This window comes from Cydia fagiglandana, chromosome 8 (genome assembly GCF_963556715.1).
Source record: "Cydia fagiglandana chromosome 8, ilCydFagi1.1, whole genome shotgun sequence".
Classification (NCBI taxonomy): Eukaryota; Metazoa; Arthropoda; class Insecta; order Lepidoptera; family Tortricidae; genus Cydia; species Cydia fagiglandana.
This window is the reverse complement of record NC_085939.1, coordinates 20,418,345-20,479,292: the sequence shown is the minus strand read 5'-3', so window position 1 is coordinate 20,479,292 and position 60,948 is coordinate 20,418,345. Positions and strand designations below refer to the sequence as shown.

General features: G+C 38.5%; 2 protein-coding genes and 2 long non-coding RNA genes across 4 annotated transcripts; 2 read left to right on the top strand and 2 right to left on the bottom strand.

The window, feature by feature from the left end:
* Positions 1–1,860: 1,860 nt before the first annotated feature.
* On the top strand, positions 1,861–4,797 carry LOC134666970 (acetylcholinesterase-like). Its single transcript, XM_063524281.1, has 3 exons — positions 1,861–2,019; positions 2,565–3,847; positions 4,632–4,797. The coding sequence occupies exons 1-3, from the start codon at positions 1,861–1,863 to the stop codon at positions 4,795–4,797; spliced, it is 1,608 nt and encodes a 535-aa protein (XP_063380351.1).
* A 9,762-nt stretch (positions 4,798–14,559) lies between these two features.
* On the top strand, positions 14,560–16,756 carry LOC134667080 (uncharacterized). Its single transcript, XR_010098603.1, has 3 exons — positions 14,560–15,049; positions 15,547–15,675; positions 16,558–16,756. It is a non-coding gene; the product is annotated as an uncharacterized LOC134667080 (long non-coding RNA).
* On the bottom strand, positions 16,485–18,311 carry LOC134667081 (uncharacterized). Its single transcript, XR_010098604.1, has 3 exons — positions 17,960–18,311; positions 17,629–17,862; positions 16,485–16,709 (listed from the first exon to the last, which is right to left on the bottom strand). It is a non-coding gene; the product is annotated as an uncharacterized LOC134667081 (long non-coding RNA).
* A 16,626-nt stretch (positions 18,312–34,937) lies between these two features.
* Positions 34,938–39,435, bottom strand: LOC134666727 (uncharacterized). Its single transcript, XM_063523970.1, has 2 exons — positions 38,457–39,435; positions 34,938–35,037 (listed from the first exon to the last, which is right to left on the bottom strand). The coding sequence occupies exons 1-2, from the start codon at positions 39,317–39,319 to the stop codon at positions 35,025–35,027; spliced, it is 876 nt and encodes a 291-aa protein (XP_063380040.1). The 5' UTR covers positions 39,320–39,435; the 3' UTR covers positions 34,938–35,024.
* Between the last annotated feature and the right edge of the window lie 21,513 nt (positions 39,436–60,948).

Below are 60,948 nucleotides of genomic sequence, written 5' to 3'. Positions count from 1 at the left end.
GGCCTTCTAGCATAGTCGGTGCCGTCGGTGGTAAGCTTGCCTCCGAAGCAGGAGAGGAGGACCGGTTTTTTACTAAAATAGGTTTTCACCAAACGTGAAAAAATATTTTCTATCACGATAGTGTAAACCGAAAACAAGATGGAGGTAAACCGAAAACAAGATGGAGGTAAACCGAAAACAAGATGGAAGGACGTAGTGCTAAAAGATATGATTGAGTGTAAAGTGTCCGAAAACGACGTCGAAGATAGGGCGAAGTGGAGGCAAAAAACACGGAAAGCTGACCCCATCACCATGTGGGATATATAGCTCGGAAGAGAGAGAGAGATAGTAGGTATCCACAGAAGAAAACGAGGGATACGTTTTTCAAAAGTGGATTGTGAGTGGTCGTCCACTTTGCTCACCCATTAGGTATTTATTAAAAATTAGATAGGTATCATATATAACTTTTTTACTTTTTTTTCTACTCTATTTGAATATATGCCCTTCGAAACGGTTAATTCACTTTCACACAATGGTAAAATCCGGCAATGTTATGAAAATATTCCAATTATTCAAGAACCGAAAATAGAATAATAGAACAATATCAACAACTTGATAGCCAAAATGATTAAGGCAACGAGATTATCCAATGACTTTCAAAATAATACTTTTAATAATTTTTTAATGATATGATATAGGCAGGCAAACGAGCAGACGAACCGGTTCAAAGGTCATATCGGTCCGGAAATACCGCAGGCGACAGTTCATTCCACAAAAGCCACGTGATTTTTCGTAGTATCTATTTCCGCTTAGCGTTTGTTGATGTACAATTAATTGTCAATTAGCTAGGCCCCCAGGTCGTCCTAACATTTCATCTCAATGTAGTTTATTTTAGTAATAGACTAAAATAAACTACAAACATGACTTAAGAACAACTTTTTTTGGTTAGCCTACGCCACGTACAGCCTGCTCCACGACAGTTTTATACATTAAATTCCCGTGAGACCCAGACATATTAATATAAATGTACCACAGTATACACTTTAAAACTTTTGCCATCTGAACACACATTAAACAATATTTCCGCAACTCGTAATGTGGAATGTCGCCTCGTCGGTTAGTTGAACGAATTCACTTGTATCTCTGTTTTGTCCAGTAAAACCTCTGTCAAAACGTCGGATATAAAGTATGTTTTTCTTTATCTAGCTTTTCTTTTTTTAATTAAGTAGTTAGACAAAGTGAGCATAAGCAGATAATACAAGAAGTAAAAATAAATTTTCTCATTAATAAATGCAAAATGTAACCTAGAATTCTTTACGAAACTTTTGTTTTCCTTTGCCTTTATCCTATTATTGGGGGTCGGCTCTCCTCGTTTTTATACGCCAGGACCTGTCCTGGGTTGTCTGTGTTAATTAGACTTATTCCAAATCTTTTGTTACTAATGAACCACCGGGTAGCTGGCCAGAACCCCGGAGTCCCCTTTTCCCGGGAGGGCTACCGCTTTTTTTCACGTTCACGACCTAGTCATCGTCACGTCTCATAATAGGTTTTTATTACCTCATCTTCTATTTGGTGAGGTTTGCAGGGTTGCAAGATTGGCGCTAATTAAATTATTTTTATTTAATGATACTAAGGGGTCTACCGCAATTAAATTTTATTCATGACCACAGTTGGTGCTACCGATCTGAATCGTCGGATTTAAGGTAAAATAATTTAATTTCATCGCGGTAGACCCATTAATATCATTAAACATGTGTACAAAACGCGAGAGTTTAGTGTCTTGAATTATTTACAAAACTATTCGCCTTAACAGACGCTTTCTTTCTTTAAAATATAATAGATTATTGTTTCTACCCGCCATTTGACATCAGCGCGTTTGAAATGGAGTACGTTTACCTTCTATTGTCTTTATACGCAGTGAATTGTATAGATCTACTAGTTTGGACCAATACGGGCTTCGTCCAAGGTGTCAGTGAAAATGGTATTGCCTGTTTCATGGGAATACCTTACGCTATAGTTGACCCATTGAACCAGTTTGGGGTAAGTTTTAATACACCTTATTTTTCACGCATGTGGCAAATAAGTACATTGGTACATTTATATGTATGTTTCAACTCTAAGGACATTAAATGCCCGCAAACTTAAAACTTATTGTGTTTTTTCAATCTTCAGCCAAATATTTGTAGGTAAATAATGACCAACTCCTAAATCACGAACATAAAAATAGATGCATCATACAGTTACGTACTCATTTCATCATCAGATATGAAATCGCCAAATCTTTAACGTATTTAGGGTTGGGCCCATAGTAAAATTGAAAATGGGCTGTATTTTCACTTTACAAAATTTTACTTAGGATTTAAAAAAACGTTTTATAACTCCTGGTGGTCATCTATACCAACCACCTATTTACACACATCCCCTTCGAAATTGCCAAAAAAATAAATTCCCTTATTTTATTCCTCATAAGCCATACAAGCCATACACTACTGCACGCTTTAGTTACTAAAAATTGTATAGTTAATGAAAAATTGTGACACAAAGGGTTAAATATCAATTAAAAAACGAATTTGCTATATTTGCAGGACACGTTAGAGGTACCTGCATTTGAAGGAGTCTTCGTAGCTAAAGATGATACGGCGTTATGTCCACAACAAGATGACGTAACTTATGATATAATCGGTACCTTGGACTGTTTACGAATCAACGTGTACGTCCCTGAAGGAACTAACCCAGACAGTCTACTCCCAGTCATGGTCTTCATCCACGGCGGAGATTTCAGGAGATGGAACTCTAACAGAGGCACTTACGGTCCAGATTTCCTTGTGCCCAAAGGCGTCATCCTAGTAACCTTTAATTATAGACTAGGCCCGTATGGATTCATGTCTGTAAATAGATCAGATATACCAGGTAACGCTGGATTAAGAGATCAGTGGAAAGCATTGATATGGGTCAGAGATAATATAGCATCTTTTGGAGGAGATACTGATGATGTTACGTTGTTTGGTGAGGACGCAGGCGCTGCTTCTGTAGAAGTCCATATACTTTCAAGACATTCTAAAGCCTTGTTCCATAAAGCTATTTTACAAAGCGGATCGGTGCTTTGTGATTGGGCCATGGCAGAACCGGATATAAATTCACCGATGAAATTAGCTAAATATTTAGGACTAGATACAGATGATGTCGACGACGCTTTAAACTACTTAAACACAATTGATCCTAAAATGATAATAACTGCATCCATAGATACAGGTCTCATTGAAACTTTTAAACCGATAGTCGAACAAGAATTCTTTCTTATAAAATCTATGATAAGTGACAAGCCAAGTGAATTATTAAACGGAGCTTCGTTGTCAATCCCAATTATAATAGGATTTAATAGTAGAGAAGAGCATCCTAACGTGCGTTACTTCACAGATTCTCTTGATGGTCATTTTAAAAGAGCCAATGCGAGTTTTAGAGCCAAGATGAAAAATTACTTCAATCTAGATGAAGAAGATTTAGATGATGCTGAGAAGCGAGTTCGATACTTTTACCTACCCGAAAAAAACGCCGGTCTTGAAACTATTGAATCCATGTTCGACTTTGATGCTGACTTCTCTTTAATGTATCCAAGTTTAAGAGATAGCCGATACTATGTAGAAGCTGGTGCTACAGTATATTTGTATACATTTGATTACGCCGGTGGAAGGAACTATATGAAGAACAGATTTAGGGTGAAATTGAACGTTGGAGCTATACATGGGGATGAGATTGGGTATTTATTTCAACAATCGCATGAGATACACCCTAAATGCTCAGAAACAGATCAAGATGCGGTGATCATAAATGTCATGACATATATGTGGACGGATTTTGCCAAAACCGGGTATGATACAAGTCTATTTACGAGAGTTAATGTAATTGTATGAACTGGAAGCAATAATTAGCAAAAGTGCGAGTCGGACTCGCCCACCGAAGGTTACGTTTTTTTAAATATTTATTGTTATAGCGGCAACAGAAATACATCATCAGTTCTGTGAAAATTGCAACTGTCATGAGATACATGGTACTATCGCGGTCATGAGATACAGCCTGGTGACAGACAGACGGACAGACCGACAGGGGAGTCTCAGCAATAGGGTCCCGTTCGTACCCTTTGGATACGGACGGCCTACCTGTGGCGTGAGGCGTCCTGTCTCTTTTTAGGGTTCCGTATCCAAAGGGTAAAACGGGACCCTATTACTAAGACTTCGCTGTCCGTCCGTCCGTCCGTCCGTCCGCCCGTCCGTCCGTCCGTCCGTCCGTCCGTCCGTCTGTCTGTCACCAGGCTGTATCTCACGAACCGTGATAGCTAGACAGTTGAAATTTTCACAGATGATGTATTTCTGTTGCCGCTATAACAACAAATACTAAAAACAGAATAAAATAAAGATTTAAGTGGGGCTCCCATACAACAAACGTGATTTTTGACCAAAGTTAAGCAATGTCGGGCGTGGTGAGTACTTGGATGGGTGACCGTTTTCTTTTTGCATTTTTTTCCGTTTTTTTTTGCTTTATGGTACCCTTCGTGCGCGAGTCCGACTCGCACTTGCCCGGTTTTTTATTTGCTAGCAAGTGTTTACCACAACCATAGGTAGATTTTTTAAATATTTTCCCTTTTTTTATTTCAGTAACCCAACTCCAGCAAAAAATGTTTTCACCTGGAAACCAGTGATAGAAGAATTCTCATACGCGTTGCTAGGAGCTAAACTGCAAATGATACACCACCCCTATCACCGGAGGATGGCGTTCTGGGACGGAATCTTTGAGACCTACGGAGAATTTATGAAATGGTAGAATGGACCATGCAAAACGAAAAGTATACTACTCCAGGGAAAGATTCAAGGGTTTTTCCCTTCATCATCAGAACCCCTTGTGTAAATATGATTTTTAGGGTTCCGTAGCCAAATGGCAAAAAACGGAACCCTTATGGATTCGTCATGTCTGTCTGTCTGTCCGTCCGTATGTCACAGCCACTTTTTTCCGAAACTATAAGAACTTTACTGTTCAAACTTGGTAAGTAGATGTATTCTGTGAACCGCATTAAGATTTTCACACAAAAATAGAAAAAAAAAATGGGTTCCCCATACTTAGAACTGAAACTCAACATTTTTTTTTCATCAAACCCATACGTGTGGGGTATTTATGAATAGGTATTCAAATATGATATAGAGGTTTCTAATATAATTTTTTTCTAAACTGAATAGTTTGCGCGAGAGACACTTCCAAAGTGGTAAAATGTGTGTCCCCCCCTGTAACTTCTAAAATAAGAGAATGATAAAACTAAAAGAAATATATGATGTACATTACCATGAAAACTTCCACCAAAAATTGGTTTGAATGAGATCTAGTAAGTAGTTTTTTTTAATATATCATAAATCGTAAATCGCAATTTTATTATGCTACTTGCTGCTACGGAACCCTTCATGGGCGAGCCCAACTCGCACTTGGCCGCTTTTATAGCATGATTTGCGTTCACGTTTACGTTATGTCTCATTTTTTTGTATGGGAAGAGCGCGTCAAGCGGATCGTTTAGGGAACTCAAAATGCAATGCAAAATGAGACTTAACACAAACGCGTACGTCACGCTATCGAATGAAATATTTCATTCGATGTATATATACTAGGGGTACCAGAGATGTGAAAAATACTTTATAAAAAGTATTTAAATACAAAATACAAATACTTCCTTGATAATACTATTTCAAATGCAAAATACAAAATAATTGTTGAATTTGTATTTAATACAAAATACGAAATAGGTATTTTCAAAATACTTTTTTAAAATACAAATACTTTGCGATAAAAGGTACTCTGAGTAGTGAATACCTAGTCTGAATTAAAAAGCATTACTCGGAATTTCCGAGTTGAAAAGACTATCTTTATTCTTTGAAATCAATCCTCTATCTAAAGTGCAAATTTCTAGTTGTTTGCTCATATTAACCGGTAGGATGTAGGTATTGTAGGTATGGATGATGGTTTTTAACGGCCAACTTTTAAAGCATTAATTTGTAATGTTTTACAGCTAGTATAATGCCTCTCTTTAGTGTGATGAAAACGTATCGTTTGTGTTTCACCAGGGCACAAAAGTTTGTCTTCCTCTCGTGCCTTGAAACCCTCGCAACACTCAAGATTCCACTTTTTTAACCACTTGCTACACTTGAGGTCATGTGCGACGTTACTAAACAGATTCAACAGTTCCATGTTAAAAGAATGGGAGAGTTGCCAGGATTGTAACATCAGAAGAAATTGTAACTCCTACCTACATTATCTGCCTACTATAAAGTATTTTGTATTTTGAAAATAGAAAATAGGTCCCAAAAACTATTTCAAATAAAATACAAAATAGTTTTCTTCAAAAGGTATTTAAATACAAAATACAAAATAAGTATTTTGCATTTTGTATTTGCATTTTAAATACAAGTATTTCAAATAAGTCACATCTCTGAGGGGTACCATAGACTTCGACGTAACTCATGGCTCATGAATCTTCGAACAGGGTATAGACAGAGCACACGCTCATTATTCCATGTGGCTGTGTCTAAAGGGGCCCACAAATTACCAGTTCGCCGTACGATACGAGGGCTGCTACTTATGTATCCGCAAACACAAAAAATAACAAATATCTATAGTTGTAAATGGTTTTATTGCCTTTGTATTTGTCCACCAAGATGAATGATGCACTTTTGCATAAATGTTAAAACGACTTTTCATAGCACTTTTTTCATTCTGATCTTGGTATACAAGACATGCACTTTCGCAAGTTTTTCTTTTTTTTTTGAACCAAATGTTCATGTAATATGTTACAAATGCTCGTCATACTAGTTATTGCCATGAGATGCTTCTAATATACGACCATCTTGCATTATGAGTTCGTTCACAGCATCTAAATATATTTTGTGGGATAGCAGTCGATTTGAGCGTTTTTTTTTTAATTCGTAAATGTAATATACTACGACCACAATTTATTCACTAAAACATTGACCTTCGATGGAACTTACTCCCCAAAAGTCTAAAAAAGTCGATCCATGCACTATTTTTGAGTTTATCCACACCGAACATCGTAAAAAAACATCTGCACGAAAATTTTCACAAGTAAATCCGTTGAAGATGAAACAAAGAGTTTTTAAAAATAATGCTACAATGTAAATCCAATTGATAGACATGTGAAAAAAACTGTATTTTGCTTCCAAAGAGTTCCATTTTTATATGTTATATATATTATATATTTTTAATATAGTTCCAGTAAGAGGCCCATTCCAGATACATAAGTAGCAGCCCTCGTATCAGCCTGTCAGTTAATCGCAAAAGTTGACAGTTCCGAACAACTGACTGGCCGATATCGTCCGGCGAACTGGTATACGTAATCTGTGGTGGGCCCATTAAAGTAATAGCCCTCATGAGAGCCGACCACATACGACATGGCACTGGAAGAAGAATGAATCACCTCTACTAGTCTTTGTTTGCCGTCTCCAATTCTCCCTGAATTGCTGAAAGGTTAACTAGAAGAGATCCCTTAAAGGGATACGTTCGCTGTTGTACTAATGATGTGTGTTTTTTTGTACAATAAAGTGTTTTACTCCTACTACATCAAAAATATATAATTTTGATATCATTCGGTGCATTTTGCTTGCGCAAATATAATACAGTAAGTACCTACGAGCGAGACTACAAGAAATAAACTTTTGTAGGTATTCCAGCATTCTTGGCGAAAATGTAAATGATGGTTTGCATAAATATTTCATAGTTTTAATAATGAAGGTTCCTTGCGAAATTCTTAATGCTTTGAATTACCATTTCCTAGGTTAGCGGCAGAGACTAGTAAATATTAAGACCGACAGCCTGATAGGAAGGCTGAAAGCACTTTATTTATTTACATAAGGAGATCCAACAGCTAACTAAATGACAGTGGAATCTTAAATAGATATATAGAGCCAGTTACAGGAACTCACAAATAAATTAAATAGATATGTAGTAAAAACATATACTTAAGTAACACGCATCACATACACACACACACACAAACACACACACACACATTATGTAAATAGTAAAGTCCTGTTGTAGCAAAAAGCTATGGAAACTTAGCAAAAGACAACTTAAAATTATGACCAGGGGTGTTAACGGGCCATTACAGGGTCAAAGGAGTCTTGGCCAAGCTGGGACACTCTGACAACATCGATTATCGAATATGTGGAGAAAAGGAAGAGACGGATCTCTCGGCTTCGTTTCTGCCAACAATTCCATGTAATCTGGGACATTTCCTACTGTACTTCCCATTTGTCTGCTTCATTTCTTACACCACAGGATTAGCAAGCTGAAGTGGCAATGGGCAGGCCACATTGCGCGCAGAGAAGATGGCCGATGGGATCGAAAAGTGCTCGAGAGGAGACCACGGACTAGCAAGCGCAGCGTAGGACGTCCACCCATAAGATGGACGGACGACCTTGTTAAGGCCGCCGGAAGACGCTGGATGCGGGTCGCTTCCAACCGGTACGAATGGAGGTCCAAGGGGGAGGGAGGCCTATGTTCAGCAGTGGACGTCTTATGGCTGAGATGATGATGATGATGATTTCTTACAGCTGTTGGCACGCGTGTGGATGTCAGAGGATCTTGAGGGAATCGGAAACAAACAAGCGTGTGCTTTGCATATTTGAAAAGTGAATGTACATAACGTAAATTACTAACCTAAAGCTCTTTCATTGATAATAGTACCATAAATACTTTATTGGATACGTATTGATGAAATGAAATACATACGAAATCATACCTATAAGTAGATGGCAACTGTTAAATCGAATCACGACTTGACAATAACACTGCCGATTCTCGCGGCGCTGTACATCTTGTGAATATTACATAATTGTTCTCCATGGTATTTTCTAGGAAACGTTAGTATTTGTCATGCTTCTTCAGTCAATGTCAGTACCTACCTTTTGTGCCGAAACTGACTGAAACAGCAAAACACGTTCGTAAGTTTCCGTGAAAATACGATGGAAAATAATCATGCACTTTCTTTTGTATCGGGGTTGTTAGTCTTTTACATTTACTAGCCCCTTGTAGCGCTGAATTTATGCGGCTGATTTAACTTTTGGCGCAGTTTATACTGCAGGTGACTTGGAAACAAACATAATTAAATGTAGTTTATTATGCAACTCTGTTATTTATTTTAAAGTTATGTACGACTCTATTTATGCAGAAGATACTACTAGTATGAACGGCCTTAAGTATTATCCTAGTTTTGGATAAATGCCGTAATTAGTCTCTAAAATTAAAAAAAAATCTGTTATTTTCAAAGCCAGAAAAGATTCAGTTATATAAAAAAAAAACTCGCAAGTATAATATATACAAAAGATAACATATAATATTATATCACTTAAAAAAATATGTGTACTCTTTCCGAAAATGAACCCGATTTTGTCACCAAAATTATAAATAATTATAATAATAATATATTAATTTAGCCTATATACATCCCACTACTTAGCACAGGCCTCCTCTCAAGCACGAGAGGGTTTGGGCTATAGTCCCCACGCTAGCCCAATGCGGATTGGGGACTTCACATACACCTTTGAATTTCTTCGCAGATGATGTATGCAGGTTTCCCCACGATGTTTTCTTTCACCGAAAAGCTAGTGGTAAATATCAAATGATATTTATACATAAGTCCCGAAAAACTCATTGGTACGAGCGAGGATTTGGACCCGCGACCTCCGGATTGAAAGTCGGGCGTCATATCCACTCGGCCACCACTGCTCCAATTATATCTAAATAAATGTCATCATTCGCCCGTACCTACGTTTCGTTCGCTCCAATACACATGTAATGGCTCCTCTACACGATGGGCCAGCGCCGGCCACTCCAAGGGACGCAGCCATGCGGTAGAATGAGATAGCAATATCACTTGCTCCCTCTAACGCATAAATGCGTCCCTTGGAGTGGCCGGCGCTGGCCCATCGTGTAGAGGAGCCATAAGTAAGAACGAGCGAAATTCACGCATTAATGATAAGAACCTCGTTTAGATATCATTTTGTGTCAAGGCGTAAAAGTACGAATTTGGCTGGATTAACATTAAAAGGACGAGAGCGATGGATTAATATAACGACCCAGATTTTCATTTAGCTCTATTAATAGACCCACAATAGGGTGAATCAATCACTGAAACCCTTTTCCCCCTACCCCATTTTCCCCTCATCATCAATATTCATTAACCACATCCGTCTGACTTCATACAACTCAATGTTTTAATAATCATTATCTCTTGAATAACATTATTGAGTTAGAAGTTTTAACACCTCTTCATACACCCATTTCAATGCAAAATTAACCTTAATCCCAAGACCGTAGAACGCATTGATCAGCATGTATAAATTTGTAGAATTTCGGGGAAACACACACTCATACAGTTAGTTTAATGGAATTTGAACTATAAGTTATATTGAATAAGGGTGTGGTGAGTAGAAAATTTAGATTAAACAATATGAACACAATTGCGCCGTTCCTTGTTTGAATTTGTAACTATTACGAGGAATTGACTCCCGATTCGAAGTGGGAATTAAATTTGCATTTATCATTTTCCTGTTATCATACGATGTAACTTGCGTATAAGTATGATAACAGGAAAATCATGTTATAATTATAAGTCTACCGGACTAGTTATTTTCGATGGTTGGTGTCTTCGAGCAACACGGAAGGGAGGCGGCATTCGCACTATTTCCCCTCTGCCGAGGTACAAATTTACAAAAAGAAAGTGTTACATTTCACATGTAATGTTTTTGTTTTACATATCATACGTTTAATTACATTTAAATACAATTATTATATTTTAGTCTCAAGTAATTGTTGGATTTATCGATTTTGCTCGCTCAGTACAAATTGCGGATCGGTCGAGCGACAAATCCGACTTCTCATCTCTCAGAATACAATGACATACTTCAACGAAAATGTGTTAGTGTGCGTGTTGTGACACTAGTCACTCGTCCGTACACAAAAAGAGAACGAGGTTTGCAAGATTTGTCTTTGACGTGTGTCATTTTCTATGTATTTGTGTCGTCATTACAGAGGGCCTACCGCGAACCACGTTTGACGTGTTGCCTCCCTGTCACACTTACGTATGAATTTACAAGTGCCATAGAGAGGCAACATGTCGAACGTGGTTCGCGGTAGGGCCTCTGATTGGATTTTGTATGTAAGTGTGTGAGAAGTGCGACTGTGTGCACCTTCCCCCCGCGAAAAATGGCAGAAAGATTTGTACGGTGAGATATCGCTTGGGCCCCTCCCTTCCGACGTGTCGGAAGCTGGTGTTGCTCGAAGGTTGGTGTAGTTGTAGTGTATAGACGTCTCGATAGCGCTTACGTCATGGTGACGTCACTGACAGTTAGGGTCAGTCGATGACAGACTGCGAAGAGTGCCGGTCATACCGCGTGATGTTTGTGTAGGCGAACCGTTGGAAATACATTACATCGTATGATTTACTGAGGTAAATACAGTACTTTACAGTTGGTAAAAAAGGTGCAAAGTTTTTTTGACTGTGTTTTGCGATTATATAAAACCAGTTACAGTTAACTTGAATTACTTTTTAAATTAAAGTTAAAATATAATACTCATACTAAAAGCAAAGAACCAAATTACTCAATAATAATAATCAAGATGCTTCAGTGCGAACTAAACCTTCTGAACAATTACCTAACCCCTTAGTGAGTAGATTCAGTTGTTACTTTTTTGGAAATCCATATTAATTAAAACCAAAATATTACGTTGCTCATCCGCGAAAAAAAAACATCTTTCGCGGATACGCAAAGCAATATTTTTGTTTTCATTTTTACCTAACCCCTTGCCAAAACATTGGAGACGTAAAAACAGTTTCCCGAAGAATATACGAGTATATTATAACAAAAATTCGGGCAGTGACATCGATTTGGATATTCATGGGAGCAATCCAGTCGGCAGTAATGTCGCGCCGCATTGCTGCAGCAGTAATGCTAATTTAGACTCCGAACCGTACCGTAAATCAAGTGAACAATAACCCCGTGCCCACGCCACGATATTAGACACGTAAAAACAAAGTTTCCTCGAATATTCGAGATTTATGGCCACCCGAGACCGTCCGACGTGATTCATGACGGACCATCATGTCCCTGTTTTATAACTATATAATATGTGCTAAGTGGGGTATGATTTCCTAGTCTTTATTGGGTGGGTGGGTCATGGTAATAATCATCATTCCAGGCCAGTTTTTTGGTGAAACAATAGGTATAGTACTTTATAAAACGAAGTCCCCCGCCGCGTATGTCTGTGTATATATATGTTCGTGATAAACTCAAAAAGTAGTGATTGGATTTTCATGCGGTTTTCACCTTCTTCTTCCTCGATTCCTCATGACTGAGGGTCGCGACCACATGAGGTCATTATTTTGTGCACCAAGGGTCTCCATTCTGCACGATTTTCCGCCTTCCTAATAATAGGCGCCTGTGTAGATCGCTGGCAGGCCTCCTTTAGTGTCCATCCAGCGGGCTCAAATCTATACGTTTTATTAAAAGGTACTTGCACCTAATAAGGCCCAGTTTTAAAGCTTGCTCAATTTCAAAATTTCATACTTTTATAAGTGTAAATGAGTTTAAATTTCTCGCCCATGTTTGGTTAGTACCATAGACAAAATTGCAAGTTCATATCAAAAATGAAAAAAATAAAAAATTTAATTAAAAGTGGGCCTTATTAGGCGCAAGTACCTAATACAAAAACTATACACGTAATGTTGTAAATGCCTATAATAATCTTATAAGTCTTTGCCGTGACCAGGATAACGTTGATCTCTTAGAAAACATGCAAACTGTCACTTCGTCGAAAATTGACCACGATAGGGGCAAATCAAACTACGCAAATAGTCCTTTTCACATAAGATGCATGTCAACTATTTCAACTATAGTGCTTTATTCACAGGGAAATTCACTAAATAAATTTAAAGACCCCAAAATGTTTGAATTATTTATTAGCAAATACATGACATATGTATTACCACCACTGTGGAGTCATTTATTGAAAAGTAAACGAGAAAGTAACTCTCCTGTTACTAAAATGAAGAAGGACCCCCGATGGGCCCGAAATAATTATGTCGCCAACTGAAGTGCGAGATATTAAAAGGCCAACATAATTTGAAATGTATATGTTATTAGACATCAGATGCGCGACACTAAATCTATCTCGAAAGAAATACTCAACAAGATACCAAAGAAAAAACTTACCAAAACTAGTAAAGTTATTCAAGATGAAGAATTATGGCAGAGATAGAGAAAACCAGTCTATAGTCATTTTGACGCACGACATTTGAAGAAGGTAGCATCAATAGAAAGTGACATTGAAATAGAAGCGCTACAAAATACTTATTATATTTGTAAGTATTGTACGCATGGTACAAGGCATGACGACTCAATAACAAACTGGGTCGAGTGGGGAGATTGTCTGGAATGGGTGCACCAATCGTGTGCTAAAGTTTATTTAGAAGATGATTTCGACTTTTCAGGTGTATATGTTTGCTTATATGGATGTCCACTACCCCGTTCTCCATCCACCATGCCAACCATAATGCGTTTTTCAAAGTTGTCCGGCTCACCGGCGGTTTTCACCTGTCACTATCAATAGAGTGATTCTTGAGGAAAGTTTAGGTGTATGTATAATTTGTTAAGGTTTTGTACACAAAACCCGTGCGAAGCCGAGGCGGGTCGCTAGTAGGTAGTAGGTACAATATGAAGCTCGAACTGTACGAAAATTAATAGTTTCTTGTCTTATTTTCTTCGTCTTATTCGTATAATTGTGTCACAACGACATAACGCAAACGAGAAAGCTCGTCACGCGCTATTGAATGAAATTTATGCTAGGGGTTCTGAACGCGGTACGTACCCTTTATACGGGCAAGGCACTGCAAATATTTTAACAAACACACAAATTGTGATCCCTCAAACATTGAACAGACCTGGATTTGTGGCTAATGTCCGACCCCGCGTGAGCTGGCATATTAATGTCACATTATAATTACCAGCCCTTTTATCTACTGAGGGAGTTCCAATTGCTTACTGAATAATCAGCTCAGACCAAATTTAAAGACTTACGGAGACCTAAATTATATCAATTAATCTTTCGTGAGACATTTAATTTTAAACTGTTTAGACGACAACGGTTTTACTCAATTGAATTTTGCGGGTAATGGTAACATTCCATTTCTAACCGCAGCTGCACTACCGGTACTGAACGCGTCGCTGTCATTGTCAATTTCCATAGTAAAATGAACAGTAGTGCCGCTGTCGTTGGAAATGGACTGTCACCTTAACGCGCTCTGTGTACAAAGTGCAGCCGCCGCGAGCACTCGAGCCTGAAGAAAGACCCCCGATGGGCCCGTAATAATTATGTCGCCAATAGCAAAAATTCAAGTGAGTGGAACCGTTGTCGACTAAACAATTTGAGACCTAAATATTTTTAACACAAATCGCACTAAATCATGAATAATGACATTACTTTGAAGAATGTCATTTTTAGTGATAGTGTAGGGTCTAGCAGCCGTATTCATAAACAGTTAGAGCATTGATCATCAGTTGCTGATAACCGGATGTCACAAAACGTGATTCATAAACACTTTTTAGCGCTAAACAGTTGATCATCTCTTTATTAAATCCTCGGAAAGTTACGGAGCCGAGGACCCTTCTTTATCTGTTTATTATCTGCTATTTTACAAGATGGCGGTCACGAAACAGCTGATTTTGGCAAGAGTGACAAGAGCAAGAGCAAATAGTACGTTTTGGTTAAAATCCCAAATGTGAATGGAAAACAACTTTAATATGTGCAATTACGTATTACATACCTGGATATAGTGCGAAAATGGCGCGAAACCTAAATATCCCGCTTTTTATAAGTTGTTTATGTGATTTTGTGTATGGTGATTTTCGTTTAACCAAAATATCGAAGAAGGCAACAGAATTCTATGATCGCGTAGTCGGAAAAATGCATCATAAACGGAGCGAGTTCCTCCCTCACAGCTATTAGGCGTTTGGAGAAATAGGTAAACCGCCAGATTCACTTAAATCTATGCGGGCCAGCTTCATTGCTCGCCATACAATCGCATTTTCGAAACCAAGTTTGGCTTGGCAAGTAATATTAGAGCGTTCCATGTTCCTAATTAAAAATATTTGGAGGAGTCGCCATCGTCGGACACGGCGAGGACTTACTTATATTTGTGCGTAAACCCTTTAGTTATTCATTATTACCACTTGCCAGAAACGTTGTTTTTAATTTAAGATCAGGGTGTTCGCATTTCGCAAACTTAAATTTAATTGCATTTCTTGCGCACATTATACCTACCTATATAATATTATAGACCCTGTAAGAGTACATCAATCTCGTTCATAGTTTGCAATTGAATAACTAACCATTATACCTAATGAGATTATAATATTTACCATAAGTTAACTTGTTTTATAGACATATTTAACCGACTGTGTTTAATAAAAAATATCACAGGTAAGTAGGCACTACTTAAAAGTATCAACTTATTTACAGGTAAAAGAAGTGTGCACTCTTGTCAGTCTGGTAAAGTGATGAAAAATCTGAAAAAGTCACGGGTATATGCAGTCATTGCATAGGCAGTTTGCTCAATATTGGCTTTGAGCATAACAATTTGGCCTCCAGGTAAAAATATTGCAAGCTGAACTTTATAGAATGAAAGTTTCATTTATGTCAACTAATTATTCAGTATAGTCATCCAGGTTGGATTCTATACCTACCTGTTCTTGACGCTAAGGTTTCCAGTGCTCCCAAAAATGCACTGTCGGCTATTTGTAACTCCGCTAGTTGCCTGTAGGCTGCAGTGCTTAATATCAGATGGGCAGCACTAAACTTGTCCTTGTCATTGTCTGGTATTCAAAAATACCTTTTAATTTTATTCTACATAAGAACCATTAATTACCAATATTATTTTTGAACTTCTTTGAACTAGGTACATAGCATGAACTTACCTATGAATATCTACTTTACTTTATATAAATTGTACACTTTCATCAGAACAATATTGCAAACACATGAATATCACAAATATGTGCAAAATAGGGTCCTACTTTCCTTTTTAGAACTCTCAAAATGATTTGCTATTATGGTATTTATATGAAAATTTATTTTCTAATAATAATCTGGTGCTTTATTTTATACATGGTATGGTGTGACATAATTTATTTTAAGTACAGGAAACATCCCTATTAGACTGCTAGATACATTTAAGATTTTATTGCATTGTAATTAGAAAAATGGAATTTTGAGTATTTCAATATGGGTACAGTCGCCTGCAATAATATGTTACTCTTCGAAGGCTGCAAAAATGTGCAATGCTCTTATGGGCCTTTGTTGTGTAACATATTATTGCAGGTGACTGTACATCATTAATAAAAATTGTACAACCCTTAACAAGTCAAAAAATATATTTAATTAGTAAAATAAAACACCAATTAAATTAGAACAATTTTATTACTTCAACCTAAATCAAGCTAGGTTTTCATTTTGATGTTTTTTTTCTTTTAGGTTTCTTGCTGATTTCCTGCTGGGACTTGCAGTGTACGGAGTCAGTTACACTTCTCTGACCAATATTCACAGCTGTTCACAGGCCACAGCTTTTCTTCCAAAGCCTGGAGTTATTCAACAATAACAGTGGCTAATGATGGTACTTTCAGGATCTGAAAAGATGCAATAATTTGAATAAAAGTATTTTTGTATTCAACAATTTTCTTTAATTTTTAGCTTATGATATAATGGATGTACTTAAGTTAGGGTCACATGATTCAATATAGTTATGGTAACTAAGTATCATTTTAAGCTATAGACAGAGATCAATATGACTTCATTTATTATTCATTACCTATTAGGTACTATAATATGATATCATTGTACATTGACCTTGCAAACTCTCTGGAATAGATGTCCAAACTGTCTGATGAGATATAGATTAGCCAACTTAATTATAACCAACTGTACGCAGAAAACATCTTATTTTTAATCAGCAGGTACACAGTATCTATACACACACCTGTACACTGGTATTTAAATACTGCCTAATTTGTGAACCATCCTTCCTCGTAGTAAGTAGGTTGGCTAGGTGATCGAGTATAATAACCATCGCATTGTTCCATGCATAAAATAAATACCATTACAAAATTATTACTAATGACACGATGACAAGAAGTAAACTCGCGACACAACGGCTTGTTACAATAAAACATCACTTGTACATATAATTATCATTTGGTTCCATTGTATGGTTAAGAAATATAATACCTATAATAGGTAGGTACCTATGCATAATTTTAAACAAATACACCAAGCTCCACAAAGCACGGATAAATTTACCAAATTTATAAGTGTTATAACCTTTAAATAATGTCAAAGCCGTCAATGCAAGTGTCAATCTTAACATGTTCAGATACTACATTTTATGTTACGTACCTATGTCTATAATATATTATAAATAGATGGTCATGCCCAAAATTTGAACTGTACCTAGAGTTATCATCAAAATCGCTGCAGACTTTTCTTTGTCTAACTCTAAACACTGCAGGTATGTAAGGTAAACAAGAAAGTATAGGACATTGTTCATACCTGATTTAGTGAGTCTGAATGGACTTCGTTTTGTTGACCCGTTGTGAATTTCTGCCGCAACCAGAATAAATTAGTGTGAACTCATGAACCATTATTCAAATGGTTCTTCTTGCGGAGGCGAGTGGGGTCTGGTACGGTATCTGGCTTCGACTTCTTCTCTTCGCTAATTATGCACTTCTCGGTTAGTTTGAAAGAACCCCACTTCTTTCGACTCCATTCCACATAATATTGAAACTAAAAGCAATAAGATATAGGTATATCAACATTGCAGTGAACTCATATTATTACTTGTTGCTGTATAAGATACTTGTCTGTAAACGTAGTTACTCACCAAGTTTTATAAAATTTCCGGCCATGCAGCAATCTTTAATTATTTTTGTGGCACAGAAGCTATTTTAATAAGAGATAATTCCGAAAATTAGTCAAAATAGTAAATCAACTTCTTCATGATATTACGATTGGCCGCTAGTGCTGCTGTCAAACTTTTTTTTTAATTTAATGTTCAGCCATATTTTAGTCTATGATGCGCCAAGATGCCAACATAACGCGTCTAATCTGCTTATTAGTTAAGAAGCCCCTAATAAACGTTTATAAATCATGGTTCTTATCAACGGCTTATTAAGCCTAAACAGCGGATTAGCTAATAAGCTGATCATTCCTCATTTAAGGATTTTTTATGAATACGGCTGTAGTAGTATAGTCATGAAAGAGTGACAGCAAGTAATGAAGTTAGTCTAAATATCTCGCTTCAGTATTGCAGTTATGTCAATGTAATGACACTAGAAATGATGTTACTATTGACAGTGAATTGATTGATGCAAATGATGATGATTGGAATGATGCAAATAGAAATGACAGAAAGAATAATGGAAGATAATGAAGTTATAAAACAGTATAGGGATGTTATAATACGTTATGTTTCCTTTCATGTATGTATAATTATCTCTAGCTTGAATGCAAGCGTGCAAGTTTTATGTAGGTACAGACTAACCCCCTTATTCATAAACGCCCTACAAGCCTCAATTAGCTAATAATCGTTTGTTTCTATCAGTCCTTATGTCATATATTATATTTGTTAGAAGGGGATAAAACAAAATTTAACTAAAGCAGTCCCGTAAAGTTTTATGAATAAGGGGGCCAGTCGTTACTCTGTCAAAGAAACCTCGTTAAACAAAAATCGGCGTAGGTATCAGGTCTCTCTTCTTCCTGGCGTGATCCCGGCATTTTGCCACGGCTCATGTGAGCCTGGGGTCCGCTTGACAACTAATCCCATGATTTGACGTAGGCACTAGTTTTTACGAAAGCGACTGCCATCTGACCTTCCAACCCAGAGGGGAAACTAGGTCTTATTGGGATTAGTCCGGTTTCCTCACGATGTTTTCCTTCACCGAAAAGCGACTGGCAAATATCAAATGATATTTCGTACATCAGTTCCGAAAAACTCATTGGTACGAGCCGGGGTTTGAACCCGCGACCTCCGGATTGAAAGTCGCACGCTCTTACCGCTAGGCCACCAGCGCTACTAGGTATTAGGTATTTCTTTGAAAATCAATATGGTACCGTTTGACACACACATTTTATTATATTATAATTGACTGGATAATTGTTACAAAGGTAGCTCTCAAATTTATTGAAATACACTAAAAATGCAAATGAAACATTGAAATACTTCCTTTAACACTATTTCCGTCGAGTCACTGCCTTGTTTCTATCAAAAGGTCGTATGACCATACAACTAAATACTGATCTCCATCCTTTTTGTCAGTAACCTATTCTGTTCAGTTGCTGACGCAAGGTCGTATGTTCACACAGCTATATGCTGACTTACGTCTTTTAGTCAGTAATCTGTTCTGCTCAGTTGCCGACGCTCAGCACCTGTTAAATGAAAATAAAACGGTCCCGGGACAGAGCCGAAGCGGGGAAAAATAACCAGTCATAGCTTCCAACAGGGAGGGAGACAGCGAGAGATTAAAAAAACCCCTTATTCATAAACGTTTACTAAATTTGACAAGCCGATAATAATCGTTTGTCCCTTTCCATCATACCAATACGAAAGGGGCAAACTATGAATAAGGGGGTTTTCACCACACCAGCTCGGCTGCCCTAAGCAGAAAACAAGTAACTCAGTTTTGACAAATTTTTGAGGAGAGCAAAAAAACGTAATTTGTCTGTTTTGTTAGGTATTTTGTCTAAAATATAACATCTTTTTATACCATTATGTTAAGGGCGATAAAATTAAGCTTATACAGACTTTATTTTTTTATATTCTTGTATATAAAACTTTGTACAGGCATAAAATGTTTTCTGTGTAGTTTACTGCCCGAAAATCTCAGAACCATTCTACACAAATTCAAGTATCTCGTGTTTAGCTTTGAAATAGCAAGCACTTTAGCTTCTTAAATACTAAACATATTTGGCTCTCCGTTCAATAACTTTTCAAATATTCATGTAATTCTGAAGGAAATGGTATCAAATGAAAGCTAATGACATAAGCTACCGATAACTCATTTTTGTTTCTTTCTGGTTCGTCGACTTCAAAATTTCTGTTACATAATAAAACGCTTACAATTTTTTTATTTTTTTATATATATTTAAAACTCATTTTCTTTTGGAAAATATACTTTTTTTTATTAGTAATTGATGTTGCCATCCTCAGACCTTCTGACACATGGTTATTGGTACCTATTTCATCGATTTTATTTATTGCCAGCATATTGTTATTTTGTGATACAATGTGCCATTCCTTCAACAAACCCTCTGTCTTCATAGATGGGTGGTTTCAAACTTCTAAATTAACGTAAATAAAGATACGGTCTTTATGTCAAAATACGTAAGTATTCGACAGTCTCAAGGGAATCAAAATTTAAAACTGGTAGGTAGTAGGTAGCTTAAGGAAGTCCCGTTGACCTAGAACTATGAACTGTGGCAAGTAATATTGTCTTACACTATAAGTAGAGGGAATAATCTGAAAACTATAAAGTACCTACAAAAAAAGAAATAATTTAAATTTGTAAGGTGGGCGAGTTCGACTTGCACTTGCATTTTTATAGTCCTATTTGACAGATGTCTTTAATAGGAATGAGGCTGGTGCATGGTATGGTGAGAGCTGGTGAGTCCATTGATAAAAATCAATATTTGGGGACAATCTTTCACCCGTTGACCTAGCCCCAAATTAAGCAAAGTTTGTACTATGAGTACTAGGCGACGATGCCGACGATATACATACTTGCATAGATAAATACTTAGGTACATAGTTACTTTATTTACTATTAAACTTTACTTATGTAACAAAGTAAAAATCTAATTAAATCCTTCAAGCCAGTTTTCCCTATTTCTTATAAAGCAATATCGATTCTTGGCTATGTTACCTATTAATATGGTAAGTAATTGGTGGTTCTCTTTAGTGGCTAGAGTTAAACCAAAAACTGCAGAGATTTTGACAGCACACGCGTGCAGGTGTTATTTTAAACGTCAAACTTCTATGAAATTACGATATAAATAACACTGGCACTGAGTGTGCTCTCAACATCTCTGCAAACTTTTCTTGGTCTAAGTCTACTAATAGACTCCTCGAGATTGATCTTAGATGTGATTCACTTAACCACATAATATATTTCTTTATAAAAATTCAATTTCTGGATTAAATATTTCCCTTTTGGTCAATTGAATCCAGTCAGTTATTGTTTGTTTCTATTTTTTTCCAAAACCTTTATCATGGATACGGCATGATTATGATTTCCTCTTTCTTTGGCGTAGGCGTCTATCTCTTGCATTCTAGTGTTCTGTTTTCATTACTGTAGACAATTAAATACAGATAATTTTAATTGTTTTAACAACACTTTTTCTTTATACTTAAATCTCACAGACTGTTCACGTGTTAGCCTTTGACACGTATAATGCTAAGCAAATTTGTTCTCTATGTACTCGTAAGTATATGTTTAAACAAGGTACCTTCTGTATAACTATGTAACTAATTTCTAACCTAAATTGCAGATTGTGTTGGGATATACTTAATTTACCATTGTAATAAACTGATTCGCAGTTACGAACATCTACGCTAAACTCAAGTATCTCGGTCATCTATATGAATTACAAGTATCTCTGTTTAGTTACTTGAATTTAGCGTAGAAATGGGACATATACTTGAATTCAGCGTAGAATACAGGATCAAAAAAAGATACTTGGATTTTAAAAACATGAATATTTTAAAAACTACGCATTATTTTACAATTACTTTTTTGGTGAAAGATGCGCCTAAAATTGTAGATTTCGAAAATCCAAAAAACCCATTTTTGAAAATTTCCGAGATACTTGTTTTCTGCTTAGGGCAGCCGAGCTGGTAATGGTCTAATGGCTCTCTTGACACAAATATCCAAAACGGACGAGAATGTCGCCTTTTTTCCAAAAAGTGGGAAAGTTAGATGCAAGTTTTGAGTTGTTTCCTAATTTTGGCTGGTAGCATTGACTTTTATTAGTTCAAATAACGATTTTGAACGATAAATATTTAATAGCGTTCATTTGGATTTGATCTGTAATGTTTTACAGTTAGTATTTTTCTTGCGTTAGTGTGGTGGAAAGCGTTGTTTCACTCGGTGGCAAAGGTTTTTTACTCTCATGCCTGGAAACCCTCGCAACGTTTAAGATTCTATTTTCGAACCACTCCCTTCGCCTGTGGTTTTTTTCGGTGCTTTCATTTGCTCGGGTGACAATATTAACACGAGGGATTAAAAAAGAACTTTGCCCCCTTGTAAAACATATTATAACTTTTACGCAATATCTCTCATGCAATGCAACTTAGCTATCGGCTTAATGTTGGTTAAGGCTCAAGTCCTTATAAATGAATCTTTTGCTTGAAGACTCGACTCAATTTTTCAGAATCTAGTCATAAGGTCCAAACTTGTGTTCTTATCGAGACCTGTGTCTTTTGTAAAGACTTGAGTCCTTTTAATTGTGTATAGTCGCCATATCTGATCGGACAAGGTACTCAAAAATATCTGAACACGCACTCTAACGCCTTGACAATACAGGCGTGTTCAGATATTCATCTTCAGGATGGCTACTGCACCTAAACAGTTTTCTAAAGCGCATTATTAACCTTGTAAGGCCCCCCTACATCTAGCGTCTTTCGAGCGTCGGCGTCTATAACTCTATGGCCGCTGCTCGACGCAACGTCGACGCAACTGCGCAGCGACGTTATTTTCCATAGCGCCGACCAGACACCGACGCCCGAAAGACGCTAGATGTGGGGGGGCCCTAAAGTGTACTCTCGCGCAAACTCTCTGCCTCCAAGGTAGGTGTTATTCATTAATCCTTCAACAAAGGCCAGGTAATGGTCGCCTCCCTAATATCTCATGACTCTGCACTAATTACTACTCTCCCAGTTTGTCAACGGATCTTTAAAATAGACCACTTTTTGACGATTTGACAGCTGTACCCCTAGAGTAGATTTCATTCGATAGCGTGACGTGACGTACGCGTTTGCGTTAAGTGTCATTTTGTGTGTGATTTTGAGTTTACAAAATGCCGCTTGGCGCGCTCTTCTAAATTCTATAGATACAATAATAGACATAATGCAAACGCGAACGCTTGTCACGCTTCCGAATAAAATGTACACTAGGGGTTCTGAACGAATCACATAAAAACCAGTAAGATGGTTTGTTGAAAAGTATAGTACTACAGGCCTATTCGGATTTCGAGATACGACAAGATCTAGAGACGATTTAGAGATCAACTAGATCTACATTAGATATCGACTAGATGTGGTTTGGATATCTAGGTCATAACTTGTCGAAATCGTTCAAGAGGACCTCCAGAATCGCGAAAACGTCAAATTTGACATATCTATCTTACAAATATCTTTAAATTATCCATATCGTAATTTGTTGAGTCACCGCAGTCGATGTAGGCTGTAGACTTCCTCCTCAAAATACTTTCTTCAGTCGCTGCAACTATCATATCTGCAAAGATATGCCAATGATGAACTTGTTGAAGTCTAGTAGAAATCTAATTCATTTTCCGAATGAAGCCGCTATACTCTCAATAGTAGCTAGAATGAATCTTAAACTCCATGTCACACAAAGTATATTTCAGCGCTATAAATTTGTTTCACAATGTGGAATTGGGACTTGGGACGTACCGAAATTACGGTACATTGCCAGAGAGTTACTGCTGTTACAATAGGAGAATGGCTCTTAAATAAACCGTTTGTACCAATATAATGGTTTGAGATATATTATCTCAAAGTAGGTTTCTGAACGTAATGTAAAGAGCTACGACCTAGCAGGGAGGATGTGGAAGATGATTAAATCTTTTTTATATTTTTTTCATCAATTTTAAGTAAGTAAGTAAATTACAATAATAATATTTTACTAAGTCTTGATGGCTGCCTCTTTAGGAATACCGATCCGGACTCCGTTACATCTGACAGCGAGATCAGATTTTAAATTCAAATAGAGTGGCCATATCCAGTCACTGTTCAAAAAGGCTGTAATTAACCCGGGGTTAACCGGTTAAACCGTTAACTCAGTGTCTAATTGTACTGGTAACCATGGTAACTCCAGGTATTACCGGTTAACCCCGGGTTAGTGGGATGGAGCAAGTGACCCTAAGCATTAATTTTATTGTTGAAGTGTCTCGTTATCTTCTTTTATTCAGTTTTAGAGTAGGTATATTTACATTAAGAGCCAAATCGTATCATTTTCTTTGAAGAGATATTCGCAATTTAGATGTAAGGAAAAAATTGCGGTCGTATTTCATTTTACGTAACTAACATTTTATTAATGGTTGTTTAATTGTACAGCGTACAACGTTTACATTGAGATGCTAAAGCTTTTTTTAATGCAAAAGGCTTAAAGGCCTTAAATCAAATAGTTTTTTAAAAAGTCATCAAATGTTCCTATTATTATGAAATATCTATCTAATTAGGGGTATTATTTTATAGATATTTCAAATGTCTCAATTAATATAAGGGAACATTAATTTGTGTGCTCAAACTGACAAACGAACAGCCTCTCCCCCTATTAGTAGATATATATGCATATATCGTCTTGTAGACCAATTCCAGAGGAGCAAATATGACAAAATTATACCGTGTGCTATACAAAGTATGTAATGGAACTCTATAAATGCGGTCTGGAACTAGACAGATGGCAGCCCGCTTTATGTATTGTTCTTTAGTGATGTAACCATGATATACCAGTTCTGGTATCTTTTCGGTATCAATTGAAAATTTTTACCCGAAGCAAATATAAAGGTTGTCTGGAAGAGATCGCTTTTTAGCGATAAGACCGCCTGTTGTTTAACCTCTTCTTCCTGTATTATTTGTATTGTTTTCTGTAATGAGGTGTGCAATAAAGAATATTTGTATTGTATTGTATTGTATATTATTTGACAGTACCTAAATGTATGCTTTTTTTGGATCAAACCTTGCAATCTAAATTACACCCTCATCCCATTATTCGATTGAACTGGAACTTCACATAGGTACCTTTATATTATATAAGTTAGGTGACAATGCAATATTATACTATCATCTAACTGATGATGGACACAGGAAGTGGCCATAGAAACTTTAGGCCCGATTCGGATTTTGAAATAGACATCTATTAGATATCTTTTAGACATGACCAAGATACGATAACGATATGTTTAAGATCTAACCTGTCAAATATGACATTTGCGCGATTCTGGAGATACTCTTGAACGATTTCCACAGGATATGACTTAGAGATCCAATTCACATCTAATAGATATCTTGGTTGCCCGAATTGCGCTGCAAAAGAGAACTAGTTGATATCTAAACTATAACGTATCTAGAATGGATCTAGAACGTGTCGTTTCTTGTGAATATCTTGAAGTTCGAATACGGCAGTTTGTGATAAAACAACGTAGGTAGGTAACTACATTGTATTTAGTGTTCGTTAGAATTGTCTACAGCCGTATTCGAACAATGAAATACTTCAAATACTAAGCTATTCAAACGATATGGATCGGATATGTCAGTGTCAATCAAGTGTCAAAATTGACGGTTCTGCAAACGACACTGACATTTCCAATCCATATCGTTTCAATATCTAGTGTTTGACGCATGACGCATCTCATTGTTCGAATACGGCTGCTAGTTTCCTGTTAAAAGAAACGTATAGTCAGGCATTTTACCGCTTCGCTTTTAGCTTTTCTAATTTTTTGTCAAAAAAACTTATTTGTCGTTTGCTAGATTACAGCACCTAAAGTATTTTTTACATTAGTAATAAAACTTTCTTTTGCGTTCCTCTAAATTTGTCCATGAGTGTATATGAAAATCAATTCTCATAAAGTCTGTTGTTTACCTCTGCCTGTATTTCTGTTTCCTTTTGTATTGTCTTCTTTTATTCAGGTGTGCAATAAAGAGTATTTGTATTGTATTGTATTGTATCAATTCTTAAGGAGAATACTCCAAAATTTTTTTCGATATCGGTATCTTCAGATACCATAACGTCGTCCTATTACCTCCCTAAGTGTGCAATTGTCTCAATCGGTATTATTCGTCTGCCAAGACATCTCTGTTTATTGTTGCCTTCAGTTTGCTGTCAGCGATCCGTGTGACGGGCTTACAATGTAGACAGTTGTAAGCCCGTCAAATTATAATAAATTGAATATATTTTATTCTGTATTAACTGTAGGGTATTACCTACCTACTTTATATTATATTGTAACCGACCACAGATTCTGTTGTCAGTGTCACTATAAAGGACAAATTAAAGAATTAAGAGCCCTTCAACGTGCACACTAGCGCCACTGCTAAATAATCGTGACGTGATTATTTAAATTTAACGGCAGGTATTTAAAAATGGGGGCCGCTACGGACTGTATTGTGTATTTAAGTACCTTTTAAATACATCAAACTAGTTTTTATGTTGCTGTATTTGTCGATCTAGGAACTCAAAACAAAAACGGCCGTTTTTACTTTGGACGCATAGATTGACAAATCCAGCAACAAAAGGTACTTAAATACACAATACAGTCCGTAGCGGCCCCCTTTTTTTAATATCTTTCGTGAAATTTAAATAATCACGATTATTTAGCAGTGGCGCTATTATGCACGTTGAAGGTCTCTTAATAGAATGGGAAATTGACATTAGGTTCCCACCTTTTGAAAAGAAAACCTGATGAAGCAATTTTCGCCCGGTAGAAAAAGATCACGACTATCACGAGCATAGGTCTCACCTGATGAAACGCAACATTAAAATTTTGTTACTATTCTACGAAAATTGCTTCTAAAACTTGTAATGTAAGTTTGGATCAAACTCAACAACTTTAAAAAAATATGAATTATTTAGAATTATTTGTAGGTTTATTTTTTCTCATTAATGTGTATTTTTAGAGTAAGTGAATTGACGAAGCCTGTTGCAGATTTTATCGCTGTAGTTTTTTGTGACGATGCCTGGTAGCTGATTGTAAATTTGTGTTTACGTGACGAAGCCTGCGTTGCGGATTTAAAAGTATGGTCTCTGAATAAATTATATTTGTTTAGACTTATTATTTTTCATACAAAATAAATATTATCTTCAATGGACGCCACCGCCATGCGATATCATTTGTGATTAACGTTGCTTGTCACGCCTTAAATATAACTCGTAGGTAATACATTGCGTCTTAGAATAAACTTTAAAGTGTGTTAAAAATCAAACCACAAGCTATTTTTAAAAGTTGCTGAACAAATGTTGGTCAGTATGAGGAGTACAGCCTACAGTTAAATTTTTTGCTCGTATTACAAGCCACACCCGGTATAGCACCACGCAAACCTGTTCGCGGAGCTCTTATGGGATCACTTCGGTCTTGCAAATCAGTTAAATGCGTTATTAAAGCATTTGTTGTCTACCAAGACATAATAGAGACAGACTAAGCTCAGCATGGCCTTAGCAATGACAGAGTGTGGAAATGCCATAATTAATGTCTAATTTGTAGAAGATATAATGTTTCATAACCTTTACCCTTTACCCTTTACCCTTTAACCTTTAACCTTTTCTGTTCTGTTCAAGCCGGTACAACTAGACTACTCTAGTGGGAAATCATTTTAATAAAACTTATATTATTTATGCATGCAGGCCTGCAAGTTTCAGTGTTACAGCCGAGTTTCAGATTACTTCAGCAAACTTCAGCTATGGCTGTTCACTTGTTTGACTTCAGCATTTCGAGATACAAAAGATTTCACTTAAGCTACGCCAACTAAGATGGGTGGTTCTACGGAACAGGCAATTAAGTTATAATGCTGAGAATTTTGCGTTGTCATGGGAATAAAGTTAAATTAGAACTTTTACTTGAATCAGAACGTAATTAGTTATCAGCCACAGATATAACTTTAAACTTTTGTAATACCGTAAAATGGGGTGAGTTGGGTGAAATTTGACTTTCAAACCTCGATAAAATTTTATTTTTACATGTGAAAACTGAATCGTGTATAATTATAATAAGTGGTTCGGACGTTTGTATTTTATTTTGAGTAGTTCCATTTCATAACTTTGACGATAAAGAGGAAAACCCACCTCACCCCGTAATGCCTCGTATTTGAGGTGAGAGGGTTTTTCATACAAAGGTGATTTTGGAAGATTGTTGGATCGATTTTTGTTTATTATGCTTATTACTAGCCCCATTTTAAATTGGAATACATTATTTTTGTAGCAGTAGCCTTAAAATCCGTTCTCTCCCCTCCACCCCTCCTCCTCCTTAAAATCCCTTCTCATCCCCTCTCAAACCTTCTCTCTCCATTCATAACCCAACTCTCCCCGCGAAACCTACTCACCCCGTTTTACGGTACCTTTATTTACGGACATTTCGACACAGGTTTCACTAAATAAAAAGGTAAAGGTAAAATAAAATATATAAAATGAATTCGCGATAAATGTGAGTTAATAGGTAAAAATATTAATGACTAAAATTTTATAGTTTTCACAGATTATAAAGTAAAGTGATATATATTAATAAAGTCTGTAGACACGCCCGCTGAGATGAAGCATCTGCGGTTGATTGCTGCCACATTTGAATAAGTAATGTGTGTTTCAGTCGCTTGCTGGAATTTAATATGTTTAATTAGTTCCAGGGGGTATTGGGAGAAGTCGTATTAGTTATACTATTACAATTAAACAGTTAATGACGAAATAATACGGGTGCCCACGAACGCTGTAAAATATTGGAATTAACGTCGGGATTTAAATTCTTTATCTATCGGCTCGATTCGTAAAATGAATTAGATTTCTATTAGACTTCAACAAGTTACGATATGGATAATTTAAAGATATTTGTATGATAGATATGTCAAATTTGACGTTTCCGCGATTCTGGAGGTCCACTTGAACGATTTCGACAAGTTATGACTTAGATATCCAAGTCACATCTAGTCGATATCTAATGTAGACCTAGTTGATCTCTAAATCGTCTCTAGATCTTGTGATTATCTCGAAATCCGAATAGGCCTGTATGTCGACGGCCGATCGTAACATGAGGCAGATCGTAATGTTTTGACGATAGTCACATTAAACCAAATGTTATATAGGTAGGATAGATTCGTTAGGTTCCTTCAGATGCCCGAAGGGCAAACTGTCCAGAAAAAGGAGCCCCGCCTAGCGGCGCTCCGTCGACTCAGGGAGCGAATCAAAGATTTTCACGTTTCACGATATGCCTGATCTTACTATCGGCCGCCGACATATACGCGATATAGTCCGTTCCCATACTTTTATTTCATCAGTATCGCAGTAATTGAAGACAAGTTAAAGATGGCCTTAGGTCTAAGTGTTAATATGTCTAACTGCCAAAGAGCCTCAAGGGGCTTTAAGTTCGAATTAGACTATCGCAATTGTTATTTAAATATTCCCAGCAAACATTTTTGGTCGATATTCCGAAAAAGGCACCTATTTTAGGTCGCACAATTTATGAGACCAAAATGAGGCACGTCGAATCGACGTCGTGGGCACGTCGAGTCGACATAAATGGGGAAAAAACGCACGTGCCGGCGACGTATTTATTGACGGTAAATTAGTGATTACAACCATTAGGTCAACACTAGGTCATGTTTCCGACGTGGATTCGACGTCGCCACGACGTGCCGCGTAGTGAAAATGTACTAATTTGGTATTCTTTACCACCTTTAGACGTGATGGCGACATATTTTTATCCATATAATTACTCTGCGAGGCAATATTTAGATGAGACGCGATGAAGAGAAAAAGAGACACAAACATTACGCTTATATATTCTTTTCACTCAGAAACAAAATGTCTAACAAGAAAACAACTTTAAGTTGTGCAATGATAATGGCGGCCACTAAGTCATGTAAAATAATTTAGGCCGATTACGCTGATGAAGAACGATGAAATCTAGTGCACAGAAAATTTTTTCGTGCAGTATGTTAGGTTTACATACAAAACTATCGATGGGCTTTTGAAATATTTAAGTTTTCAACATTTTATAAAATCAAAATGCATATATTTGCTTGTAATTGAGTGTTGTAATTGAATATTTGTGTGTGTGAGTGTATTGACTTGATCAAAAATATTGTTTTATTTTGAATATTAGCACAATGAAGTACCGTGCGATGGCACCATTCAAGATATAACAACTTAAATTATGCAATTTCATATTTAGCATCTCGTTATAATGAAAGAAAATGGCGGCACAACCTTATGGTATTGATAGTACTTTACAAGTGATTTTAACTATATGGTCGCAATTTGGTATCTATTTTAAGTAACATTTACCTAAAATTAGTAGCTAAATCGACATAAAATCGACGACCTAAAGGTCTCCGTATAAGAAATAATTACGTCGCAAATACACCTAAAATGTCTTATTAGTACATTTGACCTATTGGTCAGGGTTCGAAGTTAATATTACCTAATATTTCGACAGATTTTCAACCATTAAGTCCCTGACTTCATGGTCTCCGTATAAGAAATAATTACGTCGCATATACACCTAAAAGGCCTTATTAGTATATTTGACCTATTGGTCAGGGTACGAAGTTAATTTTACCTAGTAATACGACTTATTTTCAACCATTAAGTCCGTGACTTCATAGTCCCCGTATAAGTAATAATTACGTCGCAAATACACCTAAAATACCTTATTAGTAGATTTGACCTATTGGTCAGGGTTTAAGGTTAATTTTACCTAATATTTTGCCTTATTTTCAACCCCTAAGTCCCTGACTTCATGGTGTATTTATGAAGTGAAATTTACGTTTTATTATCCCTATATTTTGACTTGGAAGTAAAAGTGTACAATACGTAAAATAATTGGTGACTTATGACGTCATTTTCACTTAAATTGGTAAAATCTTCTTCGAGCCTAGGAAAAAATACTTAAAATGTTTGCTGGGTTATTTATCGTTTATCCGAAAAACTCATTCAGAGGTGTATGAGAAGTCCCCAATCCGCATTGGGCTAGCGTGGGGACTATAGCCCAAGCCCTCTCGCGCATGAGAGGAGGCCTGTGCTCAGCAATGGAACGTATATAGGCTGAAATGATGATGATGATGATGATTTATCGTTAATAATCATTTATCCAAAGTTTGGATGTTTTTCCAAATAATCTTACATTATTTTATCTTTCAGTGGTCTGCAAATTATAAATGCACTTCTAAAAATTCTTTTTTTAAAACAGTGAATACATACCTATACGGGTATGTACCAAAAATTGCTCTGTAAACTTATTAGTATCACACTGCAAAAATATAAAAGGTTATTTCTTCACGTAACAATAATTTCACGTTTGTAGTCCTTGGAATGCTAACTGTTATAGTACCTACTCCATAGATTAGTATATGTTATACCTTTTCTATCCAAAACGATCTAACTCATCCAGTCTTTGTGGGAATATACGTCATTTTAGACATGTTCTTATTTCTAATGATGCGGTTTTCGGCAATAACGGCTCAGCACGTGTACGGAGTGATATTACATTTTCTGTTCATGGAATATTACCTGCACACGTGTTCTGGATTCTGGGGAAAAGCTAAAATTAATTTCGCAGTATCTCAAATACTTCGAATCAATTTGCATCTACAATGTCCTATTTACCTGAAAAACGTGAGCAGTCTCAAATAGTCATTTCCAAGAAATAAACGTTTTAGTCCGGCCTCACACGGCCCTGAATTCATAATCTGAATTTAGATTCATAATTCAGAAAGCTCGGAATTGCATTCAATGTCAATACGTTCCACACACATTCTGATTTTTTCGGATTATGATTTTCGCAGATCGATTTGTAAGAATGATACTGAAGAGCGTTCTTAATTGAGAATATAAAAATTAAGATTATAATTAAGAATTTTTCATACTTTATGTATGGACAAGCACTCACACGTTGGAATCAGATTATGGATCTGCCATTATTTACGTGGGACTCGTGAGAAAGAGTGAAACAGAGACAAATAATCAATCGGAATTTTCGGAATTTAGAATCTGTATGGTGCCATGCCAGAAATAATAATAAACTTGATAGTGTAATGTTCCGTTATACGCACCGCTACAAAAATAACTAAAAATGACAATTCACTAACAATCATTTCCGCGATCCCAGGCACGCACGGCCGGCCGCTCAGTGCTCCGCTAGCTGCGTTTGACCCACCTTATGGCTCCTCTACACGATGGGCCAATGCCGGCCACTTCAAGGGACGCATTTATGCGTTAGAGGGAGCAAGTGATATTGCTATCTCAATCTACAGCATGGCTGCGTCCCTTGGAGTGGCCAGCGTTGGCCCATCGTGTAGAAATCCATTAAATAATAAAGTTGTGCTTAGAACTTTAGATAATATTGAGCTCAGCTTAGTTGCTGCCGCTAACTGAACTAAAGTCAAACAAAACTTGTAACAATACAAATTCTCACGGCGCGCGGGCTCGAATACTTTCTCGCTCGCACAGTACTGCGTCACACCGGCCAGCCACCGAGGAGCACCGAGCGCGCACGACGATCGCCGACCGGGCGGTATAAAAGCCGCAGCCCGCGCCGCATCAGATCACTTAGCTAGCGACTGCCTTAGCGATAGGTACACCTCTGTCCTTTGGCTAGTCTCAAGTCTCGGTCGGGAGTTCGATAGCCACTTGCAGTCTTCTCCCTGACCTCCCTAGGTTTAGCTAGTGCCTTGGCGATAGGTTCCCGACTGTCCCTTGGCAATTTGCATCGGTAACAGGCGTGCTCAACCTTGCCGTCTGTTATTCGATATTAAGTTAGATAGGAAGTAACCAGTTTTGTATGAACCCATAAATGTATGCACCTATATGTATAAGTTTTCATAGTCAATAAAAGTATCGTTGACATTGGCGTTTGAGTGAAACTCCCACCTACCCTACAAACTTAAATATTCAGGAAACTAGATAAAGTTATTCTCCCTGGAGGTAGGTTCTCTCTAGCTAGCCGTACTTATTTAAGCTGAATTAATCTGGCAACATTAATTCAGCTTTAATATATTTGGTCAAACGAATTTGTCAGTTAGTAATAACAACCAGGAAAACTATACTCATCCTTTTCTTTTGGGTGCTAGTACTAGTGTAAGACAAAGATAGTATGATTATCTCTGTCTATGATTGAAATGAGACTAGCACGAGACGTAGAGTCCGTAACTTTGCATCGAATATATATAATACCTATTAATATAAATATAAGGGAACCTCCGTGAGACACAGATATATTAAATATCTAAAACTCACGTTCGAAGGATATAAGTTTTTGGCAAAAAAAATAATATTGGTACAAGCTTTTAGCTTCACACAAGCAACTAATACTCATCGAGACAATTCTAACAACCCAAAACACAATTAGTTTGCATTGTTTTATCACAGAGTTCTGAACACCTATCAGAATGAAGTCTCGGTTACGATGTAGCGGTCCGAAAAAGCTGAATCAAGTAAAATACGGTATAAATACAGGTTGAGGTGCGTGTCGGTACCGCCCCGGCCTGGTTACTAGGCTGTAGGCTTCTGTGGTCCAAGTGCAAATTAACCCTTAATCAAATATCGGGAAATTATTTCCCACTTCATTCTAATTTACGAAATATTTTTTATCTTTTTAAAGGCAGCACTCAGCGATACCAACCATACAGATTTAAAATCTTAGTAACATTTTGAATTTGAAAAATGGCAACACTTTTCTAATGGCCGCCATTTGTGACCATACGTCAAAGTCAATGTCAGTTGTTATGATTTTTTTGCAATAACGACAATTTTTCTAGTATTTTGAGGTTAAGTGCAAAAAAAAATCTTGTACGTGCTTACACTGAATACTATCATAAACTAGACTTATTTTTCCTGTGTTTTGCTTGAAAAGAATTGTGATAACGATATGATTTAGCCAAGATTTTAAGGTTTTAGTAAGTGGGTAATTATTTCCCATTGTTTGTTCCGAAACGTACGATTTACAAAAAAAATGGTAGGTTTTATCAAGTGGGAAATTATTTCCCATTGTTTGTTCTCCACCTAAATTTTAATTGGTTTCCATTGATAAAAATACATGCCCGTTTGCTTGTTACACAAAAAAATCTGTGTTTTTGTTTTCTTTTTTCTTTTATTTATTTCTCTGATTTTTGAAGATAACGTCAAAGGATCATACTTGAATTCCAAGCAAAGCCGGGGGGAGCTACTAACTAGTAAAAAGTTCGTAACCGTATCGGACAATGGGAAACTATTTCCCACTTCATTAAAATTTTGCTATTCCGTTACGGATAACGGGAAATTATTTCCCACCGCAAAACCCCCCTTTCCCCCCCACTAAAATTCTTTTTACATATTGTTTCGTAATCTACGCACCCAAATTACCTAAAAACCATTCTTAGTTTTCAAAAATCTCATAAAAAGTGTTCCGTTTGATTAAGGGTTAACTTTTTGTTTTAGTAGATAATTTAAATTTTGCCTGTATTTCATAGTAATGGGTCAGTTCTGGTTGAACTCAGGACAAAAAGAGTCAGCGACAACAAATAAATATCTTTCATAAAATTAGGCTGTAGCCTGCTGCATGCTGTTTGCTGTAGAATGGTAAATATATAATTATAGATCGTGTCAATCAAGATTGTGTTGTCATGTGTGTGATTGTGATGTGTGTGTGTGTGCGTGTGTGTGTGTGTGTGTGTGTGTGTGTGTGTGTGCGTGCGTGTGCATGTGCGTGTGGCACTCTGGCACTCTCTGGCACCACAAACACAAGTTCCAGTGATACGTCAGCCAGGTGCCGGTCAGAGCTTGTAAATCGTCCTCCTTTACTTTTTATCTTGCTGACGGAATAGCCTCGAAGTACACTCTATCACCGTTGGAGTTTTACGCCATTTTCCTTTCTTTCCTTTTTGTTGTATATGGGAGCAAATGACACGACCGGCTTGCTTCAGAACTGGTTTATTACTGTCTTACATACTTGCATACACGACACTCCTCCCACGCTTATTCTGGGAACCTGATAACAATAAATAATCACACCGTAAACACCATGAACAATTGAAACTTACAAACTAAATCTTATAATTTACAACCTTATCTCTAGGGCGCAAGTTAATGCGACGAGCGCCAGACTCACACATTGCCGCGTTATCATTATCAGTAACAACAGCTGATGGCACGGAGGCCGTAGTCTCCGTACGGCCGGTAGCAACGGTGTTTGCGTGTGAGTGTCGCGCTTCAGTCATCCCCTCCGCGTTTACATTTTGCTCGAGGCCTGACTGTGACGTCGCAGACGACGAACCTGCGATCAGCTGTTTGTCGGGTCCAGACAAAATAGAATCGGCAATGGCGCCATCATCGCATTCAAAGAATTCGTCATGTATATTATGTCGTTCGCTTGTATTTGAAGCGTTGGGCATTACCGATTCCACTTCTGTGGAATTTGGCTCAGCAATACTTAACCGAGGTGATTCTGAGTTAATAATATTTGGTGGTGACAAATCGGAACAATCGTAATCAGTACTGATCGGTGCATAATAACGTCTTAATTGATCAACATGGCGTTTACATATGCCGAGACTGTTCACAAATACTGTATACATTCTATTACCTAACTTATTAATAATTCTACCTAATAGCCAAGTAGGTCTTTGGGATATATAACAACGAACCCAGACATCATCTCCAGCCTCAAACAATCTACACCGATTAGTGCCAACATCCAAAGTAGATATATTAAGTTTGTGTTTTGGTAAAATTAAATGCAAACGTGTACGCAAATCTCGACCAAACATCAATCTAGCAGGTGAGTCACCGGCCGCGCAGTGTGGCGTAGTACGGTATTCAAATAAGTACCTTGCTAATTGCCTATTTATTTCTAAGATCGTTGAATTGGAATTTTTTTGTAGTATGCATTTTAACATCCTTTTACACAATTTTACATATATTTCGGCTTGCCCGTTGCTACAAGGATGGTAGATAGGAGAAGTTAGATGTTTTATTCCATTAGACTGACAGAACTTTTTAAACTCCTCGTTACTAATCTTTGGATCGTTATCCGATACAATTAATAGCGGGTACCCAAAAACGTAGAATAACATGGCTAATTTACTAACTAGTGTCTTTGTGGATAAATCATTCATATATATGCATTCTACCCACTTACTATAACTATCTACTACAATAAGAAATGCTTTCTGATCATATTGAGCGTAATCGATGTGTATGCGCTCCCACGGGCCGGATGCGCGAGGCCAGGGCCGGAACTCTGCGCGCGCGGGCGCTGCGCGTAGTGCGCTGCACGTACTACATGCGAGAACCATGCGTTCGATTTCCGAATCGATACCCGGGAACCAAAATTTACTCCGCGCTAAATTTTTTGTTTTTACTACGCCAAAATGACCCTTATGTAACTCCCTAATCAATTGTTCTCGATATAATTGTGGAATAACAATTCTATGCCCGCGTAAAACACAGCCGTCCTCCACGTCCAAATCATTTTTACAATTATAATATGGTAAAATATTTTTACACTTTATCTTACGTGGCCATCCAAATCGAATGTATTTAGACACCATCTGCAGTACCTTATCTTTCAATGTAGCCTCCTTAATATCATCGAACAGAACAGGCAGTGTACTATCTGTAATAAAATTAAGATATGATCCGCCCCTGCAAATGTCCGGTTCGCTATCTGTGTTAATGGGTGACCTTGAAAAGTAGTCCGCTATGGCATTCTTTTCACTCGTTATATATTGGATTTTATAGTTGTACGCGGACAGGAAAATAGCATATCGCTGTAACCGCGAAGCCGCCATAATAGGAATCCCATTTTTTTTTCCAAATATGGCTAACAGAGGTTGATGGTCAGTCCTAAGAACGAAAGGTATGTCGCGACCATATAGGTATTGGTGGAAATGCCTAACACCGAACACTATAGCCGCGGCTTCTTTATTGATCTGGCTATAGTTTTTTTCACTCGCCGATAAGGACCTCGAGGCGAATGCAAGCGGTCTCTCATGACCCTCGACTCCCTGCGCCAGCCAGGCGCCAAGGCCCCCGGGGCCCGCGTCAACTGTCAGCACCAGACGTGCCGCGGGATCAAAATGAGTCAGCACCCTATCAGAAGCTAATTCTCGCTTTATCGTATTAAAAGCTTTTTCGTGCCTATCATTCCATACCCAGGGAACGTCTTTACGGAGCAGCTCGTGCAACGGACTCAGTGTGGACGCAGCGCTAGGAATAAAATTACGATAGTAATTTATAGCCCCCAGGAATTTTTGAACATCCATTACATTTTTAGGAGTAGGAGCCCCTAAAATTGCTTCTGTCTTTTTTGGACACGTTCTAATGCCATGCCCGTCGATGACGTAACCTAGGTATGTAACACTTGGGCGGAAAAATTCGCATTTCTCTTTTTTTAGCCGTAGGCCCGCGTCTCGCAGTCTATGAAGTACCTCGCGCAATCTAGACATATGTTGTTCCCTAGTGCTTCCTGTGACACATACATCGTCAATCCAACAGGATACGCCTTCGATACCGGCTAGCAACGTCTCCATCGTCCTTTGGAAAATGGCCGGCGCGTTGGCCAAACCATAGACGAGGCGGGTGTACTTAAATAGTCCCCGTGACGTGTTTATGGTAGTAAGCTCCTGAGATTTATCCTCAATAGGGAACTGGTTGTATGCGTCACTGAGATCAATCTTAGTATAAGATTGGCCTCCTCCTATTTTCGCAAAAACTTCCTCAATTCGCGGCATTGGGTACCTATCCACATGCATGTCTTTATTCAAGGTTACCGAATAGTCTCCTGCAATACGCACTTTACCGTTAGGTTTTAAAACAGGAACTATAGGCGTTGCGTAGTTTGAAAAATTTACCGGTACCAAAATACCTAACTTGACTAACCGCTCAATTTCTTCTTCTACCTTACTCTTTATAGCAAAAGGTACGGTTCGGGCTTTAAAAAACTTAGGTTCGGTATTTTCCTTAAGACTTAACTTTATTTTAAATTTATTGAATGTGCCTAAACCATCCTCCCATAATTCGGCATACTCATTAATCAAACTTTTCACATCGGTTTCATCATTATGCACCGATAGCTTATTTGTTTGTATTGGACGCAATTCAAATCCAAATTTGAACATAAAATCACGACCTAAAAGTGGTGGCCCTCCGTTCTCAACAACGTAGATGTTAATCTTATTTATAATACCTTTATAATTAATATCAACTGAAAAATAACCCAAAGGCGTGATTTTGTGTCCATTATACACACATAATTTTATATATGTTTTTATTAGAGGTTGTTTAGAAAAGTTAGCCATATACATTTTTTTTGAAATCACTGAAAGTCCAGATCCGGAATCGAGTTCCATACTAATTTCTTTATTATTTATGTTTACACGCAAAATAATAGGAGCATAATTTTCATACCTTAGGTTAAAGAGTTCACATTCCTTACAGTCCTGACAAGTAGTATCCGAATCTTGTCCTTGAGTTTCCACACAATTAACCCGAACCTTACACACTTTCTTTAAATGCCCTTTTTCACCACACTTCTGGCAACGCAGACTTTTATAGCGACACTTATCACTATTATGATTTTTCATTCCACATACGATGCAACGAGGAACATCGCTATCGCGCTGATATCTCGAATTGGAGCTCGAGGTCGCGCGGCCGGGCGCGCGGCGGTCGGACCTGTCGCTCGACCTACCGTCGCTGCCTACCCGAAACACCGGCTCCTGCTTCACTATCACATCAGCGCCAGATGTATCCACCTTTTTTGCCTCTCGTGCGCACTCAGCCTTCTCCGCAATTTCCAGTGCCTTCGCGAAGGTCAAACTTTTATAGTCTTGCTCAAATAGCTTGTCCCTTTCATGGCCCATGCCCAACCCGAGGACGAAACGGTCCAGCAGAACCATGTCTAAGGCGGTACCGAATTCGCAATAGCATGCGAGACCCCTTAATCGCGCCGCCCAGTCACCTAGGGTTTCACCAGGACTCCTTGTAGCACCGTAGAATTTTGCCTTCTCGACGAACGAGCACTGCTTGGGTTTAAAATGCTTATCGAGTACATCAACCAATTCCTTGTACGTTTTCTTTTCAATGTCGTCTGGGTATACGAGATTACGTAACAGCCGGTACGATTCATCTGAAAAGTATGTTAACAGCACTGCACTTTTATTGGTATCCTCGATGGAATTCAAAAGCAGGAATTTTGTTAACTTTCCCTTGAAAATGAGCCAATCGCCAGTTTTGTGGTCGAAAACCGATAATTTTCCTAAAAACGACATATTGTTTAAACTCGCGGGTAACTTCACAACTCGTCAGCCAATGTTGTATATGGGAGCAAATGACACGACCGGCTTGCTTCAGAACTGGTTTATTACTGTCTTACATACTTGCATACACGACACTTTTTAACATTTTCTTACTATAGTTTCAGATACAGTTTAAATACGCTTATTGTGCGTTTTCCTGCGATTTAGTTTCTTAAGTTTACTCGACACCGTAAAATAAAATGTGCCTATTTTACTCCAAAGTTTGATCGAAAATTCGACATTAAGATTATTATTATATGTATTGTTATGTGTCGAATTAATGCCGATTTAAAGGTAAATAAATGAGGTGGTGACATAGGGGGTCATCCATTAATTACATCACACGTTTAGGGGGAGGAAGGGGTCAAGAAAATGTGACATATTGTGACATGGGGGAGGGGGGAGACAGAAACTTTGTGACGTCACTTTAACTTCATCAGTAACCGAAAATTTATTTAAATTATTTTATTCGCTGTACATTTAAATAACAAGTTTTTAAAACGATAATCGTTTTTATTCGTTTAATTTTCTTTCCCAAGCAGTTTTGGGTTATAAAATTACTAATATTTATATTGTCAAAAATATTTTGATAAAATATTAATGATACTTAGGTACTTACTTAATTCGATTTGGCGATTTCGTAGAAAAAATGGGACGTCACACTAGGGGGGGAGGGGTTTGCCAAATGTGATCAAGTGTGACAAGGAGGGGGGGAGGGGTCAAAAAACCTAGAAATTCGTGTGACGTAATTAATGGATGACCCCTAGTTTAAATTATTAATGAAGACAAATTGTTGGAGTACAATAGCCCAGCAAGATGGAAAGTAAGCACATTTTACAAATAACATTATATGAACGTGATTGACAGCACTTTACTTTGTGCAATCATTGAATCAAGATTTACCTGTCTTAGGGCCACTTCCACCATCCCACTAACCGGGGTTAACCGGTTAAACCTGGAGTTACCATGGTGACCAATTTGACACTTGGTTAACAGCTTAACCGGTTAAACCCGGGTTAGCGGGATGGTGCGAGTGGCGCTTAGGGTCGAACTTTCTACTAGCTCAACATAATAGTCAAAAACATCATCTATAGTTGCTCCAATGGGGTTGGCAACTGTCAAAGGTTTGCATAGATGGCGCCATCATAGCTTGCCCCTTTTTCTATGAGATTTGGCTTAAAGGGCTGGCATCCAGGGTATTAAAAAAACAAAAAATTGACATAATTCTAGGGATTGACGGGGCAAGCTATGATGGCGCCATCTGCTAAAAACTTCCACCGGCCAACCCCATTGTCCTCAGTTATCCCATTGACGATGTATATTTGTACCGGGCTGAGGGCCTACCGCGAACCACGTATGTCGTGTTGCCTCTCTGTCGCACTTGTAAATTAGTGCGTAAGTGTGACAAGGAGGCAACACGTCGAACGTGATTTGCGGTAGGCCCTCAGAAGCTAGGGGCCCGATTCGGATTTTGAAATAGACATCTATTAGATATCTTTTAGACATCACCAAGATACGATAACGATATGTTTGAGATCTAACCTGTCAAATTTGACATTTGCGCGATTCTGGAGATACTCTTGAACGATTTCCACATGATATGACTTAGAGATCCATTCACATCTAATAGATAATTATCTTACTCTATCTAACGTAAAAGTGACATTGGTTGCCCGAATTGCGCTGCAAAAGAAAACTAGTTGATATCTAAACTATAACGTATCTAGAATGGATCTAGTACGTGTCGTCTCTTGTGAATATCTTGAAGTTCGAATACGGCAGTAGTATTTAACCAAATAATCGAGACGCAAGAAAATGCAGTGCTATAATAGTCTGACTTTGATAAATGTTCAGCAAATTGATGTTTTTACTTGGTAAGAAACGCCGTAAGTATTAGTACGATATATTAAAAGTTTTTGTTCACTATTCTGTTACAAGCATCAGAAGATATTTCTTGTAGTTAGTTTCGAGTAGACTTAAATATGTAGTTGCGAGGAAAAAATAAAGCCAAGAAACTAAACGAATGTCACACGCGTCTAATATTGCTACAGTCGCCATCAGATATATCGGAGCGGCCAAGGTGCTCACAAATATCTGAACACGCCTTTATTGTCAAGACAGACGTTAGAGTGCGTGTTCAGATATTTTTGTGCACCGTGGCCGCTCCGATATATCTGATATTTACCTACTGTAGCAAATTTACTACTGCAGCATAGGCGCGTGGAAGTCACTGTCAAATTCCTTGACTCAATTTCCTTCAAGGTTTAAATTTTAAGAATTGTGATAAAAAATTTAAACAGGGAACGAGTAGGTAAAGGATGTTTCACGTTAGACCGGGCCGTGGCCGGGCCGGAGCTTCTGGAGCTTCGTTTTCTATGGAAAGCACCATGTGATCAGGGGTGTCATTCTGAATCCCTTATAACGTTTGTCCTAAAGTCACTTCCCCTAACTGGTTTGTCCTAAAGGGCACATGCCCTAACGATCAATTGTCATAACGATTATTTTCCATAATAATTTAAGGTTATAATGTAAGGTTCTGAAAAATGGTTAGGTTTTAGAACTTGCTGCCACGAAAGTAGGTTAGTTTAGGGTTAGAACTGCGACCCTCGCAAAAAAGAAAATATGCTTAATAACATTAGGATAAGTAATCAATAATAGGGATTTTGAAATTAGGGTTTTTAATGTAAGGACAACTGATCATTATGACAAACAATATTAGGGAATGCAAAGATAGGAGAAAAGACTTTAGGGATTCAGATATAGATCCGTGATCAGCCGTCATAGAAAATGAAATGTCGGACGCCTCGGGCCGGGCACGGCCCGGTCTAGCGTGAGTCATCCTTTATACTGAAAGCGAGCCCAGTTAAAAGTATTAATTTTAACGGAATGGCTTACTGCCTCTTTTAATTAATCAACTTTAATTATTTTACTCGCCCTTTAAGGCCCAGAGCGCGTTAAATTAAATATTTTAAAGCCAAAGTGAAACATGAATAGCCGTAGGGCTGAAGTGTACCTACAATAAAACCGGCCAAGTTCGAGTAGGGTTCGCCCCGAGAGTTACATACCACCACACAACTTAAAATGAAATAGATTTTATACACAAAATGAATTGTCGTCTGCGGTATTTTTTTTTATTTATTTATTTGGAAAGCAAACAGAAATAAGTGAGCAGGAGATAAGTTTACAGAGACACACTAAGGACATTCACTTATTTCCTTAACAGCTCTCACTAAAACATATATAACAGAAATATACTACACTTAACTACTCTTAAGGTGACATTCCATTTCCAACTGCAGCTGCAATACTGTTCATTTTACTATGGAAATTGACAATGACAGCGACGCGTTTCTATAGTAAAATGAACAGTATTGCAGCTGCAGTTGGAAATGGAATGTCACTCTTAAGGTACTAAATACAATTGTTAATTTACTAACACTACATAGACGCTAAGCTTATCAAACAGAATGATGGTTACTAAGAGAGGAAGAGACACAGTAAAAAAAAAAAAAAACAGTAACGACTAACACGACTATTGTACAATAGGTACTATAAGTATGTAGTATGCCTATGTTCACTCATGCATTAAAGTAAGAAGGTAGATCTCTTATTAATTATCCATTGCCAATTTCAGTATTTTTTTCTTAAATTGCAGTTTACTATTATTAAAGATGTCGACTGAAACCCACAATTTATTGTACTCATCACAAATACGGTGCAAAGGTGCGCGAGCGCCAGCGTGGCTCGAGGACAGCGGGACGGCAAAAGAGGCGAGGGATCGCAATGAGCGCGCGCTACGTGTAGGGACTCTAAAGTGAAGTTCCTCAAGAAGTTCAGAACTTTTATAACAGCCCGAACAAATATTAAATAGCGTTGTCGCGTCAGCCATTTTACGCCGAGCTTCAAGAGTTGGAAGGTTATATTTTTTAAGAAGAGCAATGTAGGACATTTTTTTACCTGTTAGTCTACGGTGCATTGACCTCAGGAACCGCTTTTGCACCATTTCAATATTTGAATATTTGTTATATTTGGGGTTCCATATTACGGAGGCGTACTCGAGATATGGCCTTACAAGTGCCTTATAGAGCTTTAGGTAGGACGAGGCAGTCTTAAAAGGTTTTGTTGAACGTAATACAAATCCTAACATACGCATAGCTTTGGAGACAATATTATCAACATGAACATTAAAATGCAGTTTATCGTCATATAATACGCCCAGGTCACGACATTGATTTACCTTCTTTATTTTGGTATTTCCAATACTATACTCGGACTTGACAATGTTTTTGTGGTTCTTAGTAAAGGTTATTTGCATACATTTGTCTACAGCAAGTTGCAGTTTGTTACGCTGACAATAGTTGAGAAATGAGTTTAAATCACTTTGGAGCATGGTGGAATCATTTTCATTTTTGATGGCTTTGTAAATTTTGAGGTCATCAGCAAACAAAACAAAGCTACTATTCTGAAAGCAATGCAAGATGTCATTAATAAAAATAACATACAACAGTGGTCCTAATATTGATCCCTGTATTACACCGGATGTGACGTCAGTTTCCCTCGACTTAAAGCCATTAACAACAATGATTTGAGTTTTATTGGATAGGTAGGATATAAACCAACGAAGGAGGTTACCACGAATACCATTGAAGGCTAGCTTTTTCAGTAAGAGCAGATGGTCAACTTTGTCAAAAGCTTTGCGAAAATCGGTATATATGACATCCACTTGCTGCCTCGCATCCATAGACTTGAACAAGTAATTACTGTAAAGCAGCAAGTTTGTGACAGTGGACTTATTTTTCATGAATCCATGTTGCTCAGGTAGAAGAGTACTTTCAACGGAAGGGTAGACAATGTCATGTACGAGACCCTCGAAGAGTTTAGGGATACAAGATTGAACCGAGATGGGTCTATAATTTGAAACCTGTGTTTTAGAGCCCGATTTATGTATGGGAGTTACATAAGAAACTTTCCAACGCTGTGGAAACGTGCCCGCCAAAAGACATTTGTTAAAAATTATGTGTAACGGGCTAAGTAAGGAATGAGCCGTATTTTTTATAAAATAGGGATGGATTCTGTCTGGCCCAGCGCCCTTATTGGCGTCAATAGTTTTGATCTTTTTAAGGATATTAGATTTAGTTAATATTACGTCGGCTACTTGTACGGCCGATTCAGAAAAGGGTATTTTTTCAAGGTCATCGTAATCAATTGAGAGACATGGTTCGAACACCGATTTAAAGAAGTCCGAGAACATTTCCACCATTTCTTCCGGAGAATCCGATATCTTGTCATTATGGAGCATCTGGGGTGGGTACTCAGATGACTGACTTTTTAATGATTTTATGTATGACCAGAACGGTTTTATGTTATTACGTAAAGACTTCTCGGTATTAGAAATATAAACATTAAAACAGTGCGATAACAATTTTTTACAACGAGCTCTGAGAAGGCAGTACTCAGAAGAATCAGCTAAGGAGCCATAAACTTTCCAACGGTGCCATATTTTTCGTTTTCTTTTAAGGGTGTTTTTTAATGCCGGAGAAAACCATGTAGGGTATTTAGATGACTTATTATTTACTAACGGTACGTTGTTATCAATTATGTCGAATAGGAGAATGTAAAAACGGTCAACAGCGTCATCCGGGCTTAGATGAGAAAGTTCAGATTCCCAATTGATTTTATTAAGTTCATCGGATATGTTTGTATAATTAGCCCTATGGTAATTAAATTTTGATACTTGCACCTTTGGGAATGCGTTTGATGTCGAAAAGTCTAACGAAAATTGAATAGGAGGGTGGTGCCTGTCTACATTAGAAAGCTCGATCTCAGGTTGAGTAATCTTGCAATGAGTATTACAGAATAACAGATCCAGTATTTTATTATTCGCGTTTCTGAGCATGTTGTATTGACTTTATCCTAGAAATTTAGTGGTATCTAATAACGTTTTCTCGCTTTGGCCCAAGTTGTCGCTGGCTACCAAAAATTCAGACCCACCCGTAGAATGAGTCCAACAAATGTCTGGCAGATTAAAGTCACCTACTATGCAAATATCACAATCATAGTTCATAAAATTAGACTCCTCTATTTTACTAACATACGAATTATATATAGAGTTATTAGATTTAGGAGGAATGTAAACTCCATTTACTACAAGTTTTCGTCTAGGTGTCAAAATTTCTATAAAAATACCTTCCACATACACTGATTCCCAATCTAGTCTACGGTTTACTTTTAGATATTTCTTGGTAGCTATGAGCACCCCTCCCCCGTCCTTTTTTGCCGTACCCGACAAATCTCTATCGCGCCGAAAAACATTGTATGAATTATCAAACAATTCAGAGTCATTGATTCCGGGCCTCAGCCATGTTTCAGTCAACACAATTATATCATAGTTACACTGTAGTATGTTTAAGCGCACTTCTATAAGTTTCGATCTAAGTCCGCCGCAATTTTGATAATAGAACGTTATTTTATTTCTCGTAATTATTAATTAATATGAAGTAACAATAACTCAGATATACAACTATAATGGACGGTACATATATGCGGCCGAGGACTTGTTTAGCTAGTCTTAGTAAAATACAGGTATGTGCGCTTGTTACATAAGGTATTATTTGTAATATTATAGAAGTTAACACAGGAAGTCGAGACATCATTAATGAGATAATAAGTGGTGTGTAGATAATAGGACATTGGCATCGATTTAAACAACAGACAATATAAATAAAATAAGCGTTATGTGTTACTATTGTAGTATTTGGCAAAGTATAGGCAGTTAAAAATTCAAATGGTACTAGAGAACTTTGACCGAACCGTCATAGCTTTGATAAATCGGACTCACTACGAATAACGAGCACCCGTGAATTATCATCTTTACGGACGAGAATCGTAGCATTCTTAATCCAAACATATTTATAGTTTTTATTCTTTGCTTCCAGTCTAGTCCGAGCATATAAAATCTTATTTTTTAAGGTGAGATGTTCATTTATATAAATACGTCTACTGGCAATAGCGTCGTCAAGGCCCGCGCCGCCCGCGCCTGCCGCCGCGTCCATCAGCTGGCCCGCGGTGAGGCTGCGGCGCGCACGCATCGCCGCTATCACGTCGTCTCTCAAGCGGCGAGAGCACAGTTCCACTACAATGTTCTTGGGACGTTCGCTCGAGGCGTTGTGGGCCACTCTATGTACCGTCCTTATGGTCTCGCTTGGTATGGGCACAGCGAGTACTTGTCCAATTGCAGTAACAATGTGTAGCAGGTTTTCCGATTTTCGTTCCGGCAAATTTTGAATTTCCAAGTTACACTGGCGCGATTTCTGGTCAAGGTCATTCTGCACGTCACGTAATGCACTGAGTTCAGTACGAAGAGCAGCATTCTCCTCTTTCACTGCTTCAAGGTCCGATGGAGTTGCATGCTGTGTATTTATTTGAACACGGAGCGCCGCATTTTCTCGTTTCACTGCATCCAGGTCCGATTGCATGTCTTTAACTGTATTTTCCATTTGAGTAAATTTGTTAGACCAGGATCGTACAGACGCCGCCAGGCCCTCGATATCATCTTTGAAACTAGTTTTGAGCTCATGTATTTCGTGGAAAAGTTGGTCAAATTTCTTATCCATATTTTTCATTACGGCATCTAGGTCAATACTTACGATGGATGGCAAGTCAGTATTAGCACTGGGGGTCTGTTCATTAATAGCAATAATTGATGCCGGCGGTTTCGGGGAGCAAGAGGGTGCCGCGACGGACTTTTTTACAATTTTGAGCACTTCCATTTCTTGAGGTTCATAGGTAGAATTCTGTCAAACTCTGCTTTAGTAAGTCCAGCACACTTATAATGTTGGCTCTCCTGGCATGCTGTACATTTAATAGCGTCGCTGTGATCCAAGGGGTCCTCACATCTATTGCAGATCATGTTTATTTTTAAGTTATGATGTTGTACTATAAAAATAACAAACACCCTCCCAGAGGCTCACTAGTGTTAATAATTGCAATGTCACTTCTGCACCCGTATGATCTATCGCCGCGCGTTATCGGCAACCGACCGTCAATTCAGTTCGCTTGCGCTCGCGCGATTCACGTACTTACGCGCGACGCACAGCTCACGGTTTTAATTGCACCACTCCGCGGCACTAATCCTTTACACTAGCGGGTAATCGAACTAAATCACTGTTTGCTTAAGCATTTTACATTGCAAATGCAGTTTATTTAAGGCATTTTTGTCACACACAAATGTATTTTTTATTGTTTATTACACTATGTATCTATACACTAAGTTTGGGACGAAATATTAACTGATATACTATTTTAAAGTATTTTTAAAGATGCAACGAACAGACTGTGATGTTATGTGTAGTAGCGTCAAAGAGTAGATTTTTGGCCGATATGACCTTCAAACCTACGAGAAAAGGGCGTATACATCCGTCCCATCTTAGAGGCCGGCAAGGCACAGACAAGACAGACAATCCTGCAGACACATACGGACAGGGTAGCTTAGTAATAGAGTTCCATTTGTCACCTTTTGTGTACGGAACCCTAAAAAGCTAAAAGACAAATCTTTTATCCGAGTGAGAATGTAATTTAATCTAGTATGAATAATAAAAACGTTTTATACGATTCTTTGTTGCTTTAAGAGAAAAAAACTGTCGTGGATATTCTTTTGTGAAGTGAAATGTGTCTGGGGAATAAGTCTGTCGCACTGGGCCACGAAAAACTGTCACGAAACAGATTCTAAAATAAAGCCAACGAAACGAGATAAGTAAAGAAAAAAATGAAATAGAATACTTTTTTTAGTTATGCAATGTAGTACGACCGAAACCAAAATCGTTGAATTTTGAGTTTCATTTCTCCACTGCTTCAAGGTTGTCTGGAAGAGATCGCTCTTTAGCGACAAAGCCGCCTTTTGTTTAGCTCAGTCTTCATGTATGTATTATCTGTGTTTCCTTGTGCAATAAAGAGGATTTGTATTGTATTTTTCGCCAAAACCAACACTGTAGAATCGGTGTCTCTAGTTTTAGGCTGAAACCATACATTCGGCCGACTTGCCGAACCCAAATCCGAACATCGGTCGGGCATTACACCAAAAATACAATGTTTTTCCGCGGCCGAATAGTTTCAGCGCTCAGCGCTTGGACATTGTAAAATACTTAAAATAGAGGAATACTCATACTTCGAAAAGCGGGATAACTAAGGTATACTTGCTTGAAATACAAGCGTATGTAGGTATACTTACTTACACAAAACACTAGCAATTTACCTACGTGCGTAATTCCGCTATTTTCATGGCCTCAGATGGCCTTAGAAGGTAAATCTGTCTTAACACACGAATGTCACGCGAATTTGAACCGTAATGCTGGTCTTCAGGGAAATTAATGACAGGATTAATGTAATGGGCCTGTTGTACTTGGGCGTCTGTTTACCGGGATTTTTTAAAGCAATGAATAAATAGAATTAAAAAGTAATTGCGGTACGGTGATTAAAGCCAACTCGCTCACCAAAAGACGCTTCCATACAATCGATGTTTTAAAACGACATGTTTAATTTATCTGAAACTTAGCATGAACATTTGTATGTTTGATGCTAGTTTAGTTTGCTATTAATAATTGTTATACAAAAAAAATATTAAAAGCTCCGAGCGGGGTGGGGGGTGGGGGGTATATTTATGGAGCAAGAATAACTGTCAGTGACACGTGTCAGATGTCAATCATGCGGACTAGGTATTGTAAACCGGTTTCTATTTGTATGAAATTTCGGTTAATAACTGGTTTTCAACCGATTTTTCCATAAAATTAAAAACCGGTATTCATTCCCTAATGTGGAACGATTTGAGAAGTCGAAATTTTATCAAGAGTTTCGTCTGTAAGTGGTGTAGTTCCCATTTGTCCCCGCCCCACGTGACTGTCGCCGTACTTGAGGCGAGAACAAATGGGTATTATTTGGTGCGCCTATTCCCATCTGTGCCCGACGGCGACAAATGTGAACACACCCCGTAACAACAACTGCGGAACAAGGCTAAGAAGATGATGATGATAAATTGCACTGTATACTAAAAGTGAAACTCTATTATACAAACTTAAGTGTAAATATACACACACAAACATAGCAATAGGATTTACAAACGTTGAGGATATGGAATGTATTTAAACAGACTACATCAAAATGACTCCGCATCATTACATAATTAAAACGCATTTATTGCATGACCACTAACCGTAACTATTTATATAGGTACTAGTATTTTAGCCATCCCACAAACAAGCATAATTACGAGTAAACTAGTTTAACCACAAATAACGGTGCGATTCGAAAAGTGAATTAGAGATTAACTAGATACGATATAGTAAAGATATGTGACTGCCCACGGATAAATGTACTTTATGGCGGTTGGCGCTTACGATTATTAACGTCGTTCCAATATTATTGTGGCGCTATGCGACGTAAGCGCCAGTCGCCATAAGGTACCTTTTGTCGTGGAACGTCACATAACTTTACTATTTCATATCTAGTGAATCTCTAATTAATTTCCCGAATCGCGGCGCCAGTCGCCATAAGGTACCTTTTGCCGTGGAACGTCACATATCTTTACTATTTCATATCTAGTGCATCTCTTATATTCATTTCCCGAATCGAGCCGTAATATTTTACAGCTAGTATTCACCTCGTAGTGGTGATGTTAAAATATAACTATTGCTCATTTTGGTGGAATAATTATCAATACTATCATTTTGTCCATGTCACACGATGTGTGGGCCCACCATTTGCAGTAGAATTTGTTCATCTCTCGGGCCTTGAATTTCGCTCGAGCGTTGCCAGGGCGAAGCAGCTATTATATACAAAGGTACAATAAGTGTCTCGATAAACCTCTTTGACGTTTTCTGCAGCAATGCAGCAATATTGCGCCGCATTACTGCAGCAGTAATGCTGGTAAAGTCATGAATCTGTTTCATCTACTGGAAAAAGATCTGTGTATTCATACCTTTGCTAATTGCGAGGCGCTCTCTGAACGAACTAGTATGTAAATTGAGGATATTCAAGCTATATATCAAACGTTATCTAGAATTTTAGACTAAGTTACGCTACATGATGTTTAGGTAAATACGCTAGATAAACAATGACTAAACGTAACGTAACGTAACATTTCCATATCAACTTAACTGCATTTCTGTTGCGATATTACTGCAGCAGAATCAATGCCACCGCTGTCTGTCTGTCAATTTCCTTCATAAAAACGAATGACGGATTGAGCGTCGTAATCATAATCGTGACAGTAATGGGGCGGAAAATTTGATATGGATTTGTTATGGATATGATTTGTCACGTTTCTGATTGAAGAAATGTCACTTTTGACAGTGTCAGATCAGTGTCAGATCATAAACAACAAATTCAGATTAAATTCATAACCTATTATTACAATATTATGTAGGTGTCGTCACAAACTCACAGTTTAAGTCAGGATCCCACTGAAAAACCTCGCCGCGGCATTATCCTATTTTAGCGTCCAAATGTTTTTTGTCTGCATGTTTTTTTATGTACTTTGTCCTGGTATTAAATAAACGTATTTTATTTCTTTCTTTTCTTCAATCAGAATGTGCCTCAAGGTCCATCTAGTGGAAAGTAATCTGTGTATTCATACCTTTGCTAATTGCTACGCTCTCTAAACGAACTAGTATGTAAATTCAAGATATTCCAGGTTTATATCAAATGCTATCTAGAATTCTAGACCGAGATACTTGCTGTTTAGTTACTAGATATACACTGAACTCTCTGAACTAAATAACCTCTGTTATGTTTACCTAGTTTTATTTGTAAAGTCATATATTTTACATCTATATTACCAATCCAAAACATAATAACCATGGTCTAATAAAACATGGTCTTCTCTTCCCAGAGTGACACAAGCCTATGTCAGAATAACATGGCCGCTATATATAGCGCTATCGCATATTATTTATCATATATAGCGCTGTCGCCTGATGACGTAGGCTTGTGTCAGTCAGTGACCTAGAAAAGACGGGAAGAGAGTACCAGGCGGAGTATATAATTATACCATGATAATAACTATTAAAAATGGGGTTAGCCGGTTAAGTATTTAGCAGATGGCGCCAGTCAATCCTGTCAATCCCCAGAATTATGTCAATTCTTGTTTTTTAATAGAATCTTATGTCCTGGATCCTTTAAGCCAAATCTTATAGAACTCGACTAGAGAAGCAAGCTATGAGGGCGCCATCTTTGCAAACCTTTTTTCCAACCCCATTGGATTTCGAAAAGTGAGTTCGACGTTAAGCCAGTCACTATTTATATACTCTGTATCTTTACATATTTAAATAAAAGTAAACAATTTGTACATATTCGGGTAGTTATCACATTTATTGGTTAACCAAATACAAAACCGCATCGATACGACTTGATTTAAACCTACATTATTTCATCGTGTAATATTTTCATCTACCCTCAACTGGCTTAAGGAGCCATTTGAGGGTAGATTAGGTTTACTTTTATTTAAATACCTGAAGATACAGACTATAATAGCTGTAATCCCACGTCCCAGTGGCCAGGAGCTGCAGCAGCAATATCACGGTTTAATACTAAACAAGTCAAATAGACCTGTCGTCAATGTCTACGTTAAGTGGCGTCGCAGAAGGCGTCGTTAAAACAACTCGGAACGATCCTTCTGCGGCAAATGGACGGTAAGTACACTAAGTGCGGTTTAAGCACATTCATGTTCATTACGAAGATGCTCTCAGTACCCCTAATTTCCTTAGCTCTTATGTGCCCAAAACCGGGTTGGAACCGGTATCTTCAGTCTTATAGCGTGAGGTGACGTACGCATTTGCGTTAAGTCAGGCGTGGCTCACTCCGCGATTTCGTCGCTTTGCTACAGGTAGCTAAAAGTACATCCGTTCCGCCCCAATTTTGGGGTTTGCCATAAGCCGCACGTGGCGCTGTCGCCACCTAGCGGCCATATCTGTGCTGATCGTGACAGACGCGTTTTGTTAGAGAGTGAGTCTTCTGTACCTAGTACTATTATTTAATCTGTAGTTAAGTCTTATTTTGTAAGGGATTTTGAGTTTCCAAGACGTCCTGCTTGGCGCTCTGTTCAAAATCCCATACAAAATGACAGAATGAGACTTAAAGCAAACGCGTACGTCATGTCTCGCTATCGAATGAAATTTACACTACGGGTTCAGTAGGTACATGTTAATGAAGATTTCATTACGCTGACATAGCAACAAAAAGCTTATTTGGCGTTGTCTGATATAAGTACTAAGTCCTTACCGCACATAAATCGCAGAGGGTTGATATACTTATTTGTTTTACAAGGGGGCATTTTGCCACCGAGTAAAACACAAAAAAAATTACCACACCAACGCAAGGAAAATACTAGCCATAAAATATCAAACAAAATCAAACCAAATAAATTTAAAAATAGAAAACAAGTCAAAATTTGCATTTGAACACTTTGCCACACATGTGGGTAAAATGCTACTCTCTCAACAGTTATTGAACAATCAAGTGGGCTTTTACCACCAGGTGTGGTGAAAAAATTATAAAAATCATAAACCATAGTATTCGTAACTTTGTTGGTAGGTAGACCTTGCCTATAAAGGTGTTGCTGGGTTCGAATACCGGTAAGAGCATTTATTTCTTACATTTACAAACGGTATTTTTGTTTAATCTCACCATGAACGTCAATTTAAAAGTCATTTATAATAGCCTCTTAATCATACATAAAATGTACAAAATAAAATAATCGAATATAAACTGGTGAGACATACTAACATTGAATAATTTTACGGTTTAGACTCACTTGTTTTTAGTGAACAAAAAACAACAAATAAGTGAGTGTAAACCGTAAAATTATTCAAAAATAAAATAAGTTAGGAAATAAAAATAGAACGAAACAAATATTTTGCCACAGCGAACTTACAAACTTTGTGAATAATTTAGAACAGTATACTTACGTCGTTTCGTGGCGGTGTGCCAAACAAGCGACCCGTAAAGAAACAATGCAGTAAGCACACGTCTCATAATTCATAAAATAAATCCTAAATCCTGATTTGTTTTATAAACCACACAATATTAATGGGAAAGTATATAGAGGACCGATTCTCCATACAAACGTGTCCCGATTTTCCTAGAGTCTCTTCTCTTTTCGCACAGACTATCAGATATTTTCATTGCTGGAAAACAAAATTATATACAGTGTGGAAAGATAAGTCGGGCCCTGGAGGGAAACTACCTTAAATCCTTAAACTGGCTCATTTTACTTAAAGGAGACATTCCTTTGTTTTTAAATAGAAACAAAACTGCATTCAAAGATTTTCTAAAACTCGCTTGCCTCGTCCGGGACTCGAACCGACTAAAAATTACAAAAATTAAAAACTTGCAATTTTATTCTACTAGTCGATACAGTTAACGTTAATGATAACATTTCTCCAAGAAACAAGGTCTTACACTCGGCTATCGTAAAAAAAATCCATAAAATCTAAAATATTTAGTACTCAAGATTTTTTTAGACTAGCCAAATTGAAGAAAAACAGATACAAACTTTGAATGCAGTTTTGTTTCTTTTTAAAAATAAAGGAATATCTCCTTTATGTAAAATGAGCCAGCTTAAGATTCAAGGTACTTTCCCTCCAGGGCCCGACTTATTTTTCCACACTGTATATAGAAAAGCTACGTGACAATTTTCATCAATATCTATCTATCTATAATACCTTTAAACGATCAATTCTCGTTTATTTATTTATTTATTTATATGTATATATATTTTGGGATCTCGGAAAAGGCTCTAACGATTTCGATGAAATTTCCTATATGGGGGTTTTTGGGGGCGATAAATCAATCTAGCTAGGTCTTATCTCTGGGAAAACGCGCATTTTTGAGTTATTATATGTTTTCCGAGCAAAGCTCGGTCTCCCAGATATTAAATTTTTATATATTGATGGAAATAGTCCCGTAACTTTTCTTAACGTCTGTCATCCCGTACCCCTAGTGTATATTTCATTCGATAGCGTGACGCGTTTGCATTAAGTGTCATTTTGTATGGTATTTTGAGTTTCCAAAACGTCTCGCTTGGTTCATAATCCCATACAAAAATAGACATAACGCAAACCCGAACGCTCGTCAAGCTATCGAATGAAATTTACACTAGGGGTTCAGACCGGTCGTTAATTAAATATACAGAGAGTAAAATGGTGACGTTTTGTATGGAACGCGGTCGTCTAACTTTCCCCTTAAACAAGGAAACTCATTTCGTACAGCGACAAAACTAAATATGAAAATATTACTTGCGAAACGGCAAAGCAAAAGGGCCCTGAACTTCCATTAAAAAGGCCTTTTTCCCTCCAAGGGCATAAAGAGAATTTATGATTTTTAATACCGCGGCCGCGATTTTGACCGATAAAGGTTGGAGCTTACATGCTTAGTACTTTATATGTATTTTTTTGTTTTTAACTTGGCTTATGTGGCAAAAACAATCTCATATCAATAACAGATTCTAATGGCGCTTTCCGAGAAAAATGAACTTTTGGCCAATATATCTCATAGTTTTTGAAGAGTTCTCACGACATCAGATAAGTTTTTGTTGTTAAATAAATTGTTTTGATGTGCTGGTACAGTCCTAAGTTTTTTTTTAATCGGTATAATAACGGTCCATTCTGAAGTCGATCAAAATTATGAAATTATTCATTTACTGTGTGTGTTGGTAGGTGGTAGGGGAGACCGAGGTGAGTTGTGACAGAGGAGAGTTGTGACATTTATTTATTTAAACTTTATTGTATGGGACATGCGCTCGCATCGACGGCCGGACGCAACTGAGGCGCGCGCAGGCGGCGCGCACGTATTTACGCAGCGGTTGGAGCGAGATGGAAGACAGGGCGTGCTACTCTTGCAAGCGACATTCTCTGCGGTAGTCCTGAATTGCTGTATTTTCTACTACCCACTTCATGCAACCGGCGATTGTGAGCGGGATAGAAGATATGCCATCGCACTCTAGAGAGGTGCGATTTACGTCAAAGGGTAGATTAGATTCTGTAGTTCTAAGATACCTATCTTTCTATTTTTTCGTATGTTTAGGAATAGTATATAAGACGACGATACATTTCAATAAATGTTCATTATTTAACTGACTATACCGCTGTTTACACTTGACTCCTCCTGCCTGGACCCCCATATTTGGTGACCCGTCGACGCTTAGAAGATGTCTGACACCGAGGATGGAGCTCAAGGCAAGCGAAAAATGGAGAAAGAAAACGTGCTAGAACCAAATACAGCATCGAATTCGCTACATCTGCAGCTGCCGTCATCAAGCTACGATCTCGCCGGAATCTCCATTCAGTCCAAGTTACTACCGTTTTGGCGCGAGCATCCACGTTTATGGTTTGCGCAGTTTGAAGCTATCGTCGAACCTTTGAAGACAAGCGATGACCAGAAATTTAGATATGCACTTGGCGTTATGCAAGCAGCTGATATTCAACAAGTTAGCGACATCATTCTTAAGCCGCCATCCACGGGCAAGTACAACGCGCTGAAAACTCGTCTCCTTTCTGTTTACGAAGAATCTGCATCCAGGCAATTCCAGAAGCTTATCAGCGGTCTCGAGCTGGGGGAACAGAAGCCGACACAGCTTTTAAGACGAATGCGAGAACTAGGCAAGAATATGGTACCAGACGACGGTTTGAAGGTCATGTGGATGAATCAACTACCAGTACAAGTACGCACAGTTCTTTCTGTCAACAACGAGTCATCGCTAGATATTCTCGCCGCCATGGCCGACAAGATGTTAGAGCACGCCGAGCCAGTCACCGTTGCTGCAGTCACACGAGCCACAGATTTTCAAGCCCCGCAAAGCAGCGAAAACACATTTTTTGAGAAGTTATCCCAGAAGCTCGACAATTTAACACTCGAAATTGCAGCCCTTCGGTCCGGCGGCCGGCAACGCTATCGCCGTCCCTTTCGCTCTCGCAGCCGTTCCCGTTCGAGATCTATGTCGGCGCATGGAACTTCACGCAAGCCCGGTGATCCTGGATGGCTGTGCAGATATCACTTCAGATTCGGAGACAAAGCACGAAGATGTGAATCGCCGTGTAGCAAGAAGACTAGCTCATCGGAAAACTAATGCCTACACCGACTCTGGCGGGCCTCGGTGTACCTCCAGTCAGCAACCGCCTTTGTGTCATCGATCGCAACTCTCGAGAACGTTACCTCGTCGACACTGGCGCCGAAATATCAGTACTATCGTCGCATCACAAGAAGAACCAGTTATCAAGCACCTACAAGCTTTACGCCGCAAACGACACGCCGATTAAGACCTATGGAGAGAAAACGATCACTCTTAACTTGGGGCTACGACGCGACTACCGTTGGACGTTTATCGTGGCTGCCATCAAGACCTCAATCCTCGGAGCTGATTTCCTTCGGCACTACAAGCTGCTACCTGACCTAGATCAAAAGAAGCTCATCGACAAAACCACTAAACTCCAAGTCAACGCATTAACAGTTCGAAGTACTCAAGAAACCGTCTATTTGATCAGCAGCAATCAAGCCTACTACGAGATTCTCAAACAGTATCCTAATGTACTACGACCAATGTCTTTGAAAACGCCGGCCAAGCATAACGTGCAGCATTTCATCGAGACTACGGGCCCCCCACTCTTCGCCAGGCCACGCCCACTGCCGTCCGACAAATATGCAGCGGCGAAGGCCGAATTCGAACGCTTGATGGAAATGGGCATCTGTCAACCCTCAAACAGCCCCTGGGCAAGTCCGCTGCACGTTGTCAAGAAAAAAGATGGTTCTCTACGTGTCTGCGGCGATTATAGACGTCTGAACGCCGTAACACAACCCGATCGCTATCCTTTACCTCGAATTCAAGATTTTACGTACCAGTTGCACAACAAGAAGATTTTTTCAAAATTAGACCTGAAGATGGCGTATTTTTGGATCCCCATGAACAAAGAAGACGCGCAGAAAACTTCAATAATCACACCGTTCGGGTTGTTCCAGTTTAACTCAATGACGTTCGGGCTCCGCAACTCAAGCCAAACATTCCAACGATTCATGCACGACGTTCTACGAGGCATAGATGGCTGTTTCTGTTACGTCGATGATCTTCTCCTGTCCTCTGAAAATAAAGAAGAACACAAAACACTGCTTCGACAAGTCCTGGAACGCCTAGATAAATACGGCGTAACTCTCAATGTCGATAAATGCGAGTTCGGACGAAGAAAAATCAACTTCCTTGGCTATGAAGTATCACCCGACGGCATCAGTCCCACTCAAGAGCGCATCGAAGCAATATCGAATTACCCAAAGCCGAAGACAGTCTGTGAGCTGAGAAGATTTCTAGGCATGTTAAATTTTTACCGTGACTGCCTACCACATCAAGCGGAACTTCAGTCTCAACTCAACAAGTATCTGCACAACTCCAAGAAAAATGACAAGACTCCTATCGAATGGAACACCGAGTCAGATGAAGCTTTCAAGAAATGCCGCCAAAGCATATTGGAAGCAACTACGCTATCGTATCCAGTTCACGGCGCTCCTCCATGTATCATGAGTGATGCATCAGACCACAGCGTAGGAGGATTAGTCCAACAAAAAGTTGATAATGTTTGGAAACCTATGGCATTTTTCTCGAAGGCACTGAGTCCGACGCAAAGCCGCTACAGTGTGTATGATCGCGAACTCCTAGCGATTTACATGGCTGTAAAGCACTTCAGACGACTTATAGAAGGCAATGACGTCATCGTCTACACGGACCACAGACCACTTACGCACGCACTTACGCGAGCACCGAGCAGCAGCGACACTCCGAGACGCGAGCGCCAACTGCACTTCATTAGCCAATTTTGTTCGAGCATCCAGTATATCCCAGGCGACAAAAACAACATCGCTGACGCCTTATCAAGAATCGAAGAAATACAATGTCCGTCCGCAATAGATTTCGACAAATTAGCCACCGACCAGCGCACCGATGAAGAACTAACAAAATTGAAAACTCAAGAAAATCTGAAGTTCACTGAAGTCACACTACCAGCCATCAATCGACCAATCACGTGTGAGCTCTCAACTGGCACACCGCGACCGTACCTACCTATCGCTTATCGTTATGCGGCCTACAAAGCGCAACACGATATAAGCCACTCAGGTGTACGCGCAACGAGGAGACTTATGGCATCTAAGTTCTTTTGGCCAGCAATGAACAGAGACGTCGCACTTTGGACTCGAGCATGCATTGGATGTCAACGAGCTAAAATACATCGTCACGTGATTCCACCTATCGGAGAGTTCCCGCCATCTCAGCGTTTCGAGCATCTGCATATCGATATCGTGGGACCCCTAAGAATATCAAATGATTATCGATATTGCGTCACAATGATCGACCGCTGCACGAAGTGGCCCGAGGCAATACCAGTACGCGACATAACAGCTGAAGTTGTCGCTAAAGTCCTGTACGAGCACTGGATTACGAGATTTGGATGCCCGCTACGCATCACGTCAGATCAAGGTCGTACCTTCGAGTCAAACCTTTTCAACGCTCTCCTGAAGAAGCTTGGGACCACAAGAATACGTACCACTGCCTACCACCCTCAGGCGAATTCTCAAGTGGAGAGGCTACACCGCACTTTGAAAGCCGCTCTTATGGCAAGGGGCGAAAGTTCAAGATGGTCCGAAGAGCTGCCTACAGTTTTATTTGGATTACGAGCCGCATTACGCAGCGATAACAACCTAAGTCCTGCATTGATGACGTATTGATCCCCACTACGCATGCCAGCTGATTTCTTCGTACCTACAAAGTCGACGATTGAAGATGCAGAGTTTGTACGACGTTTGTCAGAGATAATGTCATCACTTGTTCCTGTAACCCGGACGCACGCCACGCAATGGAGACCTTTCGTGCATAAGGACCTTGCGTCGTGCACGCACGTATTCGTGCGTAATGACACCGTGCGACCCCCGCTCACACCACCATATGATGGCCCGTTCGAAGTCCTCAAACGCTACGACAAGTATTTCAAGATACAAATGCCACAACGAACTACTGTCGTCACTATAGAGCGTCTGAAGCCAGCCTACATCTACAATGAAGACGTCACAAGCGACAGCCAGACTCCTGCATCTAGCCCAAACACTCAGACGTATGTGACGAGATCGGGCAGAGTCACGAAACGTATTCGCTTCGCTTGAGAGGGAGTGCTATGGGACATGCGCTCGCATCGACGGCCGGACGCAACTGAGGCGCGCGCAGGCGGCGCGCACGTATTTACGCAGCGGTTGGAGCGAGATGGAAGACAGGGCGTGCTACTCTTGCAAGCGACATTCTCTGCGGTAGTCCTGAATTGCTGTATTTTCTACTGCCCACTTCATGCAACCGGCGATTGTGAGCGGGATAGAAGATATGCCATCGCACTCTAGAGAGGTGCGATTTACGTCAAAGGGTAGATTAGATTCTGTAGTTCTAAGATACCTATCTTTCTATTTTTTCGTATGTTTAGGAATAGTATATAAGACGACGATACATTTCAATAAATGTTCATTATTTAACTGACTATACCGCTGTTTACACTTGACTCCTCCTGCCTGGACCCCTATAATTGCACAAAATACAAATAAAATGTACAAATGGCGGACTTAATGCCTAAAGGCATTCTCTACCAGTCAACCATAGGGCTAAACAGAAATGTAATAAAAATGGTGCGACATTGTAAATTTTTTGGAATCTATTAACTAAAAACTACGTCGCAATAGCGCGCGTTTGTTAGTTCAAGTTGCGAGCTAACAAACGCACACTGTTGCGAGCTCACTAACAGTTATTACATTCCAAAAAATCGACAATGTCACAACTCTCCTCTGTCACAACTTACCTCGGTCTCCCCTATATAGTGGTAGGTATGCGGCTGCTATTTTTGAAGCAATAACTATAAATAGCTACAATCATGCAAATGCCGAAAGCACAGTCTAAAAGCACCGTAACCATTAAAACAACCGTATTATTAGACGATACTGTAAATTAGGCTGAATACCTGTAAACAGTCTTGGCAGCGAGGTTCTGAAATTGGCCCATTATGGAAATGTACTCAATACACTGCATGCAAGCGGTAAGTGCAACGCAAGTTACAGCAACCACGCTGCAGTGGCGATTCGAATGTTACCGTCAAAGTGTGCCTACATTGCTGCGAAGTTCGAAATTTAATTCTGGCAGGGTCGCCATGTGATGTGGGGAATTAATGAGATAACTGCTGGTGTGAAAATACGAATGTATTCTGCTAAAATAACGCGTATGTGCCATTATATTCTACAGCTATACCAGTGTGTGGGTATGGCATAGTACACACTGTAATACAGCGGCATGTTTATTACCCTATAGTGACTACAGGGTTACTAATTATCCGATTAAAAATAGACCGAACTATCATGTAGGTAACATTTAAGTGAGGTTGTGATATAGTAATTAAAAACTGTTGTAGCACAATTACCCTGTGAGCAAAGTATCACATTTTACGGTATTTCTATATTTACTGTAAAATAGGCCGAATGCCGTAAACAGCCTTGGCAGCAGCGAGGCTCTGAAATTGGCCCATTATGGAAATGTTCTCGATACTGCA

Excerpts from the sequence above, each read along its gene's own strand:
- LOC134666727 (XM_063523970.1), bottom strand. The coding sequence starts at position 39,319 with ATGTCGTTTTTAGGAAAATTATCGGTTTTCGACCACAAAACTGGCGAT.
- LOC134666970 (XM_063524281.1), top strand. The coding sequence starts at position 1,861 with ATGGAGTACGTTTACCTTCTATTGTCTTTATACGCAGTGAATTGTATA. Across the intron at positions 2,020-2,564 it reads ACCCATTGAACCAGTTTGGG|GACACGTTAGAGGTACCTGC; the intron begins GTAAGTTTTAAT and ends CTATATTTGCAG. Across the intron at positions 3,848-4,631 it reads ACGGATTTTGCCAAAACCGG|TAACCCAACTCCAGCAAAAA; the intron begins GTATGATACAAG and ends TTTTTATTTCAG.